At 35.0% G+C, this 69370-nt stretch overlaps 12 protein-coding genes across 14 annotated transcripts in view; 5 read left to right on the top strand and 7 right to left on the bottom strand.

Annotated features, from left to right (window-relative positions):
• Positions 1-3275, top strand: part of LOC115998835 — a 12505-nt gene extending 9230 nt beyond the window's left edge. The window contains exons 10-18 of the mRNA XM_031238498.1: positions 1-34; positions 186-254; positions 676-753; positions 971-1072; positions 1396-1503; positions 1755-1823; positions 1927-1989; positions 2183-2334; positions 2478-3275. The exon at positions 1-34 is cut by the window's left edge and continues 47 nt beyond it. Coding sequence (XP_031094358.1) covers positions 1-34; positions 186-254; positions 676-753; positions 971-1072; positions 1396-1503; positions 1755-1823; positions 1927-1989; positions 2183-2334; positions 2478-2997 — 1195 coding nt within the window. The 3' untranslated portion in view covers positions 2998-3275. The remainder of the gene's footprint in view (positions 35-185; positions 255-675; positions 754-970; positions 1073-1395; positions 1504-1754; positions 1824-1926; positions 1990-2182; positions 2335-2477) is intronic.
• Positions 3276-15857: 12582 nt separating this feature from the next.
• On the top strand, positions 15858-16589 carry LOC116000048. The gene has a single exon (XM_031240052.1). It carries the CDS (start codon positions 15941-15943, stop codon positions 16268-16270), a length of 330 nt encoding a protein of 109 aa, XP_031095912.1. The 5' UTR covers positions 15858-15940; the 3' UTR covers positions 16271-16589.
• A 3218-nt stretch (positions 16590-19807) lies between these two features.
• LOC115998652 (UDP-glycosyltransferase 83A1-like) lies at positions 19808-21382 on the top strand. The gene is made up of 2 exons (XM_031238274.1): positions 19808-20288; positions 20374-21382. The coding sequence occupies exons 1-2, from the start codon at positions 19814-19816 to the stop codon at positions 21261-21263; spliced, it is 1365 nt and encodes a 454-aa protein (XP_031094134.1). The 5' UTR covers positions 19808-19813; the 3' UTR covers positions 21264-21382.
• Positions 21383-27092: 5710 nt separating this feature from the next.
• Positions 27093-28695, top strand: LOC115999950 (UDP-glycosyltransferase 83A1-like). Its single transcript, XM_031239924.1, has 2 exons — positions 27093-27579; positions 27655-28695. The coding sequence occupies exons 1-2, from the start codon at positions 27105-27107 to the stop codon at positions 28542-28544; spliced, it is 1365 nt and encodes a 454-aa protein (XP_031095784.1). The 5' UTR covers positions 27093-27104; the 3' UTR covers positions 28545-28695.
• A 3089-nt stretch (positions 28696-31784) lies between these two features.
• LOC115998460 (UDP-glycosyltransferase 83A1-like) lies at positions 31785-33404 on the top strand. Its single transcript, XM_031238043.1, has 2 exons — positions 31785-32307; positions 32392-33404. Exons 1-2 carry the CDS (start codon positions 31833-31835, stop codon positions 33279-33281), a joined length of 1365 nt encoding a protein of 454 aa, XP_031093903.1. The 5' UTR covers positions 31785-31832; the 3' UTR covers positions 33282-33404.
• A 2642-nt stretch (positions 33405-36046) lies between these two features.
• LOC116000036 (UDP-glycosyltransferase 83A1-like) lies at positions 36047-37740 on the bottom strand. Its single transcript, XM_031240036.1, has 2 exons — positions 37176-37740; positions 36047-37059 (listed from the first exon to the last, which is right to left on the bottom strand). Exons 1-2 carry the CDS (start codon positions 37648-37650, stop codon positions 36170-36172), a joined length of 1365 nt encoding a protein of 454 aa, XP_031095896.1. The 5' UTR covers positions 37651-37740; the 3' UTR covers positions 36047-36169.
• Positions 37741-38763: 1023 nt separating this feature from the next.
• Positions 38764-39357, bottom strand: LOC115998869 (UDP-glycosyltransferase 83A1-like). The gene has a single exon (XM_031238530.1). It carries the CDS (start codon positions 39265-39267, stop codon positions 38764-38766), a length of 504 nt encoding a protein of 167 aa, XP_031094390.1. The 5' UTR covers positions 39268-39357.
• Positions 39358-44259: 4902 nt separating this feature from the next.
• On the bottom strand, positions 44260-46155 carry LOC115998573 (UDP-glycosyltransferase 83A1-like). The gene is made up of 2 exons (XM_031238170.1): positions 45606-46155; positions 44260-45490 (listed from the first exon to the last, which is right to left on the bottom strand). Exons 1-2 carry the CDS (start codon positions 46144-46146, stop codon positions 44601-44603), a joined length of 1431 nt encoding a protein of 476 aa, XP_031094030.1. The 5' UTR covers positions 46147-46155; the 3' UTR covers positions 44260-44600.
• A 1695-nt stretch (positions 46156-47850) lies between these two features.
• Positions 47851-49421, bottom strand: LOC116000324 (UDP-glycosyltransferase 83A1-like). Its single transcript, XM_031240396.1, has 2 exons — positions 48923-49421; positions 47851-48848 (listed from the first exon to the last, which is right to left on the bottom strand). The coding sequence occupies exons 1-2, from the start codon at positions 49404-49406 to the stop codon at positions 47959-47961; spliced, it is 1374 nt and encodes a 457-aa protein (XP_031096256.1). The 5' UTR covers positions 49407-49421; the 3' UTR covers positions 47851-47958.
• A 1365-nt stretch (positions 49422-50786) lies between these two features.
• LOC116000001 (UDP-glycosyltransferase 83A1-like) lies at positions 50787-52481 on the bottom strand. The gene is made up of 2 exons (XM_031239990.1): positions 51880-52481; positions 50787-51783 (listed from the first exon to the last, which is right to left on the bottom strand). Exons 1-2 carry the CDS (start codon positions 52349-52351, stop codon positions 50894-50896), a joined length of 1362 nt encoding a protein of 453 aa, XP_031095850.1. The 5' UTR covers positions 52352-52481; the 3' UTR covers positions 50787-50893.
• Positions 52482-53719: 1238 nt separating this feature from the next.
• Positions 53720-55784, bottom strand: LOC116000218 (UDP-glycosyltransferase 83A1-like). Its single transcript, XM_031240249.1, has 2 exons — positions 55249-55784; positions 53720-54675 (listed from the first exon to the last, which is right to left on the bottom strand). The coding sequence occupies exons 1-2, from the start codon at positions 55739-55741 to the stop codon at positions 53804-53806; spliced, it is 1365 nt and encodes a 454-aa protein (XP_031096109.1). The 5' UTR covers positions 55742-55784; the 3' UTR covers positions 53720-53803.
• Positions 55785-59003: 3219 nt separating this feature from the next.
• Positions 59004-66430, bottom strand: LOC115998346. 3 transcript variants are annotated; one of them, XM_031237896.1, is made up of 12 exons: positions 66250-66430; positions 65135-65293; positions 63563-65043; positions 63086-63384; positions 62877-62963; positions 62674-62792; positions 62214-62451; positions 60881-62064; positions 60656-60704; positions 60313-60548; positions 60037-60144; positions 59004-59722 (listed from the first exon to the last, which is right to left on the bottom strand). In XM_031237896.1, the coding sequence occupies exons 3-12, from the start codon at positions 64977-64979 to the stop codon at positions 59494-59496; spliced, it is 3966 nt and encodes a 1321-aa protein (XP_031093756.1). In that variant the 5' UTR covers positions 64980-65043; positions 65135-65293; positions 66250-66430; the 3' UTR covers positions 59004-59493. The 3 variants fall into 3 exon arrangements, with proteins under 3 accessions (XP_031093756.1, XP_031093755.1, XP_031093757.1); XM_031237895.1 differs by having other exon boundaries at positions 63563-65293; XM_031237897.1 differs by having other exon boundaries at positions 63086-63366; positions 63563-65293.
• Between the last annotated feature and the right edge of the window lie 2940 nt (positions 66431-69370).

The raw sequence follows: 69370 nt of genomic DNA, 5'->3' as shown, positions 1-69370 counted from the left end.
TTACTTGAGGGAACTCTTTGAGCGATTTGGGAAGGTATTATACCGGTTTTAGTAACTATTTTGATTTTGATTGTTACTATATTTTTATTGATTGACTAACTATATTTCAAATTTCAAACTTCAAATACAAGTTAAACCAATGATATATCAAAGAAATAACTTTTTGCTAATCATGCATCTTCCAGGTAGAGAGGGTCGTGCTGCCCAGGAAGGGTAACTCCTTGGTGGGATTTGTTCACTTTGAAAAACGGCTTGTAAGTGCGGTTTGCATTCATGATTCTGGAGGATATCTACTAACCTTTTTGCATATAGTGTATCAGTGTACCGATCTTTGTTGGATGTGTTTGTCTAAAATTTAAGTACCAGAAGCTAGCCAACTATTTTCCGATAAAGCATCACCTTGAATTTCTAGTTATCACCTAAGTTCTTTTATGAGTAGACTTTCAGCATGGCATTACATGGTTATATGACTATATCAGAGCATATCTTAGCAAAACATATGTTCCTAAACAAGAAAATGTATCTGGTCCAAAAGATATTGTTACAAAAATTATGGGCTCAAATGCTGCACCCTCTCCAAAGGAGGAAAAATTAAAAGGTTTTCAACAATGGAAATGACATCTTTTAAGTTTGTTACTTTCTGATACTCTAACATCAACTTTCTTCTGATGATAGGATCTTGACAATGCTATCAAGGAATTGAATGAAAAAACATTACCAGGACCAAATGGAGGGCCACCATATAAACTTCAGGTTATATAAGTTATTATGGAATCTCAATTTTTTTTTTTGAATCTGCAAGGGGTTACATCTGAATAAGTATTAAAGAGAGAGGGATGTAGAAATGGAATCCAATAAAAGATCCCATGTGGTTGATTGGGACAACGGTTTAGTTGAGTTGTGTTATAGATGTACATTGCATGCTTGTGAGATGTACATTTAGACTTGAACACACCTCTTCTTATAACAGGTTGAAGTTGCAAGGCCCATGGACAAAAGCAAGAAGCGCGTTCGTGATGAGTCACAAAGCAAGTCATCCACCAACATTCAGAACCATCCCAAGGAACCAGAGGTTGATGTTTTTCCTGCTTTCAAATCCATCACTTGATCAGTCTTGACCTACTTAATTCATTTTTTTCCTCTCTTATTACTTTTTTTTTTTTTGTATTCTATTGTCTTTTGTTCTCCATGCTTTAAGAGCAGGTTATATTCAACAAATTGATTTATAGAAAATTAAACAATTAACCTCCCACACTGGTGAACTTGGGGAAGGGATCTTGAGAAGTGGGGTCACTAAGCGTCAACTGAGCACAAACATACATTTCTTTTATCTCATTGTTTGATGCATATATGAAAAACGAATTTGTTTTTATTTATATATTTACATGTTATCAGGAAGTCAAAGTTTCTGATCCTTATGAAGCTGCTATAGTTGCATTACCAGCTGTTGTCACTGAACGTTTACTGAGGATCATGAGGCTTGGGATTGCTACTAGATATGATGTAAGTGTGATGTTATGAAATTTTTTTTCAATGACTTAAAAGTCTTAAATTTGCTCATGTTTTTTTTCCCTATACCTTGGATGTTAAAAACTAATAGTTGTCAGATAGATTGAGCTCATGATTGGAATTGCACTCTGTATCTGGTTATTAGCAATAGCTAATTGTCTTGTGGTTTTGTCATGGAATTCTAAATTTAAATGAGATTCACCTAATTCAACGTCTTCAATTTTTGGATATGACTGTCTTGACAGATAACTATTCAAAGTTTAACCCGTCTTAAGGAGTTACCTGAATCTACAGTCATACCTATTCTTGATCAGGTTTGACATTGTTTTATGTTTTATAAATTTTGAAAGAAACTTCCCTTTACCGATGTTGCAAAGATTATCCCATGATTCCCTTTTGTTGCATCTTCCTTTATAGTTTATGTTGTCTGGAGCGGATGCGCAAAACAAAGGAGCATATCTTGAAGGATTAATTGCTAAAGTAAGTAATTTACCCCTATTTATAAGGTTGCAAAGCAAAAGTTTCATATTTTGAGGTTGTCAAATACTCAAATTAGCTTTTTTAGAAAACTCAATCTTCTGCATCTTGCAGCAGATTGCTAAGTTCTTGTTTGTAAGCTTGTCATATGAGCTTGCTTCATTACTCATGAGCAAATTTGATTTTCTGAATCCAGCATTATGCTAAGGTGGGAAAGCACTGGAGTCCTTCAAGTTTTTCTAGAGTTGAGGATGCCACTTTGACCGAACCTGATACCGTTCGGTACTCAAAACAAGTTCGTCTCCCTGTTGATTCCTATGGCCCACATGTGCCATCTCCTGTTAGTAGGTAAGTATTTGTACTTGCTGAGTTCAATCCTTGCCCATGAGTTCGCATCTCTGAGAATATTGCCTACATTTTATATCTTCAAATTGGCCATTGCACAACTGAGGTTACACGAACAATTAACTTTTGGTTTCCGTTTATTGCAGGTCTGGACTATACGGAGATCTCTATTCGCCAACATTACCACACCACCATCTATTGCAGGGTCGAGTGACGACAAGACTTGAGGAAACTAGCCCTCCCCTACAGGGGATTAGATCAAGTACTTCTGCTTATGGCAGAGCGGGACCAACATTCTACAACATCGAGGAAACTAGCCCTCCTCTGCAAAGGCCACTGAGTTCTGCAGCCTATGGGAGAGTTGTAGCAACGTTAAGAGGAGCAGAGGAAACTAGTGCTCGTCTGCTGGTACCACCCAGTTCTGCTGCAGCTTATGGGAGAGTTGTAACAACGTTAAGAGGAGCAGAGGAAGCTAGTGCTCGTCTGCAGGTACCACCGAGTTCTTCTGCAGCTTATGGGAGAGTGGGATTAAACTCTTACACCACAAATGCTGCTGATCATCAACCTACTCGATCTCAAGTAAGGTTTGATCCTTTCACTGGGGAACCTTACAAATTTGACCCCTTCACTGGAGAACCTATCCTTCCTGAGAGTTCGTCACGCTAATTTTTAAATCCGCACTGATGATAATTATTCTTGTTGTCCAAACTACGTCGGTAAAGTTGAGTGAGGCACTATAGGTGTGAATTTTTTTATGTGAATGTTGATGCATGGGTTTATTTTGTTTGTAGAATAGTTCTGTTCTTGGGTAAAAACCACGCCCTAACAAGTGTAACAGTAGCATCCTTGGCATTTGATAATTAGGGCTAATGAGCCCTACCACTTATTATTATTATTATTATTATTATTATTATTAAGTCCATGTAATGCAATTCTTCTTCTTCTAAAGTTTATAACATTAGGCCCCAAGGCTTCTAACGTTATTTTTTTTTTCTTCTAAAATTTATCACATTTGATAAACGAAATAATTTTTTATATGGTGATGTTATTATTATTATTATTGATAAGTGAACTAATTTTTTATCCTGTGATGTGAAAGTGAGACCATTCTTGAAAGAGGAGAAATAATTGCATGGATGGAGAGTAAATAATGAATAATTGTAAATTTAGTGATATTGCATTTTGGAAATGAGAAAAGATTGTAAAGTTGTGGATAACCTAACACTATTTTTTTTTTTTTTGAATACTACTGATTCCATTACAATGCAGTATCTGTTCATAACTATTTTTTTTTTTACTCTTGTGTTTCAATAGATAACCTAACACTATTAGAATTAACATTTTGTTTTGGGTTGAGTAATGTTTGAGTACAAAATAGCAAATTATATTGTGCTATTAACTTTGTTAGTTGTATTAAGTTTTAATTTGAAAAAATGCATTTTTGGTCATTGTGTTCTATCCGTAGTGACGACTCAATCTATCAGTTATGATTGTATCCATTTTAACCCTTTCATTTGAACGAAGAGTGAGTTTAATTTGGTTCTTGACGTTATGTTTCCGTCTCAACCCAATGAAGAACTAAAAAAATCCTCTATTACTATAGCGGTAAAGTAGAAATTTCATATGTTATTTTCCTTCTTATATTAGAACCAAATTCACAATATTATTTTTCACTTTTCAGTCTCCTATTTCAAGGTTCTTCAACCCTAAAAGCATTTCAATAACTCTCGTATGATTTATTAGGAACCTAGGTCCCGTATGAGGAACTTGAGACTCAGTACAAAAAATGGAACACTTCATCCATCAATAAGTTGGCAAACTGAAGGATGCAAGCATCTTTAATGCTTGCAAATTCATCTCCTCCAACTTCTCACATATTTTACTGTCATCATGATATTCAGTTGTATTTCTTAACAAAATGACAAAGGTGCAAAAGGCTTTCTAGTTAAGTGGCATAGTTATGACTTTTCAAATGAGAGGTCTTAACCTCAAATCCCAGTATGGGGTTTCCAACAACGGAATAACTATTCTGGGTTCCTAATTTTTTTTAATAATCAAGAAATGGCCCGGAAACTTTTGATAAATTAAGAAATGGTCTAGAAACTTTTGGCAAATTAAGAAATGATCCAAAAATGTTTTCGAATCGAGTTTCCTTGAGTTTCGGGTACGAAACATTTCCAAAATGTGAAAATGCGACATCAGCAGAGTTTTCGTTCAACATAGTTTATTACCAAACAAAGAGACTTCTCCTACTTAAAAATATTATCATTACCAAGTATTTGATTCCAATTACTATTTCGATTCCAATAGAGTAAAAGTGAGGGAGTAAAATTTGAAATTACATGTTGTAGAACTTGATTCAAAATTACGTAGCACTATACCATAAATAAGCAAACAAACAATCAAAGACTTCTTCATCACATATGTGCTCATAATAATTCAAGGATTTAAGTAAAAAAGCATATAGGAGTTCATAAGGTCCAGGATAGTCCAAAATATAATTTGGTAAAGGCGGTAAGCTTGGTTATAAAAAAGAACATATATAAAATATATAAAAGCTTTGGTGAATACATACATCGGATATGGTAAAGTGGGTAGTGGGTAGTTAAAATATAGAAGATGGATTCTGAATATTTTCCCCTACGTACAATCAGTTGGTTGTTTGATCAGAAAGTAGAAGCTTTTGTTGTGTTCTACAAAAGTGTTGTACCAACTCTTGTTCTGATTCACACCAATTGTTTTGGAATCCTATGTTCGCTGACTGGATTCTTATCAACACTCTGTGAACCCAGGCTTGTTGGAGTAAAAAAAAAGAAAATCATTTCTTCCTTGTAAATACTTTCTAATATTGAAATTAAATTAGTGTTAGAGGTGACATGTAAAAGTTATCTATATATAAATTCGGTGGTAATGTATTTTGGTCAAACTCACAGACTAAAATTTTAATTCAATCGATTAATTATTTGAACTCGTAACATTATAAACTTAGAGCATCACCGTACCAAAAGTAGTTTTTTATGTTGCCCACATGTACACATGCAGTTTAACTGGCCGCAGATGTGAAATTTGTCATAAGAGATCAATGATCGAGTTTCACACATAATAGTGCGTGAGCAACCTCTCAAAATCAGCGGGTTCTCTGTGCGCAGTGAGCAAAAGTCTAGCTTTGTTGGTCAGTTGAGTCACCATAGTTCATCTCTTCACCAATCGTCTGGCCGGCGTGTGGGGGTGCCTAGAGTAGGCGATTCCAATCTTTTTGTCACAAGAGTGGTTTTTAAAGAATTCTCAATAAAGTTTTTGTGGGACTCGCACCAAAGGTATTTACCTGCCTAGATGACACGTGCCATGCATGCACCAATTGGGCACGCCTAGTGCACTCAATGCGCACCAGGCAACTGATTCTTTTAAATACTTTCTAATATTAAAATTAACTTAGTGTTAGAGGTGACAAGTAAAAGTTGTCTATAAATAAATTTGGTGGTAATGTATATTTTGGTCAAACTCGTGACTAAAATTTTAATCCAATTGATTAACTATTTGAACTCGTAACATTATAAACTTAGAGCATTACCGTACCAAAAGTAGTTTTTTAGGTTGCCCACATGGGCATAACAACTCAACTGTTCGCAGATGTTAAATTTGTCACAAGTTTCACCAGTGGCGGTGTGGGAGCAACCTTTCAAAATCAGGGGCTCCTTGTCCACAGTGAGCAAAAGTCTAGCTTTGTTAGTTAGTTGAGTCATCATAGCTTATCTCTTCACCAACTGTCGCGTCGCCGTGTAGGCGATTCCAATCTTTTTGTCACAAGAGTGGTTTTTAAGGAGTTCTCAATAGAGTTTTTGTGGGACTCGCACCAGAGGTATTTACCTGCCCAGATGGCGCTTGCAGTTCATGCACCAACTGGGTATGCCTAATGCACTCAACGCGCACCAGGCAACTACTTCTTGTAAATACTTTCTAATATTAAAATTAAATTAGTGTTAGAGGTGACAAGTAAAAGTTGTCTATAAATAAATTTGGTGGTAATGTATTTTGGTCAAGCTCACGACTAAAATTTTAATCCAATTGATTAACTATTTGAACTCGTAACATTATAAACTTAGAGTATCACCGTACCACGAGTAGTTTTTTAGATTGCCCACATTGGCATGACAGCTCAACTGGTTGCATATGTTAAATTTGTCACAAGAGACCAAGGATCGAATTTCACTAGTGGCAGTGCGAGAGCAACCTCTCAAAATTAGGGGGCCCTTGTGTGAGTCTTCACCAATTGTCAGGTCAGCGTGTGGGGGCGCCTAGAGTAGGCGATTCCAATCTTTTTGTCACAAGAGTGATTTTTAAAGAGGAGTTTTTGTGAGACTCGCATAGAGAAAGAAAAGGTAAAAAGCAGTTGCCTTGTGGGCGTTGAGCGCACTAGGCGTGCCCAGTTGGTGCATGCACGACATGCGCCATCTAGGCACGTAAATACCTCTTCTTTTTTTTTTTTCTTTCTTTCTCTCTCTCTCCCCCCCCTCCCGCGAAACACCATCCCCCACTTTTTTTCTTTTTTTTTTTTCCTTCCCTCCCCATGTGGCAAAAAAAACTCTAGGAAAACTTTAGTTGATGGTTTTGTTATTATATCTTATTCTCTAACATTTCAATATGATGCTTCAAATTAAGGGTGGGCCATATCAAATAATTTTTTTTTTTTGACGATTATATCTTATTCTCTAACATTTCAATATGATGCTTCAAATTAAGGGTTGGGTCATATCAAATAAGTTCTTTTTTTTTTTTGAGTCAAAAGGTAAAATTAAATAAAATTTTACAAAATTTTCAAATTTATTATAAAATTATAAAATTTAATTGAATATAATGATTACCAAGGACAATTGATTTTATTTTTTCATCAATATTTTGAAATTACTACCAAGGATAACCCAAAGTGGGATACTAGAATGAATAGTGAAGTATAAAAATAAAGCTTTGAGTTCTATTGACTAAAAAAAAAAATAAAGCATAAATCAAATACTTAACATTGATGAAAAAGGATAATTTCATTTTTCATTCTTAAATTATAAGTCATGTACAAGTTTAGTACTCAATTATAATAAGTTGCAATTTTAGATCTTAATTAATTAGTTATAAAAGTGTCTATTTTTATCATTTAGATGATCAAAAATATCACTCGTGAAAGTTGTAGCATTGATCCCTAATATATTTAAGTATGACAACAATAATCACTTTTGTGACTAACTAAAAACTAAAACGACAACTCATTGGCTTGTGTAGTACAACATAAGCTAGGTTTTGGAATGTCCTCGGGAATAGCTAGGGAGAAAGGACACAAATTGTGTATTGTGCTTAACTTTGTGAGGACGTACAACGAAATTGAAATTTGACTAGGCAATCGATTGTTTGCATGGTTCATGTATATATGAAGCACTACGTATATAATAAGGTTTTTGACTGGTTAATGGGTTGGTCGAATGTTATCAACTAGTTAAACTCATTAACTCAATTAACTAACAGATATTTACCAACGCCCCCATAATTTGTTTAAAACATGATTTCACAGAATTGAAACGGGACGGGAGGCGATGGGCAGAAGAATATAATGATGATATATCATATCCTGTAAAAACAAAACACGATAGCATTAGGCAAAAGTGCAAAACCAAGAAACCAATGAGATTACAACGGGGTGGGGCCCAAGGTTGACGATAGACAAAACAAGTGGGTCATACGGGTCGACCCAAAAAAGGTGAGTGCATACCCATGTTCCCATTGGGCCCAATACAAAGAAGGCTCTTTAAGGCCTGCCGACCGAAAAACAAAAGGAATAAAGCTCATTCTCGCATGCACATGATCAGTTATACCTTCTCGATCATCTTCGCAAATTATACTATAGATCGGAGTCTACATTACATTATGAATCTTGATTCAAAATAAGTTCTAATTAACATATTCTATATCTGTAATTAACAATTTATGTGTATATAAGTAAATTGAAGACATATATCATGTTAACTACAAACATATAAATTTATAACATAAGACATAACTACTAATTTGTTTCCGGTACAAAATTCATACTTTTAAGATACAGAATTTCCTAACACAAGACACAAAAACTCACAACATAAAACACATACACATGCACCAACAACGAGGTATAGAATTCATACTCATAAGATACATATCTTATTTATTTACTTATTTTTCAAATCTGATTTAAGTACAAAATTTGTGTTCATAAGCATAGAATTTCAGAACACAAGACACTGAAATTCATAACATAAGACGCAACTACTAATTTGTTTCAGGTACAAAATTTATACTTTTAAGGAATAAAAATGAGACATAAAAACTCACAATATAAAACACATACACACGCGTCAAGATCTACAATACACTGTGAACCCTAATCAATGGTATACAGATTGACAAAATGGATCTTGGTCCATGGTATAAAAATTGTCTCATATGTTTCTACTCCCGCTACCTCTTCGCATCCTCTTTGGTTTATCATCATAACCATTCCTTCTACATATAAACCGTCTTTTAGCTGCCCAACATACACAGATATGCAAGTTGATCTAGGACAAGAATCCATATAACAACTTGCATGTGACTTCCTATCTCTCTCAAAATTAGTCGTGTTGCAATGATGGATATCTTTCGAGTAGTTTTTAATTCAATATACTCTGTGGCTTTGTATGGGGGAGGGTAGTTTAATTTTAAAGAAAATTACACTTTTCGTTTATTAATGGTTCATGTGTTATAAATTTAATCTATCTTTTTATTTTTATTTTTACAAACTTGGTACTTTAATTATTAAAGGAGTGGTACATTTAGTCACTCAGCTCGATTATTTGAGACGTTAAGCTCTATGAGTATTTAATTTTTATGGATAAATAGAGAACATATTGAAAATTACAAATATATCCTCATAAATCCCTAATACAAATGGAGTTTGATGTCCCCGTTAATCAATAGATTGAATCAACTATACACACACACATACACATACACACATTTCAATTGAAGCTAAAGTAGTTTAAAAGTTGATACGCCACATGGTTACTGTTTTAAAGGTCAAGTGGTTGAGGCATGATGATTACACATCTAAATAAAATTTCTCCTACATTCTAGAAAATATAGTTCTTTTGTACTAGAAAATATAGTTCTAATTTGTGGGATTTATTTATAATTTTGAAATCTATTTATAATTGAGTAATTTAATACTTATATTTATAACATGTGTTATTTTGTAAGATTTTATAATGAGTTATGAATTATAAAAATTATTTAACTTGATTAATTAATTTATATGAAATATATTTTGTGATTCAGTTATTAAAAAAAAAAAGATGGCATACTTTTTATTAATCATCTAATTAATTTAATCTAGAAGTTACTATTATCTATCAACGTATTCAGATTACTCTATAAAAACTTGAAATTGATCTAGTTAAAAGAAAAAGTATTTATAAATATTATATCAATAAAGAATTGGAAGATGTGTGATTTATAATGTGTTTTTTATTCGAATCATTTTATCTAATTAAGTATGTTTTATATTTTGTTATGAATATTTTTATCGCATTTTGAAGTGTTTTGATTTTTTGGCCCAATCAAAAAGATTTTTAGCTCTGCCCCAGTTTTTAAATTTTGTTTTATTATGATCACAATGTTATTGTTTGTACTGTAAACTTATTTGATTTTAAATTGTATATTCATTTTTATAAACTATAATTATTTATTATGGATGCTGAAGCAGTTATTGATTATTTTACATTTAGGAAAACATCTAGATTTTTTTCCATATTATTATTGTTTATGTAAAATTGTTAAAAACTTGTGAATCTTATTTCAAATTATTTGACATTAGTTTATTCAATTTAAAATTTAGGTATGAAAATATATGTTATATTTAGATACGGTTTTTTTTTTTTTTTTAATGCCCGGCGAGGACCTATAAAATGCAATTGTTATACAATGGATCAGAGTCCATAGTCCAAAAATTATGTATCTGAGTCAATTAACACATTTTGTACCTGCAGTTTAACAATTTTTGTACTAGTAAACAAATCGAAGGCGCATAACATGATAATTACAAGCACAGAACATGATAACTACATACACATAAATTGTTAACTGCATGTACAAAATATGTTTAACTACAGACGCATAAGATGTTGGTTAACATGTTATGTGTCTATGATTAACATATTATGTACCTGCAGTTAACATTTTATGTGTCTGTAAAACTGCAGGTACAAAATGCGTCAACTGCATAAAATAGTAGGACTGTACCTGAATAACTTCGCTACTTTCTCAACCTACTGAGCACAAAGAGTCAAAAGAGTCAACAAATGCCACTTCGCTACTTTCTCAACCTACTTAGCACAAAGAGTCAAAAGAGTCAACAAATGCCTCCACTGCGACTCGAACTCACTCCCTGTACACCGGGTGCCGCTTAACCACAAAGTCTTTGGCTTTCAATTGCTCTTTTAAACAACACAATCATCTAGTTAATACTTTTGACATTAGAGTTATTTAATTTTCATGTGATATATAGACTGTCAAGTGGACTGTTTAATACGGAGTAAGTTGGTTGGATAGATATTAGATATAGATCATATCATGGATGGCCTTTAATTTCATGATTTTGTTGTCTTGTACGTACTGCTGAACAGTATTACTTCATTATTTGATTAATATATTTTTCCTTCCTTGATAATGTGAAAGACAAAAGCTCAAAAGCAAGCCGGGCAGCTAGCAAAGAAAATGAGAAGACAATATAATCCAAGATAATGGGCATGCCATCAAACCTTATCTCAGCTTCATTCAGAAAAATCGCCCATTTCCCATGTGGAACATATATATATAATTGCTTTAATATAATTTGTTTTGGCACTATAAGGAGTGTCTGTTTCTCTGATCAATACAAAACTAAAACTATATATTTTTAATGAGCTCTCATATACACACAAATGGTGCGCAAATAAAATCCCAAAATGAGCTCAAAAAGCTTGGATTCATGTTTGGATTACAAAATTATCATTGTATCTAGTTGATGAGAAGTATCATTTAAGACTTGTTTCTAACATTGTAGCGAGGATTCAATTTTTGCCATGAATTATTGGAAATTTAGGTTTCGATTGACATAATTATTTTCAATGAACAGTTGGCTTTAATTTCATTGGTTCATGTTTGAGCTATTCATTTATGGTTAGGTATATATGGATGGTATGATGAAATAATAAATTAATTCTAATTTCCCGATATTAATTTTAAGGAAAAAAAAAAGAAGATTAGTATTGTAGTTGTAAGAATAGCAAGTCTAATTTGGCATGACATGGAAAAGAGAAACATGGATTAAAAAATTTGGAGGGGAATGGATAATGGATATTGGAGCCGGATTAGTCAAACACAAATTATACTCCACCGAAATCTTTATATTATTTAATATGATTTTATTTAATTAAGTTGGAGTGATGTCAATTAATTTGAAAGATAATGATACATTTCATAAATTAATTTAAAATTATATAGTATAAAATTTATTATAAAGAATGAAGGTTGAATCTCCAATTCCAAACGCCCACCATGACTCCCCAACCCGACAAAGTATCTGGAAGTTAATTTCCTATCTTAACATGAATGTAGAAAAATTTTGAGGAATGAAAACAAAGATAGGAAATTTTTGCTCCCAATAAGTAATCCCGTGAATGTGGGAATGAGAAAATTATTTATATTGAACACAAGAATAGGTATGTGGATAGGGGAGAACGTTGGAGTCAATATGTAATATGGCTATTATAAGATAGTATATGTTATATACTTTCTTTATGTATCGTAGACAAAAGAGTCAGAACCTTATTACCGGAGTTCGATCTTGTTACATTCTCTTAAGGAGAGTCATAGAGGTGTCAATCTGATCACAAATTGCTTGACTACCTTTAATATTTAATATATAGTCGTTGGAGAAAGGCTACATTTGTATGGGAGGATTGAGTTGGAATGACAACTTTGTCGACAATTTAAGATTACAGTTTTAATAATAATTTATTAATTTAATCCAATTGGCATAACGTGCAATACTTACACGTTGCACTACACGACAACACAACACACTATCCCCATTCATCTCCTCCCAAATTCTTTATCAATTTCGTCGAAGCTGCAATCACCATTGAATCAAATCGAAAGCACCAAATTATATAATATAGTTGTCTCTATAGATCTGCTTGCACTACTAAATTAATTATAAAAGAATGTGAACATTTGCAATTTGCAGACTGCAAATAAACTTTTTTTTTTTGAAAAAATTTACAAGTGTTTACAATAATATTTATAATGTTATCACGTTATATCTTGTATTACTTTATCATATATGGAATATATTTTTTGTAAACAATTATAGTTAAACTATGTGTGGAATTGGATCAACCTGAAACATGATATATGGTGAAATAGTAAGTTTTATATCATTTAAAAAAGTTTACAGTACAAGCTATACATAATTGTATCATTTGTGTGTGTATGGAACTAGATTCATTATGCGAAATTCTCGCTTTTAGATTGTCTAAACACGCTTAATATTATCAAAAGAAAAGTGGATTAAGATTGGAAAATTACCTCCATCTTAATTAAAAGATCTAATTGTATCAATCAAATGTAAATCTTAAATTTTGAAACATATATAGACACATTGCAATTTTAATGCAATTTTGGTGGTCTTTTGAAATTGGACCCATGCCCAATTATTACTAGCTTGGACTTGATGGTATAATCGTTGCTTAGTAGGATATAGTATTTATAATTTATGGGATGATGATGGAATGATGATGAAGTCAATAGACTAAATAAGAATTAACCCAACCGTTAGACATAATATTAAATGCTTTATAAATAACTAAATTTATGAGTGAAGTATAAGTACGTGGAATACATGGGTGGCAAGTTGGAAGTTGGAAATTAAGATGATGGAATTGAAGAAGGAAATGAGAGAGAGAGAGAGAGAGAGAAAGAGAAAGAGAGAAAAGGTGGGTGGTGGGGGGAGATGAGTAGGATGCAGGGAATGTGCAGAACATGCGGTACATTTGATGCTGCTGCGTTGTCTCACCGGCATTGGTCACATGCAATATCTCTTCTCTACACACATAAATATATATGATGTTTTCAAATGCAAACCAAACCTAACCTGTGAACTTGCGAATTACGGAAGGATTTACGTGTGCAATTGAGCAACCATGCATTAGAACAATGGTACGCCAAAGAAACACTCTAAAAAACGATGATGAAGACGCCAACAGAAAGGAGAGTATCGCAAAACAACCATATATCAATAAAGTCTATGTTACCATCACAATCTATCCTTAAATTCATGCACACTATCTTAAAATAATATTAAATAATTTTTAAATGTACACCTAAATTACCAAACAACCCCTGAATAAAAAGAAAAAAAAACTCTTAAAATCCTAGCCATTCATAATACAATGATCAATGGATCGGATATGACTTGCCCACACGAACTAATGGGAACAAGTGGACTCATTTGATTATTGGCGCGCGCGCACACACACATATATATATATATGTGGGTTATCGTGCGGTTGACTTTCTCCGATGCGATTGTACTGTGCGGTTGCTTAGGTGCAAGGTTTGCCTTCTTAAGATGCGGTGTTTGTGTGCTTAAGGTGCGTCAACTAAAGTTTTAGTTGCGTGGTTTTCCTTCTTAATGTGCGTGATTTGTATGCTTAAGGTGCGTCAGTTGTTGAAACTTTATGTGCGCCATTTTAAAACTTTAGGTGAGTGTTTTAATTTATGTTCTTAAGTGCTTTATTTGTGTGCTTAAGGTGCGTGATTTGTGTACTTAAGGTGCGCCATGTTAAAATTTTAGGTGTGTGGATTGTGTTTTTAAGGTGTTTTGTTTGTGTGTTTAAGGCGTGTGAGTTGTGTACTTAAGATTCGTTATTTTAATGCTTAAGATGCATAACTGCACAACTCATGAAAAAGCTATAACCGCACAACCCCATGAAAAGCTATACCATATATATATATTGCATGTAAGCATATTAGTGGAGGATAGAATTGGGTTGGGTGTGTTATGCAGGCTGGGCTCGTTGGTGCATGTGCTTTCCCATGTGATTGTTTCTCTGAATGCTACCCTACACTATACTATTCACAGGCATCACAGCGTATGTAATATATGAATATATCCCGTTCCATATATAAAACTTCTCTTATCGGACCTAGATACATGATGCTTTGCTGGCCCCCATACCACTTTCACTTTCACCCTTTTACGGATGTACTATACACCCACTCCGCTTCTCTCAATTTCACCCTTCCCTTTTTTTTTTTTTTTTCTTTGATACATTAGATGAACTATTTGTACACTCTCTATACAATAAGTCTTTATTACCTTGTCTCTGGAGTAAAATTTTCAAAATTATCCTTACTTTGAATAATTGAACTAAGGGCAACCACAATAGTGATTTTTGAAGAAGCAAAGCTAATGTGTTGAAGAGAGGAAAGGAAATGTGTTTTTCCAGGAGTGATTTTTCGACTGAACATGTGGGGCTCGAATGTAAAATAGTTGCGTTTTGTTTGCACGAAATGCGTAAAAACTCATTTTTCTCTCACTCATCTGTCTTTATAATATGACAAAACTCTTCAGAAATCATGCTGGAGATGCTCTAAGTCTGGGCTCCTATTTCTTTGCTTGCATCCCTATTACTCTTCTTTTTACATTTTTCGTCTTTAATATTTTTTTTAAATGTGAAAAATGTGGCTATAATTGAGAGAGACCAAAACAAAAGAAAATAGATACACCTTATTACCGTATTAAATAGTGGGTCCGTAATTAGTTGTTACGGCGTGTGTGTATTTTGGTAATTCTACTGCAAGTACCAAACTGTAAACACGTGGCATTGCAGATTGGGTAGGCTTTCTCAGGCCTGTCCATCTTCCCGCTATAAACCTTTTTAAAGTGGTTTACGAAACGGGGTGTCGTTTAGCGGATGAAGTTACGAGATTGCCCCTGAATCCATAATCTCCCATCTCAAATATCTAGGGGCATTGTCCCCCCCAACTGGGGCGGCCAAACTTCATTATTGTATGGAGAGATGTAAAGGACCAAGATGATCTGGACCATTAATTTTGTGGGGAGCATTTTTGGATTTCTCAAAAATAACGAGAACTACAGGCTACACTGTTTGTTTCTTTGTCTATCCCATATTTCTTCCCATTTATTACCTAATAAAAATAACAACTCAATATAAATTATTTTTCACCATTAAACATTTACCATTATGTCAAAATGTATAACTTTATTTCAAATTTTTGTCACATTTTCGATAGGCAGGTGCTGAATTTGGCTCTTCAGGGGTTTTCACTTGGTCTTTTATTGGTCTCTGCCCAACAAGGTATATAATGGCATATTTGTAATTTGGGAAGAAACAAGTGGCAATTCTCGGAGTCTCCTTTACTTAAACCCGGTGTCCGTAAGGCGTGACTCGTCGTTCCCCGTTACAGATTCACACCGGCCCTCAAATTTAACGCCGCTGTCTCCTCTCCTCCCTTCCAAATTCTCAGCCACCTGCCAAATCGGAAAATGGGGTCACCGTCGTCGACGCCACCCTCCGGCGGCCTGCCGATGAGAAAGAGCGGGAGAAGATCCGGGTCTCGGAGGAGAAGCTGCGAGCTCCACCATCACAAGACCCAACGGCCCCTCTCCGGCACCGGAGATTCGGTTTCCGACAAGCTGGAGGCTCTGAAGCAACTCATTCCCTCCCACGATGATGAAGAGATTAAAGGCGACCAGCTGTTCCAAGAAACCGCCGACTACATCGTTCTTCTCAGAACCCAAGTCTTGGTTTTGCAGAAGTTGATTGATTTTTACGGGTCTTCCAACAACTCCGGCACCCAAAATCCTCTGTCGTAGGTAGCCTTGTCCCTCTTCTCAGAATCCCGAAAAAGTCTCAGAAAAACAGAAAAAAGCAACAAAAAGATTCTTTCTTTCGTTCGTTCTTGGGGGTTGGGGGTGGGTGTTTTAATTTCTGCCGTTTAGCTTTCAAGAAATGCAATGGGTGGGTAGTTGAGTACTCATTCCCAAGATTCAACTAGTAGTCATCAATCATATAGTATCACAAAGATTTTAATCTTTCCTTTAGCACCTATCATGTATATTCCAGTTGAGGCCGGAATTCCTGTAAAATTTTCTTCAATCTCATGAAATACGACTACATTATTATTAGATCAAACATTTATTATTATGTTAAAAGTTATAACCTGATGTTTGTGTACTGTCACATTTTCAAGAGACTAGAGTTAGATGTCCGTCACATTTTCAAGAGACTAGAGTTAGATGTTTAACTAGTCCCCTCAGATTGTCGTTCAACCACTTAGTGCTGTTGAACCCTTCACTGAACTTTGCCCAATAATTCTACCGTCCACTAAACCAAACATCATGTTGAGTGGAGGTGGATAAATGGCTTAGGATCAAGTCTAACATGCGTTTCAAACAATGTGATGGATAGTCTATAACAAAATAAAATTGAATCTTTGTTACTAGTTATAACTCGTGGATTAATTAGTAAGTGCTGAATTCTAATAAAGGGAATTAGACCTAACACATTCACAAATTCATTAATTCTGCATAATTACTTTGTCCATTGAAACAGCGGAATCTACGTAATGTTGGTTGGATTCTAATGCAACAACAAAAAATAGAAAGAAATCCAAGGGCGAGTGTATAGTATTCTAGGTTGTAGTTAATCTGCAGCATTAAAGCTGCTAGTACTGACTGGTAAATTCAATTCGAGACTGTGAGTAGTGCTGACAAGGAATTAGGGCAAACAGAGATGAAGAAGTCACATGATAAATGATAATCAGACTGAAAATGACAGCACTGCCCTTTCATGTTACGGCGTCACATGCTATGTTACTACCGGGAAAGACAGATAGACTTATTAGATACTCACACTATCAAGAAATTTTTTTACACGAGATAACCCGTTATGATTAATTATGTAGGTCCTAGCGCAACACAGTGATTAATCTCTAGCTGATTGTTTCATACCTAAAGTCAAGATCGAATTCTTGATATTATTTGATTAATAAAGATAAATAAGTTCCGTTCACTCAATCACGTCTTTCAGGTTAACTAGTTGTGTACATGATATACTCTCTAAAAAAGAAATTTAATATATCTGTACTGTTATATGTGTAATGTGTTAACATAACATCCTTGCCATCAACTAGCTTTGGAACATTAAAACATCATGTCAAGACTCCAGCCCAATATTTCATCAGCAATAAGACAGTTATCTCAAAGAAAGAATTCTTCTGATAGCTTATTTGATCAGGTCATTCCCATCCGGCCTCGTCCAGTGCCAACCCGTCAGGGGTACGAGATTTATAACATTGTCTACCTCCGAGATGGGCCTTGATGATTCGATTGTGGTTAAGCAATATGGCCTTGTGCTAGATATGGTATGGCTATGATATGTGACTTAGTAATCATTAATTGGTTGTGTTGCTATAATTTATGTGAAATTGCTACAAAATTAATCGTCAAAATATTAATTACGTTTTTTTTTTTTAAGATACAAAATATTAATTACGTAGTACATTTATTCGGTATTCTTTTATTTGGCACATGTTGGACCGAAAAAGAATTCTATTTCTCCAATGGAGACAAACCATCTTCCAACTCAAAGGTAAAAAAATCATAAGAAACAAAAGATACTTATGAACTTTTTGTTATAATTGCATAAACCACGAGATTTAAAAGTTGAATGTCTTTACTTTGTAAGAAGAAATACAAGAAAGAAAAGATGAGCGAAATAAGTTAGATAGATCTAACAAAAGAAAAGATGACAAAATAGAAAGAAGGAAGACACTAGTGATCAAATAATTATCGGGAGAGAGCTTACACAGTAGTGACTTGTCCAAATCTAACTAGCTTATTTTTGACTCAATAAGAAACCCACATATGCCTACTTATAGAAATTGAAGATGAATATTCGGAAGATTCTTCAAGACTCATTAAAAGATTCGGAAAAAAATAGATATATTGAACATAGTAAAGAGATCAACTGGATTGAGGAGATCAACTCTTGAGTGCCTCATGGCCAATGATCAAGATGAAGAGGTAACTTCTACCTCATCTAATTACAATTGGGCTAATACTTTTTCTTCCATATAATACATTCTTAGCAATATTGAGCAAATTTAATGAAATTCAAAAGAAACATGAAGTAATTAGGGGGTGTTTGGTTGAATGGAAAATCTTTTCGATGGAAAAGATTTTTTTTTAAAGTGGAGGAAAATGTATTTTTATGTTGTTTGGTTAGATGGAAAATGTTTTTCATTGGAACTTGACTTCCCAAAAGTGAAGAAAAACAAATTCTTAGCTATAGATTGGTATTTTGTTTTCCAAAGGATTTGGAAAGAAAGTATTAAACAATTGGACTATTTTACCCTCATCAAAATTTATTAATTACACATGTATATAATTTATTATCACTATTCTTGTTAAGAGCATATTGATCTTTATATTCATAATTCCTTATCCTCCCAAACCCAACCAAATAATGGAATTCATATTCTCAGTAATTTCTTTTACACCAACCGAATAATGAAATCTATTTTCCTGGTAATTTGTTTTCCATTGAATTTGAATTTAATTTCCTTTAAATATTTTCCTGTGAACCAACGGGCTGTTAAAGTAAAAATTGCTGATGTAAGAATAAAGAACTCAAAAACTTCACTAGTTTTATTAAGAAGTTAGACAATCTCAAGGAAGAAAACACACGGCTAAAAGAAGTGTGCAAATCAATAGAGATTAGAAATGAGAGAAAAGTTCATCGTCCATGATATTTTTGGAGTTTGACAAATGATGGTTTGTGTTCTTTTCTCTTTTTTTTTTTAATTTTTTTTTTATTATTAATCTTAAAACAAATTCATCATGAAAAAAAATTTAATACTGAGATACCATATATACTTTATTATAATAGAAAATGGTTCAAATATCAAATATCATATAATATTTTAATAATTTATTTATTTATTTTACACAATATAAATTTTATAAATAATATAATTATTAAATATATGTTACTATCTATTGCAGGAGTGGAGTGAAATACTAGTATAATCCCAGGAATTGTAGCAGTCATCACGTACTCATCAGCCATCACGTGTAAAACGTATAATGCAACGATGTAACGTGTCACTGTATTACTTCAAAGAAGTCGCCGGAGATTAAATTGTCGGCAGCTAGCAAAGGGACAAACATGGCCCAATATATTACAAAAATTGACATGCAAATCCACAAAATCCAACAAACATTTATATGACAATACATTTCTGACAGAAAGGTGCCCACATATTTACTGAATTTGGTTGAATTTTCGACTGCCAGAGGCCTATAAAATGCTGTTCCATCAGAAATTGTAGCAAATTAGATCAACAGAAGCATTTAATGATGAGAAAGCCACATATCATAGCCATACCATTTCCAGCACAAGGCCATGTTATCCCTTTAATGGAGCTTTGCCTCTGCTTAGTGAAGCATGGCTGCAAAGTCACCTTCGTCAACTCTGAGTTCAACCACAACCGAATCATCAATTCCATGTCGGAGGCAGACAATGATATAAACCTCGTATCAGTCCCTGACGGGTTGGAAGTTGAGGAGGATAGGAATGACCTGAAGAAGCTAACAGAAGCATTCTTTGAGGCTGTTCCAGGGAAATTGGAGGCTCTCATTCATAACATAAATGAGTCGGATGAGAACAGAGTTTCGTGTCTTATTGCCGATGAAAATTTGGGTTGGGCGCTTGAATTGGCCAAGAAATTGGGACTCCAGCGAGTGGCTTTCTGGCCTGCTTCAGCTGCTTCACTAACCATGATGTTTAATGCTCCAAAGCTACTCGATGATGGGATTGTTGGCAAGAATGGTAACACAGAGATATTAACTTTCTTTTCTTAGTGAACTAATAATTTCGTTCTAACACAAATTAAATATACATTTGTTGTGACCAGGAGAAGTACTGAGAAAACAGAGCATCAAATTGTTGCCTCTTATGCCGGCTATGAACACCACAGATTTAGTGTGGAACGGTTTCAGCAAACCGGAGCTAAAGAGGCTTTTTTTCGATCTGGCTTTCAAAAACAACGAATCAGTGAAAGCAGCAGAGTGGCTACTCTGCAACTCATCTCACGTGATGGAATATGAGGTATTTGCGGCCTACCCGAAGCTGATACCTATTGGGCCATTACTAGCAAGCAACCGTCTTGGGAAAACATCAGGCCACTTCTGGCGGGAGGACACAGATTGCCTGAAATGGCTTGATCAGCAGCCACTGAACTCTGTCATCTACGTTGCATTCGGAAGCCACACCATTTTCGACAAGGCAGAGTTTCAAGAACTTGCACTTGGGCTTGAACTCACCAACAGACCATTTTTATGGGTTGTTAGGCAAGGGTTTATTGAGGAGGCAGGAAATCCTTACCCTGAAGGGTTCATAGACAGAACCCGCAATCGTGGGCGGCTAGTTGAATGGGCTCCTCAACAGAAAGTGTTGGCGCATCCCTCTCTCGGCTGTTTCCTGAGCCATTGCGGCTGGAATTCCACCATTGAGGGTGTCAGCAATGGCTTGCCTTTCTTGTGCTGGCCATACTTTGCTGATCAGTTATTCAACAAAAGTTACATATGTGATGTTTGGAAGATTGGTTTGGGGTTCGATAGAAACGAGAATGGAATCATCGGACGACAGGAAATCAAGAACAAGGTGGAACAATTGTTTGGGGATGAAAACTGCAAAGGTAGAGCCGTGGATCTTCAAGCAGAGGTGTTGTCCAGTGTTAAAAGAGGAGGGTCTTCGTATCGGAATTTCAGTAGTCTAGTTAACTGGATTAAGCCAGCAAATTAAGCAAATCTGTACTGTCGGTCAAAATTGCTTGATTCACTGATAATAATCTGTCACGCAACATTATGTATTGTACTTCTGTTCGGCTGTTCCTTAAATGAAATCTAAAAATGTTTCATAAATTACTTTGTTCCCTTTTCCTATATTTAATTAGACACTGATGATGTACTGGAACTACTACATATTGTATGTTAAGAATACCATATAATCACAATACATAATTTTGGTTATTTAAATATTTTTTTTTATGACGAGGGAAACCTAAAACTCTTTGGAGTGTAGATAAACTCTGTATTGTGATCCTTTTCGACAAAGGACCGCAAGGAAATAAACTAGCAATGATATAGTTTGTGGTTATCACATTTGGAAATTACTCATCTTCTCATTGTGATTTGACCCCACTAAAGTTCAAACCTATGAACTCTCATTTGAAAAAGTCGTGTTACTAGCATATCAGAAGGTCATTGACTCTCTCAAATGATTTAAACTTGAGATTAGTTTGATACATACTCAACTCATTCAATTTTATGAACAATTTCTGTAAGATTTTCCCTAATATAGTATATATTATATATTATATATTAGTTCTTTAATTAAGTGCGGCAAGTTGACTAAGCATATTAAGTAGTTTGGTTGGACTGAATAACTAGAAGTTGTTATTCAACCAAACCCTGTGCCTAATATAAATCTGGATTGATGGGGTACATGATATACATTATATAACAAATACTGGTCAACTATGACTGGAGATCAACATTGCTTCCGCTATTACGAGGTTAAGTTTCTCATAGATTATTATTATTTTATATCGTCTTTTTTTTTTTTGAAAAGTTATTCTGTATCGTTAAATTATTTATATTTAACAATTTCACCATCTAGACAGTGAAGTCGTATAATCACCCATCCCCGAGGAAAAGAAGCGTATGAGTTGAATTTTTGTGAGTGGATTTCATCTTCGGTAATCTTTGACCTATACACCTCTCGTACTCATAATTCTAGTAGAATTGGGTTCACATTAATGGCTCCATAAATATAGGAGAAGTTTTATTTAAATTACTTTAGCAAAATGAACATGTAATTTACTTTATTAAATTATCTCATATGTACTGCTTAATAATCTATTGAACTATAATGTTGATATTTAGATAATTTCTCATATTGTTTATGTATGAACTAGTTGTAAGATCAAGAAAAACTATCTAAACATACAGAATGAATGTACGAGTAACCTAACCTCGTAGTAGCGAAAGCATAAATCGTGTTGATCTCCAGCTATAGTTGATACTGAACTGTAAATCTATAGGGTGTTAGCCGTCTTGAACTGTAAATCTGCAGGTTGTCTCACACTTAGCCCGTTTTGTCTCACACTTAACTCAGAACCCTAGATGGTGTCCTGGTATTTTCTTAGCAGAGTGAGTACCATGTCTTTAGGTGCTATATAATTGTCTGTCCTGCATCCCATCAATGCAGGATTTATATAGGCATAATGGTGGATTGGACTAAACCATGTCTTTAAGTGCTATATAATTGTCAGTCTTGCATCCCATCAATGTAGGATTTATATAGGCATAATGGTGGATTGGACTAAACCTAGATGTCCAGTCCAACCTGTAACTTAATGGGCCTAGTCCACTTGCACCACATTATTAAGACCCACAATATATAATATATATTGTATTAGGGAAAAATCTTATAGTCTCTCACTTGGTGCAAGTACTAGCACAACTCTCATTAAAGACGGTCCTTATATTGTGGACCGCAGTCCACAATGCATTGTGGACCGTGGTCCCAAAACGACGTCGTTTCAGTAAGTGGGAGACGGAGCCCGTAATTGACACTACAGTTCATCTCAAAAGATACTGCCTTACATTTGTTTTGATATTATCGAATGAAACTGTAGTTATATCGAAATGTAACTGTAGTTGTGTTGAAATGTAACTGCAGTGTATATGAACTGATACTGAATAACAGTTTCACATTTGTGTTTTATATTATCGAATGAAACTATAGTTATATCGAAATGTAACTGTAGTTGTGTTGAAATGTAACTGCAGTGTATATGAACTGATACTGAATAACAGTTTCACATTTGTGTTTTATATTATCGAATGAAACTGTAGTTATATCGAAATGTAACTGTAGTTGTGTTGAAATGTAACTGCAGTGTATATGAACTGATACTGAATAACAGTTTCACATTTGTGTTTTATATTATCGAATGAAACTGTAGTTATATCGAAATGTAACTGTAGTTGTGTTGAAATGTAACTGCAGTGTATATGAACTGATACTGAATAACAGTTTCACATTTGTGTTTTATATTATCGAATGAAACTATAGTTATATCGAAATGTAACTGTAGTTGTGTTGAAATGTAACTGCAGTGTATATGAACTGATACTGAATAACAGTTTCACATTTGTGTTTTTATATTATCGAATGAAACTGTAGTTATATCAAAATGTAACTATAGTTGTGTTGAAATGTAACTGAAGTTGTGTTGAAATGTAACTGCAGTGTATATGAACTAAAAGTGAGTGCCGCGAATTCATCCGTCTGTTTTCATTAATCAGGCCCACGGTCCACGATATAATTTGCCCATTAAAGAACAAAACACATGAATCATAGCGATATGTCCTCTACTCGACAGAGTACTATCTTCTATGTATCACATGCATTTTTATTCCCCAACTTAAGTCCTTTATGAACAAACCCAACGTTTATTCTTGGTACCTTAAGGGATGTTTCTCAAAATAAAATATGCGCAACTTAAAAGAGAAAACCATCCAAATTGTACAAAAGAGTACATTCCATGATCTCTAAGATCCTCAATGTTAATTATGCTTTAAGCAAAGATCTCTTAACGTTAGCATAATGCTAACAATGTTCCATGACTAGTTTATAACTTAACTTAAGCACTACCTCTAACGATCAAGAGCTTGGAGTTGACACGTTTGTCACTCCCACTCATCAAAATAGCCCAAAGATAGTTTAGTCATAGAAGCATTCCAACAACTTAGACAATAAATCAAAACTCTAAGTCCATAAATTTAGAATTTAAATATACACCATAACTTCCCAAATAACTTTAAAGTCCACTTTATAATGAACTGAACATTATGAGTTTTGAAGAAACTAAAGACTCTATTAAATGCTAAAGAATTTATTTAAATAACAGTGTATCACAAGTTAAATGTTCTATTTTAATAAACTCCTTAATATTGTTACAACATTTTCATAAATATGCCGCACAACGAAATGTTCAATAATTTGAACTTATAAATTTATATGAACAAATACAAGATTAGTACTTGTGGAATCTCTTAATGGAGCATCTTAATGATCTTTTTCTAAATAATCACTCCCACTGATTAAAATATTCTTCAGCAGAATTAAGGGAAAATGACATCTTTAGTCCTTGAGTTATAGGGGTAGTGCCGACTTAGTCCCTGAGTCATAGCCGTATCCGAGTTTAGTCCCTCAGTTATTCGCGAAGTGGTGAGTTTAGTCCCGTTGAAATTATAGACATTTATGGTTTTGGGAATTAAAGATTTCAAATTTTAACTTTGTGTGATTTGTTTAAATCTTAAAATTTCATGGTTTTACATTACTTTGAATATGCAGCTGCTTTATTCGTTTATTCATACCGTGTTTAGAGGTGAAATTATAGTTCAAAAAAAGAATATTAAAAAATAATTAACTAAAAATTAAACGGCATAAAATTTACGCCCTTTAAAAAAGTAAATTAATATTAATATTTGATTGAAAATTGAACCAAAAAGGAAATTAATTTATTTCGACGATTAAATTATTATAATTATATTAATCATATTAATATTTATGAAGGAAAAAGAAAATGAATATATTAATATTTCATTGGAAATATAATTTACAACTATATTTTTATAATTATATTACTTATTAATTATATGGAAATGAATATTAAAATATTTTTATGAATGAAAAAAGAAATAAATATTACACACAGGAATCTGTTATGAATATTATGTTACTAATTAGCATAGGAATTAGACCAAATGAAAAAAGGATATTAATAATAAAAATTCACTATAAATATAACATAGCTTTCCCTATGCAAAAATTAGTAACCACTAAATGAAATATTAGAAAAAAATTATGAAGGAAAAATAAATGAAAATGAATATTTATTCATTTTATGAAGGAAAAATGAAATGAATATATTCATATTTCACTGGAAATATAATCGACAATTACATTATAATTATAATTATATTAATTATTAGAAGGAAAAACAAAATGAGTTTATTAATATTTCACTGAAAATATATTCAAGAACTATATTTTTATAAATATATTACTTTTTAATCATATGGAAATTAATATTAATTCTTTTTATGAAGGAAAAAGGAAATGAAATATTAAGAAAAACGAAATGAATATATGTTAATATTTTACTGGAAATATAACATAACTTTTCCTACAGAAGAATTAGTAACCAACAAATTAAATATTAGAAAAAAATTATGAAGGAAAAAAGGAATGACAATCAATAATTCTTTTTATAAAGGAAAAATGAATGAAATCAATAATTCTTTTTATAAAGGAAAAAAGGAAATGAATATATTCAATTAGGAAAAATGAAATGAACATATTAATATTTCATTGGAAATATAATCGGCAATTATATTATTATTATTATAATTATATGAATTAAATATGAATTAATTATTAATTATTAATTATATTAGTAAATAATACTCTATAATAATTAATATTTATTAACTAGAAGGTTGAGCAATCCGCTCACCAATTTTAGATGTCGTTGATCAAATTAATTAGTACACGTGTAACATGAACACTGCAGAAGGTCGAACATATTTAATATATAATAATAATTTTTGTATATACGAATTGATATTCCTGTTAACAAAAAATAATTAATTTAGTGTAATTGACTAATAATAATTGCCAAATAATTATTATGGTAATTAAGTTAAATATTGGTCGTTGAATTTATTTTTATACTCCGTAATAATTAAAGTTAAATTATTTCTCATTTTTTCATTTTTATTTTTGTAATAATATAATTACTTAAGTTATATTAAATATCGATCTTTTCAAGATAATTATAAACAAACAAGTCATATATTATTCAATCAAATGAGTGATACTTTTGCACTAATGTTATAATCAAATAAATGTACATGTTCAATATTGGATTTTTTAAATAACTTTGTCTTTAATTTTATATCTAAATAAATAATATAAAAAAAAGTATCCATGAATCGCACGGGTAATTGGACAATTATTTGCTTTAATTAAAGCAAAGAAAATATCAGAAAACATAATCATTTATATAATCGCACATGCGAAAATACTAGTTTTTTGTTCATAGCTACTTTCTCAACCTACTGCCTACTGAATGCCTCCACTGAGGCTCGAACCCACTCCCTTCCACATGGGAGTGTACACCCGGTGCTGCTTGACCACAAGATCTTTGGCTGCATTGCACGAGTTGAGTGAAATACTAGTATAATCCCAGGAATTGTAGCATCATTCCATCACGTGTAAAACAGTAATGCAACGATATAACGTGTATCGGTATTACTTTAATGAAACCGCAGGAGATTAAATTGTCCGCAGCTACCAAAGAGCCAAATATAGCCCAATATATTACAAAAATTGACATGCAAATCCACACAATCCAAACGATATGACGAACATTTATATGACAATAAATTTCTGACAGAAAGGTGCCCACATATTTACTGAATTTGGTTGAATTCGCGACTGCCAGAGGCCTATAAAATGCTGTTCCATCAGAAATTATAGCAAATTAGATCAACAGAACAGAACCATTTAATGATGGCAAAGCCACATATCATAGCCATACCATACCCAGCACAAGGCCATGTTAGCCCTTTAATGGAGCTTTGCCAGTGCTTAGTCAAGCATGGCTGCAAAGTCACCTTTGTCAATTCTGAGTTCAACCACAACCGAATCATCGAGTCCATGTCGGAGGCAGACAATGTTATAAACCTCGTATCGGTCCCTGACGGGTTGGCAGTTGAGGAGGACAGGAATGACCTGAAGAAGCTAACAGAAGCACAGTTTGAGGTTGTTCCAGGGAAGTTGGAGGCTCTCATTCAAAAGATAAATGAGTCGGATGAGAACAGAATTTCGTGTCTTATTGCCGATGAAAGTTTGGGTTGGGCCCTTGACCTGGCCAAGAAATTGGGACTCCAGCGAGTTGCTTTTTGGCCTGCTGCAGCTGCTTCTCTATCAATGATGTTTAATGTTCCAAAGCTAATCGATGATGGGATTGTTGGCAAGAATGGTAACAACTTTATTTTCTTAGTGAACTAATAATTTCGTTCTAACACAAATTAAATATACATTTTGTTGTAACCAGGAGAAATACTGAGAAAGCAGAGCATCAAATTGTTGCCTCACACGCCAGCTATGAACACCACAGATTTACTGTGGAACTGTTTCAGCGATCCTGGGTTACAGAGGCTTGTTTTCGATATGGCGTTCAAAAACAATGAATCAGTGAAAGCAGCAGAGTGGATACTCTGCAACTCATCTCAGGCGATGGAATATGAGGTATTTGCAGCCTACCCGAAGCTGATACCTATTGGGCCATTACTAGCAAGCAACCGTCTTGGGAAAACATCATGCCATTTCTGGCGAGAGGACACAGATTGTCTGAAATGGCTCGACCAGCAGCCACTGAACTCTGTCATCTACGTTGCATTCGGAAGCCACACCATTTTCGACATGGCAGAGTTTCAAGAACTTGCCCTCGGGCTTGAGCTCACCAACAGACCATTTTTATGGGTTATTAGGCAAGGGTTTATTGAGGAGGCAAGAAATGCTTACCCTGAAGGGTTCACGGACAGAACCCGCAATCGTGGGCTGCTGGTTGAATGGGCACCTCAGCAGAAAGTGTTGGCGCATCCCTCTCTCGGCTGTTTCCTGAGCCATTGCGGCTGGAATTCCACCATTGAAGGTGTCAGCAATGGCTTGCCTTTCTTGTGCTGGCCATACTTTGCTGATCAGTTTTTCAACCAAAGTTACATCTGTGATGTTTGGAAGATTGGTTTGGGGTTCAATAGAAACGAGAATGGAGTCATCGGACGACAGGAAATCAAGAACAAGGTGGAACAATTGTTTGGGGATGAAAACTTCAAAGGTAGAGCCGTGGATCTTCAATCAGAGGTGTTGTCCAGTGTTAAAAAAGGAGGGTCTTCGTATGGGAATTTCAGTAGTTTAGTTAACTGGATTAAGGCACCAAATTAAGCAAATCTCTACTGTCGGTCAAAACTGCTTGATTCACTGATAATAATCAGTCACGCAACATTATGTATTGTACTTCTGTTCGGCGGTTACTTGATGGTAATTTCTATGGAAAAAGAATAATATGGGAATAAAATGGGAATTTTAATTCTAATATTTGGTTTGTATGAATAAAATTGTTGGGAATTTCAATTTCAATATTTGGTATACATAAAAATTAACAGGAAATAAGTATTATAAAGTCCAAAGTGTCCATTATTATTATTATTATTAATCTTATAAACAATGTAAATTTTTAATCACTATTGCATAGAAACTATATTTAATTAGACACTGATGTTGGACTGAAACTACTCCATATTGTATGTTAAGATGGTGTGATTTAAATACTTTTTTTTTGTTGTTGTTTATGACGAGGGAAACCTAAAACTCTTTCGAGTGTAGGTAAACTTCATATTGTGATCCTAGATTGATGAGGTACATGATATACATTATATAACACATATAGTTCACAGTGTTCATACTGTTCAGTAGACACCAATACACCATCTGTGGTTCTGAGTCAAGATGTCAACTATGGCTGGAGATCAACATTGTTTCCGCTTCCGCTATTATGAGATTAAGTTTCTCGTAGATTATTATTATTATTCTGTATCGTTAGATTATTTATATTTAACAATTTCACCATCTAGACAGTGAAGTGGTATTGGAAGTGAATCAAGATTTACTTGGAGACTTACAAAATTACAATCACCAATTCTCGAGGAAAAGAAGCGTATGAGTTTAATTTTTATGAGTGGATTTCATCTTCGGTAATCTTTGACCTATACACCGCGCGTACTCTCTCACAATTCTAGTGGAATTGGGTTCACATTAATGGCTCCATAAATATTGGAGAAGTTTTATTTAAATTACTTTAGCAAAGTGAACATGTAATTTACTTTATTAAATTATTTCATATGTACTACTTAATAATCTATTGAACTATAATGTTGATATTTAGATAATTTCTCATATTGTTTATGTATGAACTAGCGTGTTCTATTTTTTAGTGGGTAATTTTCTCAAAGAATTAATTACACTTTTGGTCTTGTGACTATTAGGGTCTTGTTAATTTGAGTAGGCGACTTTAAAAAGTAACAATTTAGTCCCTTAACTATACATTTTTTTAACACATTTAATCCACCGGCCAAATCACCGGCCAAATGTCGCCGGAAAAATGTAAACCATTTTATATTATTTATTCATGGGGGCAAATCGGTCATTTCACGCAGTTTCTTCATCTTCCTTGCGTCTGCTAGACAGAATCTGAGGAACGTATATAGATCTTTTATTTTCGCCGTCCAAATGTCGTCATCCTTCTCTCTTCTTTTTGGTTTTCTTTCTTCACCATATATATCAGCAAAAAAATAATAATTTTCAAAATTCCAAATTTGTTGTTAAAGTTTTTGAACCACCCATGAATTTCTACTTTTACCATTTTCAATGGCGACTGATCGCGGCGGCGGAGGATCCGAATTTCACGCCGGTGCTTTACAGTCTGGATAAACCCAAAGGCCAAAGGTTTACCGAGTTGAAGGTGACCATGTATCCATCGCTATTCACCACTCACGACTTCTCTCAGGGACAGAGGATGCTGATTTTAGGTCTTAACTACACTTCCAACAAAGCCATCTCCACCGTGACCTCGCCCTCCGACAAGCTCGCACCACCATACCTTTAATTTCTTGTACTACACATTTTGTAATCAGTTCACGTGTCCTACTTTGGAGGGGTTCACTTGTCATGCTTGGGATTCCGGCCAGCAGGTGCAAGGAAGAAGGATTCCAGCCAGCAAGTGCAAGGAAGAAGAAGAAAGTGACTTGAAATGACCGTTTTGCTCTCATGAATAAATAATTTTAAAAGGTTTATGTTTTTTTTGGCGACATTTGACCGACGATTTGGCCAGGTGGACTAAATGTGTTAAAAATTGCATAATTACAGGACTAAATTGTTAGTTTTTAAAGTCGCATACTCAAATTAATACGACGCCAATAGTCACAGGACCAAAAGTGTAATTAACTCTTTTCTCAAATAATAAGATTTGAGGCTTTTTTTTATTTTTATTTTTTATTTATTGATTTTTAATTTTTTACCACTTCGAATTTATGTTGTTGAGGATTTTTTTTTTCCTATGGTGAAAATGGTGGCTGAAATTTTGATTTTCTTTCCTATTTGAATTGTAATTTTTTTTTTAATTTATGATAAATTATTTTTTTAAGCCAAAAAATCAAAGTTTTAATTAACTAATAGAAAAAAGTAGTGTGAGGATACAATTTGGTGGGGAAGGGAAGAGTCCCAAATACGAGCATTAGACTGAGAGCCTACTACCCTAGTTAGTGTATGGACTATCAGGTCAGGTTCACTGATCTCTTGATTAAACGAAAAACAAGTAGATTAAAACTAGTCATGATATTAAGAAATTGATTGACAACATATCCTGTATAAGATAAATCTTTGCTCTTGTGGGTTAGCTGCTACAGCACCGGCACAATCGGATTCCATTATAACTGTGATGATGCTAGGATGTTTTAATTAGGAGAGAGCCTCTCTACAAGCCATAGCTTCTGCCATGTGAAGTCGTGAAGATCAAGTGCTCCATGAAGCCTCCTATTTGTGGCTGCCACAAACGCACCATTGTTAGAACTCCATACGAGGCTGAATCACGCGAGGACCAATCAGCTTCTTGACTGGAAACTTGGAAAGTTTGGCATATTGCGTCCTACGAAGGTTTCCTAACTGGTTTTATAAATAATATAATTATTAAATATATGTTGCTATATGTGCATTGTACGAGTAAAATACTAGTATAATATAATATAACAAATAAAATTCATTTTTGAAAACGATAAAATATTGAGAATATAAACAAAGTCTGGTTGTTAGGAGTTGTAGCAGTCATCAGTTTCATCACGTATATACTCTTCAGCCATCGCGTGTAAAACGTAATGCAACGATATAACGTGTCACTGTATTACTTGAATTAAACCGCCGGAGATTAAATTGTCCGCAGCTACCAAAGGGCCAAACATGGCCCAATATATTACAAAAATTGACACGCAAATCCACACAATCCAAACGATATGACAATGCATTTATATGACAATAAATTTCTGGCAGAAATGAAAGGTGTCCACGTATTTGCTGAATTTGGTTGAATTCGCGACTGCCAGAGGCCTATAAAATGCTGTTCCATCAGAAATTGTAGCAAGAATTGAAGAAGCAAATTAGAGCAACATAGAGAACCATTTAATGATGACAAAGCCACATATCCTAGCCATTCCATATCCAGCACAAGGCCATGTTATCCCCACAATGGAGCTTTGCCTGTGCCTAGTGAAGCATGGGTGCAAGGTCACCTTTGTGAACACTGAGTTCAACCACAACCGAATCATCAAGTCCATGTCGGAGGCAGACAATGTTATGAACCTAGTATCAGTCCCCGACGGGTTAGGAGTGGAGGAGGATAGGAATGACACGAAGAAGCTAGCAGAAGCAGTCTTTAAGGTTGTACCGGGGAAAGTGGAGGCTCTCATTCGTAAGATAAACGAGTCGGATGAGAATAGAGTTTCGTGTGTTATTGCCGATGAAAATTTGGGTTGGGCCTTAGACTTGGCGAAGAAATTGGGACTCCAGCGAGTTGCTTTCTGGACTGCTTCAGCTGCTTCACTAGCCATGATGTTTAATGTTCCAAAGCTAGTTGATGATGGGATTGTTGGCAACAATGGTACAACTAAAACACAAATATTAACTTTCTTTAATTCTTAGTGAACTAATCATTTCTAATATATATTTAATTTGTTTTGACCAGGAGAAATCCTGAAAAAGCAAAGCATCAAATTGTTGCCTCTCATGCCGGATATGAACTCCACAGATTTACTGTGGAACTGTTTCAGCGATCCGGGGCTACAGAGGTTTGTTTTCGACCTGGCGTTCAAAAACAATGAATCAGTGAAAGCTGCAGAGTGGATAATCTGCAACTCATCTCAGGTGATGGAAAATGAGGTATTTGCAGCCTACCCGAAGCTGATACCTATAGGACCATTACTAGCAAGCAACCGTCTTGGGAAAACATCAGGCCATTTCTGGCGGGAGGACACAGATTGCCTGAAATGGCTTGACCAGCAGCCACTGAACTCAGTCATCTACGTTGCATTCGGAAGCCACACCATTTTCGACATGGCAGAGTTTCAAGAACTGGCCCTTGGGCTTGAACTCACCAACAGACCATTTTTATGGGTTGTTAGGCAAGGGTTTATTGAAGAGGCAGCAAATCCTTACCCTGAAGGGTTCATAGACAGAATCCGCAATCGTGGGCGGCTAGTTGAATGGGCACCTCAGCAGAAAGTGTTGGCGCATCCTTCTCTCGGATGTTTCCTGAGCCATTGCGGCTGGAATTCCACCATTGAAGGTGTCTGCAATGGCTTGCCTTTCTTGTGCTGGCCATACTTTGCTGATCAGTTTTTCGACAAAAGTTACATCTGTGATGTTTGGAAGACTGGTTTGGGGTTCGATAGAAACGAGAATGGAATCATCGGACGACAGGAAATCAAGAACAAGGTGGAACAATTGTTTGGGGATGAAAATTTCAAAGCTAGAGCCGTGGATCTTCAAGCAGAGGTGTTGTCCAGTGTTAAAAGAGGAGGGTCTTCGTATCAGAATTTCAGTAGTTTCGTTAACTGGATTAAGGCAAAAAATTAAACAAATCTCTGTTAGTCAAAACTATTTGATTCACTGATGACAATAAGTAGTCAAGCATCATTATATTTTGTATTTTTGTTCTAGAAATAAACCGTAGAAATGTTTCATAAATTTTACTTGTTCCCTCCTCCTGAGTCCTGATATTCAATTAGACATCTATGATTGGTTGTTGACAGAATAAACTATACCAAATTGTATGAGATTTTAATTGAGTGAAGGGAAAATTAAAGCAATACATTGGGAAAAAAGAATCAGGAATGTATTTACAAATTAAAAATATACATAATATTAATACTTTAAAAAAAATAGGGAAGGGGCAGTTTTAAACAATTGGGGGAGGAGGGTTGGGGCTCCTAGATGTCAACTAGTTCAGTATATTGGGGTTAGTCCGATCAGACTGTGAGGCTAATTAATTTTTTTTATAATTAATAAATAAATTTTTTGTAATAAATTTATTAAAATTTGATTTACAAATGTAATAAAAATTACTAAAGATAAACTTACGTATAAATTTCATGTGTATATTTAGTCCTACATCACTTGTTAAACAAAAAATGACCTTAAATCACTCGGGCTATTAGGCTAGCCCGTTTCGATCATCAAGCTTATCAAGTTAATTTTTTATTGAACAAATATATTTTGACACTATCTCCAAAATTTTTCAATCTTATCAGGCTAGCCCATCATTTCCAAACTAAAATTGACATCCCTAACCTCCACTATCTTATTATACCTTTGACCCTTGATTTTATGTTAAGAATACCACATAATCACAATACATGTCCCACTAACATAAAATCAGGAATCAGAGATACAATGGCACAATGGAGACTAAAGATGTCAATTTTTCCTTAAAATCAATGGGTTGAGCTGATAAAATTGAAAAATTTTAGAGTTATGGCTAAAAAAATTTAACTCAATAACAAATTAGCTTGATAAACCCAGTAGTCTGAATAGGCTAGCCTCACCACGGTGCACAATGTATTGTGCACCCCGTACTAAAATGAGTTATGTGTATTCTATGTAATCGTTCTGTGTATTCCATGCAATCATTCTGTGTATTCTAGGCAACCGTTCTGTGTATTCATGTTAGTAACACATGTTGTGATGTGTTTGTGCATTCGAATGTTTTGGAGGATGAGTTTTATGTATTTTGTGTCAATATTCTGTGTATTCATGTTATTAACACAGGTTGTGATGTGTTTGTGCATTCGAATGTTAGGAGGATGAGTTCTGTGTATTTTATGTCAATATTCTGTGTATTCTGGGCAAACGTCCTGTGTATTCTAGGCAAACGTTCTGTGTATTCTAGATAATGAATTCCTTGGAGTTATTCGCGTCCGCGTCCACTAACATCGAAACGACGTCGTTTCGGACCAGAGTACTGTGGACGCTGGTCCACGATATCCCGATAACTCGCGCCATTTAAGGTTAGTCTTTATTTTACAGGTGATGTGAAACTAAATATATAGAGAATTTATATGTAAACTTATTTTTAGTAATTTTCTTATTAAATTTGTAAATCAAATCTTAATAAATCTATTACAAAATAAATTTTTTTTTTTTTATAAAAATAAATAATGAAAAAAAAAAACAAACAAACTTGTTATAGGTTTAAACTTGAGGGCCCTTGAAGATTGTGAGAGGGGTATATCGTGAGATGTGTCTCAGTGAGGCAGGATCTGAGTACTTGCTTTTTGTCACAAGATGGGTGACCTACTGTGTACTTGCTTTGGTAGTCATTTGGGATTTTATTTTGGAACAAATGAATGTAACAATTGCTTTTCTGTATGGTTATCTAGATGAATAGATTTTTATGAAGTAACCTGAAGGGTGAACATCTAGTTTGTAGGCTTAAGAGGTCATTGTACGAGCAGAAATAGGCTCCACAATAGTGATACAAGTTGTTTGATTCTTACATGATTCAAATTGACTACACACAAGTTGTGAGTATGATTGTTGTGTTCATATGTTAAGAGCCTTGGTGATAGTTCTTTTATATATATATATATATATATATATATATATATATATATATATTTGTTATAGTATGTGGATGATATATTGATTGCTGCTAAGAATATGAAATTTAATATTACTACATTGAAATTTTTGTTGAGTACGAAGTTGCGACTAACTCAACAAGAGTTATTAAGGTCTTTGACAGGTTTGGGATGAACTAGTCTAAATTGGTTAGCACTCATTTGGCTAATCATTTAAAGCTCGCATCTAGTTAATGTCCATAAAGAGTTATTGAGATTAAAGATATGGCAAAGGTTCCTTATGCTATTGCAGTTGGCTGGTTAATGTATGCAATGGTTTGTACTTAGCTTGATTTGGCTCATGTCATTAGCCAAGTTAGTAAGTGCATGCCTAAACTTGGGAAGTAGTATTAGAAAGCATTTAAGTGAATTCTTCAATACTTAAGGTTCACTATTAGACATGATATTGTATTTGGGAGTCAATTGAGTGCGTTTGTGCTCATGTGATATGTGGATTCTAATTATGTTTGTGATATGAATAATATACAATGTTCTACAATGAGGTATGTCTTTGCTCTTGGGGTTGGTCTTGTTTGTTGGAAATTATCAGTTCAGTATGTTGTAGTTTTGTCTACAACTGAAGCAGAGTACATGATTGTGATTTAAGTAGCTAAAGAGGCTTTGTGTTTTTTCATGTGGAATTTGATGTTGAGAAAGGTGAAGTTCAGTTACATTATGATAGTCAGAATGTAATTTTTTTTTTTTTGTTAATCAAGCATATCATGCAAGAACTAATAAACCAGTCAAATTTATGGAATATACGGTTCATTTAAAGAACAGAAACACAAAATATAATGATGCTTGACTACTTTGGAAATCAAATAGTTTTGACTAACAGAGATTTGTTTAATTTTTTGCCTTAATCCAGTTAACGAAACTACTGAAATTCCGATACGAAGACCCTCCCCTTTTAACACTAGCTAACACCTCTGCTTGAAGATCCACGGCTCTAGCTTTAAAGTTCTCATCCCCAAACAATTGTTCCACCTTGTTTTCTATTTCCTGTCGTCCAATGACTCCATTCTCGTTTCTATCGAACCCCAAACCAATCTTCCAAACATCACAGATGTAACTTTTGTTGAATAACTGATCAGCAAAGTATGGCCAGCACAAGAAAGGCAAGCCATTGCTGACACCTTCAATGGTGGAATTCCAGCCGCAATGGCTCAGGAAACAGCCGAGAGAAGGATGCGCCAACACTTTCTGCTGAGGTGCCCATTCAACTAGCCGCCCACGATTGCGGGTTCTGTCTATGAACCCTTCAGGGTAAGGATTTCCTGCTTCCTCAATAAATCCTTGCCTAACAACCCATAAAAATGGTCTGTTAGTGAGTTCAAGCCCAAGGGCAAGTTCTTGAAACTCTGCCATGTCGAAAATGGTGAAGCTTCCGAATGCAACGTAGATGACAGAGTTCAGTGGCTGCTGGTCGAGCCATTTCAGGCAATCTGTGTCCTCTCGCCAGAAGTGGCCTGATGTTTTCCCAAGGCGATTGTTTGCTAGTAATGGTCCAATAGGTATCAGATTTGGGTAAAATGCAAATACATCAGATTCCATCACCTGAGATGAGTTGCAGAGTAGCCACTCTGCTGCTTTCACTGATTCAGTGTTTTTGAACGCCAAATCGAAAACAAGCCTCTGTAACCCCGGATCGCTGAAACAGTTCCAAATTAAATCTGTGGTGTTCATAGCTGGCATGTGAGGCAACAATTTGATGCTCTGCTTTTTCAGTATTTCTCCTGGTTACAACAAATGTATATTTAATTTGTGTTAGAACGAAATTATTAGTTCACTAAGAAAATAAAGTTGTTACCATTCTTGCCAACAAAGTTCACTAAGAAAATAAAGTTGTTACCATTCTTGCCAACAATCCCATCATCGATTAGCTTTGGAACATTAAACATCATGGTTAGAGAAGTAGCTGCTGCAGGCCAGAAAGCAACTCGCTGGAGTCCCAATTTCTTGGCCAATTCAAGCGCCCATCCCAAATTTTCATCGGCAATAACACACGAAACTCTGTTCTCATCCGACTCATTTATGTTATGAATGAGAGCCTCCAGCTTCCCTGGAACAACCTCAAAGAGTGCCTCTGTTAGCTTCTTCAGGTCATTCCTATCCTCCTCCACTGCCAACCCGTCAGGGACCGATACGAAGTTTATAAGGACATCGTCTGCCTCCGACATGGACTCGATGATTCGTTTGTGGTTGAACTCAGAGTTGACGAAGGTGACTTTGCAGCCATGCTTCACTAAGCAGAGGCAAAGCTCCATTAAAGGGATAACATGGCCTTGTGCTGGATATGGTATCGCTATGATATGTGGATTTCTCATCTCGGTTCCTCTAATTTTAATTTGCTTCTTCAATTCTTGCTACAATTTCTGACCGAACAGCATTTTATAGGCCTCCCGCAGTCGCGAATTCCACGAAATTCCGTAAATCTGTGGACACCATCAAGTCTGAAATTTATTGTATCATTATCCTTTGGTTGGATTGTGTAGATATGAATGCCAATTTTGGTAATATATTGAGATATGTTTCGCTACACCGTCAATCTGGGATTTGTTTTGTTATATTTATGATTGTGTGGATATATGAGTAATATGACTGCCAATTTTGGTAATATATTGAGCTAGGGTGTGCATATGTGGCAAATTACGATCCACACAGCTTTTTGGACCACGGTCCAAAACGACATCTGAATTTTATAAGCTAAAATAATGTAAATTATGTGTTAAAATAATAAAATTTTTGAGTAAGATAATGTACATTATATGTTAGAATAATGTATATTATGTATTAGAATAATGTACTTTATGTGTTAGAATAATGAAACTTTTGAAGTAAGATAATGTAAATTATGTGTTAGAATAATATATATTATGAGTTATAAAAATGTATATTTGACCTTGGTTGTGGTCCACAAAATAACTATTGTGCATATTTCTGGTAAGACCCAAAAAATACCGGTTTGACCCGTTTTTGGTTATAAGTGGCCGTGTAAAGTGTGGATCGCCCTAAAGGAGGGGCTCAGAAGGAATTGTGTATAGAGGGGTTAAACACAAGTGCATTGAGTGTTTGAGAGCTAACCCGAATGGAATATGCGATTGCTTTGAGTAACAAGTATAAAAGAAAGCAATTGATTTAAAAAAAAAAAAACAAAAAAAAAAGAAGGAATAATGTTCAAATTGGCCACTGAACGTAACTAAAGTGTAATTAGGCCACTGAATAAAAAAAAAGTGCAATTAGGCCACTGAACATTCCTAATGTATTCAATTTCACCTGATAGCAGGTTACAATGCATTTTATCAGGTTACTTGCTTATGTGGATTATGAATTGACATTTTAAAATAATTTTTAATAATAAACTATTAAAATAAAAATTAAAATAATTTAAAATTTTGAAAAAATAATATTAGGAAAAAAAAACACATGCGACNAAATTATTAGTTCACTAAGAAAATAAAGTTGTTACCATTCTTGCCAACAATCCCATCATCGATTAGCTTTGGAACATTAAACATCATGGTTAGAGAAGTAGCTGCTGCAGGCCAGAAAGCAACTCGCTGGAGTCCCAATTTCTTGGCCAATTCAAGCGCCCATCCCAAATTTTCATCGGCAATAACACACGAAACTCTGTTCTCATCCGACTCATTTATGTTATGAATGAGAGCCTCCAGCTTCCCTGGAACAACCTCAAAGAGTGCCTCTGTTAGCTTCTTCAGGTCATTCCTATCCTCCTCCACTGCCAACCCGTCAGGGACCGATACGAAGTTTATAAGGACATCGTCTGCCTCCGACATGGACTCGATGATTCGTTTGTGGTTGAACTCAGAGTTGACGAAGGTGACTTTGCAGCCATGCTTCACTAAGCAGAGGCAAAGCTCCATTAAAGGGATAACATGGCCTTGTGCTGGATATGGTATCGCTATGATATGTGGATTTCTCATCTCGGTTCCTCTAATTTTAATTTGCTTCTTCAATTCTTGCTACAATTTCTGACCGAACAGCATTTTATAGGCCTCCCGCAGTCGCGAATTCCACGAAATTCCGTAAATCTGTGGACACCATCAAGTCTGAAATTTATTGTATCATTATCCTTTGGTTGGATTGTGTAGATATGAATGCCAATTTTGGTAATATATTGAGATATGTTTCGCTACACCGTCAATCTGGGATTTGTTTTGTTATATTTATGATTGTGTGGATATATGAGTAATATGACTGCCAATTTTGGTAATATATTGAGCTAGGGTGTGCATATGTGGCAAATTACGATCCACACAGCTTTTTGGACCACGGTCCAAAACGACATCTGAATTTTATAAGCTAAAATAATGTAAATTATGTGTTAAAATAATAAAATTTTTGAGTAAGATAATGTACATTATATGTTAGAATAATGTATATTATGTATTAGAATAATGTACTTTATGTGTTAGAATAATGAAACTTTTGAAGTAAGATAATGTAAATTATGTGTTAGAATAATATATATTATGAGTTATAAAAATGTATATTTGACCTTGGTTGTGGTCCACAAAATAACTATTGTGCATATTTCTGGTAAGACCCAAAAAATACCGGTTTGACCCGTTTTTGGTTATAAGTGGCCGTGTAAAGTGTGGATCGCCCTAAAGGAGGGGCTCAGAAGGAATTGTGTATAGAGGGGTTAAACACAAGTGCATTGAGTGTTTGAGAGCTAACCCGAATGGAATATGCGATTGCTTTGAGTAACAAGTATAAAAGAAAGCAATTGATTTAAAAAAAAAAAAACAAAAAAAAAAGAAGGAATAATGTTCAAATTGGCCACTGAACGTAACTAAAGTGTAATTAGGCCACTGAATAAAAAAAAAGTGCAATTAGGCCACTGAACATTCCTAATGTATTCAATTTCACCTGATAGCAGGTTACAATGCATTTTATCAGGTTACTTGCTTATGTGGATTATGAATTGACATTTTAAAATAATTTTTAATAATAAACTATTAAAATAAAAATTAAAATAATTTAAAATTTTGAAAAAATAATATTAGGAAAAAAAAACACATGCGACCACCCCCTACCCCCTTTTAATAATACTGTTGCCACCTTGATAGGAAACATGTGGATGAATCAAATTTTCGCCCGTGCGTTGCACGGAATGGATTTGTTATAATATGTTAAGAATATTTGGATCGATATACACTTATATAAATTATAACATCGAATATTGTATAACGCAATTGATGAAATTGGTTGGATCGATTATGTTGTATAGTGTTTTCCTTGCTTGAATTAGAACAAATAATTGTTCAATTACCGGTGTGATGCACAAATAAATTTTTTATTATATATTTAGATAATAAGAATAAAAAAAATTATAAAAAAATTATAATATTGAACGTGTACATTTATTTGATTATAAGATTAGTGCAAAAGTATAACTCAATTAATTGAAATATATATGACTTGTTTGTCTACAATTATCTTAAAAAAATCGATATGTAATATGACTTATGTAATTATATTATTACTAAAATAAATATGAGAAAAATGAGAAATAATTTAATTATAATTATTATAAAAATTAAATTCAACGACCAGTGTTATTATCATAATAATTATTAGGCAACTATTATTAGTCAATTACACTAATATATGTGCAATTATACTTTTATACCTTAAGTATATTAATTTTCACCCTATTTCATTTTATTTTTCCTTCTCCTTCATATTTGAATGAATTAATTGTAACTATTATAAAAAATCTAACAGTCATGTTTAATTAATTTTTTTAAGTTTAAATAATTTAAAGTTTTCAAAAGAAAAGTATAATTAATTTTTTTTTAAGTTTTTAAATAATTTTCAGTCAATTAGTAATATCCATTCCCTTTTCCAATTTGCCTAATTTCCGTTTCCTTTTCCATTATGATTTTTTTATATTTTCAATCAATTAGTAAAATCAGTTTTCTTTTTTCATTTTATCTTTAATATTGTCTGGGCGGAATTTCACAAAGGATGATTTTATTTTTATTAATAGTAGTATAGATATAGAAGTATAGATAAGTATTCGAATTATTATTATTGGTGTAAATAATAATTAATAAATTATTTTTTCTTATAAAATTATGCAGAATTAGTTTCTATTATTCTCACGATTATAATGGTTTAATTATTCTCAGAATTTGGTAAATAAAATTATGTTACCAATTAAACTTTATTAATTTTTTTACCAATTAATTAATAATATTAGTTTGCGCGGGAAAGTTGAAGCGGAAGATTTTTCTTTTATTAATAGTATTGATATGTTGAAGCGGAAGATTTTTCTTTTATTAATAGTATTGATATGTGAATATAGAAACAATATTACCTATTAATAGATATTAGTTAATTTCCATTTTACATTTTCTTACCAAATAAGCTTTATTAATTATTTCACCAATAAAATATTTAATTAAGTCACTACAAAAATTTTGGCGGGAAAAATGAAATAGGAGGATTTTACTTTTATATATAGTATAGATTGTTAGAAATTTTTAGAAATTGAACCAATGTGCTCGTTCTCTGGCAACTTAGTTATAGTAATGAATTGCTATCCTAATTCATTTGTATAGATGATATATTTTTTGTCTAGATATATAGCAACTTTATTATTTTGAAAAAAAAAACATAATATCATGGATTATATTTACACATTATTGAAAACCTCTTTGTAGACGATATTGGAAGTCGCAACACAATCTTGTCCATCCTCGTCTACCGCTAACACCTTCAGGCCATTAGGATGACTGACTCGGGAGAAAGCCACATACAATTGACCATGCTAAAGACCGGTTTTTTTAGCAATAACCCAACGTGAGTTAGTGTTTGGCCTTGGCTTTAATTTTGTTTATAGTCATGGCATATGCAAATATCAATGGGAATTGTTTATGCTGGAACTTGAAGGACAATCAGTGGTTCTGCCAAATCAACATTATAGTAAGGCAAGACAGAATCCACGTGCTCCTCCCATAGAGTAACAGTGAGTCGACTACCCCTGAGTAGTGAAAACAACAATGAGCATGATGGTGCCTAAATTTATACTTAAACAAATCAAAAAGACATCCAAACAAACACATACCGAGAGTCTTCAATGACAAAATCAATCAACCTTTGAGGATTTGAATTAACTTGGACAACTTTTTGCTTAGTAATGGAAACAACACGGCCAATCAAATCCGCAAAAAACCAAACAAAAGATTTGAAATAAAGGACCTTTTGTATCCTATACTGCCAAACTAAAATTTATATATTTTGTAGCAACTAAATATTTAAAGTATTAATAAGGATGCATGTATATTTAATATTATTTTGGTCTGATAAAATGTTTCTTGACAAAAGATTTAAAATTGGCACAATCTGCTCTCTCTAATTTATATACACTTTTAAACTTAATAGCATTTACCTGGGAGTCATGGAGTAAGCACTCCAGTGTGTGTTGGTTGATTGTGGAATGTGGATATTCCCTTGAAAAATAACAACGCATTAGCTAGAGTCTAATACAACTCCTTCTTGTCTTGGGAGATAGGTCGGAAGCAGAGACAAAAACAGACCCATTAGTGAAAGAACAATATTGTTGAAAGATTTGCATGACAATATCGTTTTACTATTTCTATTTGTGTGAGCAGGTTATAAAATTTCTAATTGATGAATGTATTTATAATACGAATAGACGGAGGAATTGTAGTATACAAATTGTATTGGAATTGTAGTATAGGAATTGTAGTATACGAATTGTATTGGAATTATAGTATAGAAATTGTATTGTTTTAATATTATTGTATTGTTTATATGAATTGTATTGAAATTGTAGTATATGAATTGTATTGTTTTAATATTATTCTATTATTTTAATTGTTTTAATGTACAATATTTTGGGCGGGAAGGAAGATTTCGTTTTGGAGGATTTTGTTTTTTTATATATATAAAGATAAAGATTGTATTGTTTTAATATTATTCTGTAGTATTGGATTTCGTGTTTTAATAACAGATTTATTTGATACGAATTGTATTGGAATTGTAGTATAGGAATTGTATTGTTTTAATATTATTCTATTGTTTATAGGAATTGTATTGGAATTATAGTATAGGAATTGTATTGTTTTAATATTATTCTATTGTTTATACGAATTGTATTGGAATTGTAGTATAGGAATTGTATTGTTTTAATATTATTCTATTATTTTAATTGTTTTAATGTACAATATTTTGGGCGGGAAGGAAGATTTCGTTTTGGAGGATTTTATTTTTATATATATAAAGATAAAAATTGTATTGTTTTAATATTATTCTGTAGTATTGGATTTCGTGTTTTAATAGCAGATTTATTTGATACGAATTGTATTGGAATTGTAGTATAGGAATTGTATTGTTTTAATATTATTCTATTGTTTATAGGAATTGTATTGGAATTGTAGTATAGGAATTTGATTGTGTTAATATTATTCTATTGTTTATACGAATTGTAGTATATGAATTGTATTGTTTTAATATTATTCTATTATTTTAATTGTTTTAATGTACAATATTTTAGGCGGGATGAAGATTTCGTTTCGGAGGATTTTGTTTTTATATATATAAAGATTTATTTATTATTATTATTTACGAAAACTCAAGTTTTTTCACAAAACTATTTTTGCTTTATTATGGTGTGTGTTTCTTTTTTAATTTTTGAAATTATTTTAATTTTTTATTTTAATAGTTTATTATTAAAAATTATTTTAAAATGTCAATTCACCGTCCACGTAAGCAAGTAACATGATGAAATGGATGGTAGCCTACTATGAGGTGAAATTGCAAATATTTGGAGTGATCAGTGGCCTAACCGCACTTTTTTTGGTTCAGTGACCTAAGTGCACTTTGAGATAACGTTCGGTGGCCAATTTGGACCTTATTCCAAAAAAAAGAAAAAAAGAAAAAGATAGCGTTAAAAGGGAGGATTTAGATCAAACACCCATGCATAGATACTCATGAGTGTTCTAAGATACTAAGCCACACAATGCTCAACAATGAAATTAAGGTAGTGGTATAAGTGCCAACGCCACTCTCATGGACATTGTGGACTATAACATAAGTCATAGTCTCATTCTCGCTAGGTGAGTTAATTAAACAAGCACTTGGTGTACTCATTCCCTTCTAACTCTCTTTTCTCAATAGGTTTGGTTATGGTGAAACCTTATTCTCATAGGTGAGAGACTCTAAATCCAAGCAAAATTAGACCCAAACTAAACAAGTTGTTTGAACCGACAGTCGAGAGATCTGCTTAATTTGTTGCCTTAATCCAGTTAACGAAACTACTGAAATTCTGATACGAAGACCCTCCCCTTTTAACACTAGCCAACACCTCTGCTTGAAGATTCACTGCTCTAGCTTTGAAGTTCTCATCCCCAAACAATTGTTCCATCTTGTTCTTGATTTCCTGTCGTCCGATGACTCCACTCTCATTTCTATCGAACCCCAAACCAATCTTCCAAACATCACATATGTAACTTTTGTTGAATAACTGATCAGCAAAGTACGGCCAGCACAAGAAAGGCAAGCCATTGCTGACACCCTCAATGGTGGAATTCCAGCCGCAATGGCTCAAGAAACAGCCGAGGGAGGGATGCGCCAACACTTTCTGCTGAGGAGCCCATTCAACCAGCCGCCCACGATTGCGGGTTCTGTCTATGAACCCTTCAGGGTAAGGATTTTCTGCCTCCTCAATAAACCCTTGCCTAACAACCCATAAAAATGGTCTGTTTGTGAGTTCAAGCCCGAGGGCAAGTTCTTGAAACTCTGCCATGTTGAAAATGGTGAAGCTTCCGAATGCAACGTAGATGACAGAGTTCAGTGGCTGCTGGTCGAGCCATTTCAGGCAATCTGTGTCCTCTCGCCAGAAGTGGCCTGATGTTTTCCCAAGACGGTTGCTTGCTAGTAATGGTCCAATAGGTATCAGCTTCGGGTAGGCTGCAAATACCTCATATTCCATCACCTGAGATGAGTTGCAGAGTAGCCACTTTGCTGCTTTCACTGATTCAACGTTTTTGAAATACAGATCGAAAAAAAGCTTCTTTAGCTCCGGATCGCTGAAACCATTCCACGCTAAATCTGTGGTATTCATATCCGGCATGAGAGGCAACAATTTGATGCTCTCTTTTCTCAGTATTTCTCCTGGTTACAACAAATTAAATATATATTTAATTTGTGTTAGAACGAAATGATTAGTTCACTGAGAAAAGAAAGTTAATATTTGTGTTGTGGAACAAGCTAAGCTGTTTAATTTTACCATTCTTGCCAACAATCCCATCATCGAGTAGCTTTGGAATATTAAACATCATGGATAGAGAAGCAGCTGCAGCAGGCCAGAAAGCAACTCGCTGGAGTCCCAATTTCTTTGCCAATTCAATCGCCCAACCCAAATGTTGGTCGGCAATAAGACACGAAACTCTATTCTCATCCGACTCATTTATGTTATGAATGAGAGCCTCCAGTTTCTCTGGAACAACCTCAAAGAATGCTTCTTTTAGCTTCTTGATGTCATTCCTATCCTCCTCCACTGCCAACCCGTCAGGGACCGATACGAGGTTTATAGCATTGTCTGCATGGTCTGCCTCCGACATGGACTTGATGATTCTGTTGTGGTTGAACTCAGAGTTGACGAAGGTGACTTTGCAGCCATGCTTCACTAAGCAGAGGCAAAGCTCCATTAAAGGGATAACATGGCCTTGTGCTGGATATGATATGGCTATGATATGTGGCTTTCTCATCGTTAATTGCTTCTGTTCCTCTAATTTAATTTGCTTCTTCAATTTGTGTTGGAACAGCATTGTATAGGCCTCCCGCAGTCACGAAATTGAGTAAATCTGTGGACACCATCCACTCTGAAATTTATTGTACGTGTTATCCTTAGGATTGTGTGGACATGAATTGCCAATTTTTGTAAATTATTGAGCTATGTTTGGCCCTTTGCTAGCTGCCGGCAATTTTATCTCCCAGACTGACAGTTTCTTTGAAGTAATACAGTGAACGTTACATCGTTGCATTACTGTTTTACACGTGATGGCTGATCAGTACGTGATGACTGCTACAATTCATAACTGCCAGATTTGGTTTATACTCGCAGTATTTTCTCTGAATTTTATTTTTATATTATTATACAAATATGTCTATATATACACTAATATATATTCAATAATTATACTATGTTTCGCTTCATGCTAGTACAAAATTGACCAAACTGCACTCAACCAAACAGGTCATAATATGAACTAAATTCCACTAGAATTATGAGAGAGTATAACTGTACGAGCTATGTATTTTTTTTTTTTGAAAGAAACAAACTCAATTAATCAATTGAGAAATAAAATGAGGGGGGACACCAAACCAACTATGAAGATCAATGTACGAACGTGCAGCCCGGGCTAAAGTGTGAGCACACACATACGAGCAATGTATAGATAAGTCCAAGATTACCAATGATGAAATTAACTCATAGACTTCTATTCCTCATGAATTGGTGGTTGTGAATATTTTGCAAGTTTCAAGTAGATTTTGATTCACTTCCAACATGACATCATTGTCTAGATGGTGAAATTGCTCATAAAATTGAATGATTTGAGCATCACACTAATCTCAAGTTTAAACCATTTCGTTGAGAGATAAGTTTTGCGTGAGAGAGCAAATCACAATGAGATGATGTCCATCAAGTCATTCTTTCTTGTGAAAAAATGAGTTGATATTTATATCCACTCTTTGTTGATGCTCCAATATATTAGAGGTGATGTCATCAAGAGAATTAGTTTTAACTCTTTCTCACATATTTTTGATAACTACTTCTAGACATCATCACTATATATAGTTAATGCTTCTCAGAAGTGATTATCCTAAAAGATCCTATTGTAAAAGATTAAATTACATAAACTAAAGAACTACAGTTAAAAAAAACACAAAAACAAAAACAAAAACAAAACAAAAAACTAAAGAATTACAAATTGCAATAAACCTAATTTGTGGAAAACTATGTGAATACATTTAGCATAATAATGCTTACAAATTGTTCTATTTTTTTTCTATATTTCTTTCTCTCTCAATTCTTTTATGGAGTTTGCATCTATTCAATACACTTTTGAATTAGGAACACATCAACATAATATGTTATGATTAATTATGTAGGTCCTACTCATAACATTAACACTTTATGGACCATATTTGCTTCTTTTTTTTTTTTTTTTTGAAGTGTCCTAAGCATACCCTAACACACCTTTAAACTCGTACCATACTTAGACCGATCCTCGCTTGCACCAGACCGACCCAATTAAGGGATAAATTGCTGGCTAGATTGATTTTTCCATAAGAGGGAGGATAGTGTTTGAACTCTTGACCTCTCTTAAGGGACAAGAATGGACGACTACTCACACTAACCAAGTTGGTTAAAGGAAACGGTATTTAAATCACCAAAATTATGTATTGTGATTGTATATCAGGAAAAGGCATCAGTGTCTAATTAAACATCAGGAAAAGGAAACAAGTAATTTATGAAACATTTGTAGGTTTCATTTAAGGAACAGAAATACAAAAGATAATGTTGCTTGACTGCTTATTGTCAGTGAATCAGGCAGTTTTTACCAACAGAGATTTGTTTAATTTTTTGCCTTAATCCAGTTAACGAAACTACTGAAATTCCGATACGAAGACCCTCCCCTTTTAACACTAGCTAACACCTCTGCTTGAAGATCCACGGCTCTAGCTTTAAAGTTCTCATCCCCAAACAATTGTTCCACCTTGTTTTCTATTTCCTGTCGTCCAATGACTCCATTCTCGTTTCTATCGAACCCCAAACCAATCTTCCAAACATCACAGATGTAACTTTTGTTGAATAACTGATCAGCAAAGTATGGCCAGCACAAGAAAGGCAAGCCATTGCTGACACCTTCAATGGTGGAATTCCAGCCGCAATGGCTCAGGAAACAGCCGAGAGAAGGATGCGCCAACACTTTCTGCTGAGGTGCCCATTCAACTAGCCGCCCACGATTGCGGGTTCTGTCTATGAACCCTTCAGGGTAAGGATTTCCTGCTTCCTCAATAAATCCTTGCCTAACAACCCATAAAAATGGTCTGTTAGTGAGTTCAAGCCCAAGGGCAAGTTCTTGAAACTCTGCCATGTCGAAAATGGTGAAGCTTCCGAATGCAACGTAGATGACAGAGTTCAGTGGCTGCTGGTCGAGCCATTTCAGGCAATCTGTGTCCTCTCGCCAGAAGTGGCCTGATGTTTTCCCAAGGCGATTGTTTGCTAGTAATGGTCCAATAGGTATCAGATTTGGGTAAAATGCAAATACATCAGATTCCATCACCTGAGATGAGTTGCAGAGTAGCCACTCTGCTGCTTTCACTGATTCAGTGTTTTTGAACGCCAAATCGAAAACAAGCCTCTGTAACCCCGGATCGCTGAAACAGTTCCAAATTAAATCTGTGGTGTTCATAGCTGGCATGTGAGGCAACAATTTGATGCTCTGCTTTTTCAGTATTTCTCCTGGTTACAACAAATGTATATTTAATTTGTGTTAGAACGAAATTATTAGTTCACTAAGAAAATAAAGTTGTTACCATTCTTGCCAACAATCCCATCATCGATTAGCTTTGGAACATTAAACATCATGGTTAGAGAAGTAGCTGCAGCAGGCCAGAAAGCAACTCGCTGGAGTCCCAATTTCTTGGCCAATTCAAGCGCCCATCCCAAATTTTCATCGGCAATAACACACGAAACTCTGTTCTCATCCGACTCATTTATGCTATGAATGAGAGCCTCCAGCTTCCCTGGAACAACCTCAAAGAGTGCTTCTGTTAGCTTCTTCAGGTCATTCCTATCCTCCTCAACTGCCAACCCGTCAGGGACCGATACGAGGTTTATAACATTGTCTGCATCGTCTGCCTCCGACATGGACTCAATTATTCGCTTGTGGTTGAACTCAGAATTGACAAAGGTGACTTTGCAGCCATGCTTGACTAAGCACAAGCAAAGCTCCATTAAAGGGATAACATGGCCTTGTGCTGGATATGGTATGGCTATGATATGTGGCTTAGTCATCATTAATTGGTTAGTTTTGAAGCTCTAACTTTCTTCAATTCTTGCTACAATTTCTGAACAGAAGAACATCATTTTATAGGCCTCCCACTAGCATGATTTCGATGAAACCAGTAAATCTTTGAAAACTAGAAATGCCTTAAATTTGTTGTCTTGTCCATAGCACAATTATATTGGGCTATGTTATGTTTGGCGCATTGGAAGCTGCTGACAATATCCGGCGGCTTCTTTGTATATGGTGTGTTTTACAAGTGATGATGACGATGTGGAAGCTAAGAGTGTAGGATTCCTTTTCACTTCATGCCTTTTAGCTTGTTGCAATGTATGCTACAAATCTAGTCCGCCAAAACTGGAATCTTTGCCGGCTAGAAGCCCAGATTATGGTGATGCTCGGCACTGGAAAATTAGCTTTTTGTGGGTGTAAGGTGCGTAAATGACATTCACATAGTCTAAAAAAGTTGGGATAATAATAATGTTTAGAGCATCAATTTTACCCTGGGGGCCACAGGGGTGTTTGGCCATCAACGAATTGTGTTAATTTGCTATTTTGATGGTGCGTAAGGTTTTGTAAATTAGTGTTATGGAATACCCGTTATCATTCTAATGAGAGAGTAAATTGTTATTCCATTATTCCAAAATCAATTACAGATAATAATACAAAGCTTCACCTCTACATAATATGCTTAAGACTAGGACTTTAAGCTGACAGCTAATACTTGGTCTAACACGCCCCTCAAGCACAAGGTTGGAGTGTGATAATATTGAGCTTGTCTCGTAGAGCTGTGAAGCGGGTGGCTGGTAAAGGTTTGGTGAAGATGTCCGCTAATTCATCATTCGTAGATACAAAGTTAACCCGGAAATCCGCAGAAGCGACTTATCACGGACGAAGTGGTAATTAATTTCGACATGCTTGGTCCTCGCGTGGAATACTGGGTTAGCATACATGTAGGTTGCGCCAAGATTATCACACGACGCCGGTCGGCCTGAATGCAATACTCCTTTAATAATGAAATGACCCAGGTAACCTCAGCAGATACGTCGGCCAGACATTTATATTCAGCTTCAATAGAGGAACGAGTCACAATCCGCTGTTTGCGCGACACCCATGAGATCAAGTTGGAGCCTAGAAAGACAGCGTATCTGCTAGTGGACTTGCGGTCAGTGGGACACCCTGCCCAATCAAAATTGAAGAAGGCGTGAATGTCATCTGATAGCAGCGAGGCCATGCGTAGCCCGTAGTCCATTGTTAAGAATTATGAGTATTTTTTTATGCATTGTGATTATATGGTATTATTAACAAGTTAACATACAATATGGAGTAGTTTCAGTCCATCATCAGTGTCTAATTGAATATAGGAAACAAATATAGGAAAAGGGAACAAGTAATTTATGAAACATTTTTTGGTTTCATTCAAGGAACAAAGTACAATATATAATGTTGCTTGACTGATTATTATCAGTGAATCACGCAGTTTTGACCAACAGTGTTTTGGTTAATCAGTTGCCTTAATCCAGTTAACGAAACTACTGAAATTCCGATTCGAAGACCCTCCACTTTTAACACAAGACAACACCTCTCCTTGAAGATCCACGGCTCTACTTTTGAAGGTTTCATCCCCAAACAATTGTTCCACCTTGTTCTTGATTTCCTGTCGTCCGATGACTCCATTCTCATTTCTATCGAACCCCAAACCAGTCTTCCAAACATCACAGATGTAACTTTTGTTGAATAACTGATCAGCAAAGTATGGCCAGCACAAGAAAGGCAAGCCATTGCTGACACCCTCAATGGTGGAATTCCAGCCGCAATGGCTCAGGAAACAACCGAGAGAGGGATGCGCCAACACTTTCTGCTGAGGAGCCCATTCAACTAACCGCCCACGATTGCGAGTTCTGTCTATGAACCCTTCAGGGTAAGCATTTTCAGATTCCTCAATAAACCCTTGCCTAACCACCCATAAAAATGGTCTGTTGGTTAGTTCAAGCCCAAGGGCAAGTTCTTGAAACTCTGCCATGTCGAAAATGGTGTGGCTTCCGAATGCAACGTAGATGACTGAGTTCAATGGCTGCTGGTCGAGCCATTTCAGGCAATCTGTGTCCTCCCGCCAAAAGTGGCCTGATGTTTTCCCAAGACGGTTGCTTGCTAGTAATGGTCCAATAGGTATCAGCTTCGGGTAGGCTGCAAATACCTCATATTCCATCGCCTGAGATGAGTTGCAGAGTAGCCACTCTGCTGATTTCACTGATTCATTGTTTTTGAATGCCAGATCGAAAATAAGCCTCTGTAACCCCGGATCGGTGAAACAGTTCCACGCTAAATCTGTAGTGTTCATAGCCGGCATGAGAGGCAACAATTTGATGCTCTGCTTTCTCAGTATTTCTCCTGGTCACAACAAATGTATATTTAATTTGTGTGAGAACGAAATTACTAGTTCACTAAGAAAATAAAGTTAATATTTCTTAGTTATATATATATTACCATTGTTGCCAACAATCCCATCATCAACTAGCTTCGGAACATTAAACATCATGGTTATAGAAGCAGCTGCAGCAGGCCAGAAAGCAACTGTCTGGAGTCCCAATTTGTTGGCCAAGTCAAGCGCCCAACCCAAATTTTCATCGGCAATAACACACGAAACTCTGTTCTCATCCGACTCATTTATGTTATGAATGAGAGCCTCCAGCTTCCCTGGAACAACCTCAAACAGTGCTTCTGTTAGCTTCTTCAGGTCATTCCTGTCCTCCTCCACTGCCAACCCGTCAGGGACCGATACGAGGTTTATAACATTGTCTGCCTCCGACATGGACTCGATGATTCGGTTGTGGTTGAACTCAGAATTGACAAAGGTGACTTTGCAGCCATGCTTGACTAAGTACTGGCAAAGCTCCATTAAAGGGATAACATGGCCTTGTGCTGGATATGGTATGGCTATGATATGTGGCTTTCTCATCGTTAATTGATTATTTTTTATCCTCTAATTTAATTTGCTTCTTCAATTCTTGCCTCGCACAGTCTTATAGCAAATGATCTCTGTATACTATGAATGCCATTGTTGTCCCCATAGGCCATGGGTGAGGTACAAAGATCTCCCAAATCTTTTTAAATTTTTAAAATATATGGGCTAGTTTTGGCATATTTGAATACAGTAGTGACATGTATCTGTTTACTGTGTTTTACATGTGATGATGACGATGTCCACGTTCTAGGTTTGGAAGACTCTAGAATTTACTTTCACTTTCACTTCCTCCATGTGTTGTAGCAGCCGGTGCAGTTCTTCAATTATAGTCCGTCAAAAATTATATTATGTTATTTTAAAAGGTTATGAGATAAGAGGACAAATAAAAAACATAAACAAATTAACATCGTGTTTGGTTCGTGGAATAAGTCGGGAATGAAATATCATTTCCGGGAATAGATCTATTCCACTGTTTGGTTCGTCATTCTATTCCTAGGAATAGCATTCGCGGGAATGAGCTATTCCCTTTGCAGGGGAATAGCCATTCCTAGGGGACTCCCTAGTATTAGCTATTCCCAAGTATTTGGGAATAGCTTTAATACTATAATACCGAAAATGCCCTTTTGTATTATATTATAATTATTAATATATATTAAAAATGTAAGTAATAATAATAATAATACATTTTTTATATAGGAGTATTTATGTCTTTTAAACACATTTCATTTCTATTCCTTAAACTAACTGAACATTGAAATTACATTCTTAAAGTCTATTCCTTCGACGAACCAAACAAAATAATACAATTTCTATTTTATTTCTTACCTATTCCATTACCTATGAAATAGTATTCCTATCCCTTTAAAATTCATTCCGTGAACCAAACATGCTGTAAATGTAATAAACAAATTTTTGTACACTGAAGATTCAAAATTATATACGGGCTTTTATTTAAATATTTTTTGAAGTGGTGTAGTGTTTGTAATACGGTTGGGTGTAAGGCCAAATTCATGCTTAAACATGGTAGGTATGTTGTTCAATCCTTTGAGGAGTGCCACAACCATTGTATGATTTCAATGTTGTCCAAGCCATTTCTAAAGGTGAATTGCAAACTTGGTCTTGGAGACTGGCGGTTTGTTGCTGACAAGTTTTTATTTGATCATGTTTTATCCCATGTTTACACTTTATTTTTTTCTTAAACTTTAGTATTATGTTTAAAAAGATCCTCGTTTACTTCATTTGATCAATTAGGTTCAAATTCCCTTGTTTAATAAAACATGATTGATTCCACATTTGTTTTAGAAGAAAATTGAGTCAAGTAGTAGATCATTGGAGGACAAAAAAGGAAGCGAGCCAAAGAGATTGAATTGACACAATTGATCATATTGGCAAACAAAGGTGAAAGTGGAGCAAAAGAGTAGTTATTACCATTGTTCAGTATTTTGCTTACATGTTGATATTAGCATTAATCCATTTAATAAAATTCATCAAGTTATTGTGTGAGCTACCCCCTTCTGCAATATTAGCCCTTGTGACTTCCTTGAGATGTAAAGCTCTCTCTTTAAACGACTTGTCTCCAAGCAACTGATCCACCTTGTTCTTGATCTCTTCACACTTTATGATCCCATCACTTCCATTATTTCTCTTCAAAGCCACCCCAATCTTCCATACATCACAGATGTAGCTTTGATTGATAAACTGGTCAGCAAAGTAAGGCCAACATAGGATCGGCACGCCATTGATAGCCGATTCTATGGTCGAGTTCCAACCACAATGGCTCAAGAAACAGCCCACAGATGGATGGCTTAAAACCCCCTGCTGTGGTGCCCAATTCACCACCATTCCCCGTTCTGTTGTGTATGTTTTCCTGTTTGCATCGACCCACAAGAAAGGCCTGTTTGTTAGCTCAAGCCCCTTGGCTAGCTCTTCAAATTGTGCTTCACTGAAAGCTGTGGAGCTTCCAAATGCTGCGTAAATGATTGAGCGTGGCGGGTGTTGATCAAGAAATTTTAGGCAATTTGGTTCTGCTGGCCAGAAAGATCCGGCTGGAGAAGTTGGGGTTGTGAGGCTTTTTGGGGCTAAAAGAGGACCAATGGGAACAATCTCTGGGGATAAGGAAAAGGCTCCTGGTTCAAGATTATAGGCCGAGTTGCAGATTAGCCAGTCTGCTGATTTTACAGACTTGTTATTGCCTAACATCATGTGAAAAATGATCTTCTGCATAGTCGAATTTCCCATGCGAACCCAAACAAAGTCTGAGGTGTTCATGAATGGCATTGTTGGGGCAAACTGAAATGTCTTGTTCTCTGCTGGAATACCTGAAAAAGTTAACCAACATGCCTTCAGTTAGTACTATGATTACCTTAGTAGACTACAAGTAGTATCTCTAAACTGTGTTGGGTAGAGGCAGGTAAAGGGCCAAGTCCATCAATTGATGGTTAGGAGATTGTTGGGCAAAAGTGGGTGAAAGGTGAAATCCAGCACCCTAATCACAAAAAATGTGTTGAATTAGCAATCTATAAAAAAAATAAATTTGCGTCTGCATTACTAGGTATAACTTTTGGCATAGTAGTAATAAAATTGTGTTTTCACTACTAACTATAGTTTTTGGTGTAGTGGTAAGTGCTTAATCCTAACAAACGGTGCAAGGAAATAAAGTTGTCTTTGCTATTAGCTATAACTTTTGGTGTAGTGGTCAGCGCTTAAGTTACGCATTCACTACTAGCTATACCTTTTGGCATAGTGGTAAGCCGTTTGATCCTGTCCTTTGAATTGTGATGGGATTAGAATCTAAAACCTTTCTTATGAAAGATCAAATAACAGTAATGTTATCAGATCACAAAATACTTGGCGATCGAGTACTAAAAATAGTAGTTGTCACTTGCCACCACCTTCAATGTTGATTATCCCATCATCAATTAGCTTGGGGATGTTAAATCCCAGCACCAAATTTGCTGCTGCAGCAGGCAAGAATGCCACGGTTTGTAGTCCCAGCTTCTTTGCCAACTCCAGAGCCCATCCAAGACTCTGATCAGCAACAACACAACTGATCTTCTCACCCTCAGATTCCGATGATGCATTGATATCCCGTATGAGTTTCTCCACTTTCCCTGGCATGATTTTGAAGATGGCTTCAGACAGTTTCCCGGGCACGTTGCTACTCTCATTTGATTCTGAGCCATCCAACACAGTAACCAGACGAATCCCATCATTTAATGCAACATCGTTTAGTGCTAATGAGTTTAGTATCCGGTTGTGAGTTGTTTCAGTGAGGGCGAAGGTGATGTTGATGCCATGCCTAGCTAAGCACTGAGCCAGCTCCATTAAAGGAATTACATGGCCTTGAACGGGATAAGGAATGAGTAGGACATGTGGGTTTCCCATCCTTGGTTTAGATTGTTTGAATGGTTTGCTGGCAATGCAGAAGAAGAACATACATTTTAGGTTGTCATCCTATTGTCTGGTAGCTTTGATGTTTTATGCCGAGTTGAAGCTGGGAATCTTTTCCAATCTTGTCGTCATTTTGCTAGGTTAATGAATTGAAATGAATGTACGGAAAATAATAGATTGGGAGATGGCCTAGCTGGACTGAAAATGATGGGCAATTCTTGGTGATTTCACTGCTTTAATTTTGGCTCTTAATCAATTGCCAAGAAATGTGGTTTTCAAGATTACATCATCGGATCGGATCGGATCAGAATCAACAATTACTTAATTAACTAAGTTAAGCTTTCTAAACACTTCCAAAAAGTGATGTTGACTACTTAGCTATATAGTCAAAACAAAATTGTGCAGCAGAAAATAGTTTTTCAAGAAATTTTAAATCAAGTAAAAAATTTAACAACTTATATGTGGTAAAAATTTAAGTGGAGTAAATGAAACAAATAATTTTATAGTTGTTTGAAGATGAAGTAATTTTTCTACTTGACTCTTTTTCTATAATCCCGGAGAAATTCACTATAATCACATTTTCAATACAATTACACCGAATTTTAAATCAATGTTTTGATTACACGGCCTGGTCAATAGGTTTTCATAGGCAAACTCCTATGACTCTTCCTCGAGATTTACAAGACAACGGTTGAAACAAAACAATTCAAGATGGATCATGGGATCCAAGACTTGGATGGTAGGCTTACGTTCAATCATTATGGCTCATACAAGTGCGTGAACCGTACCATCAAATAATGTACATTTAGTATATTAAAAATGTATTTTTTGTTATGGTCTGCACAGCACTATATGTGGATTATGGTCCACACAATAATTTGTCCTTACCGTTCAATTGGGCCGTCCAACTGGGTCGAAGAGAGTGAGCATCAATTGTTATATCATATGGATCAAGATCTACCTTGTATTGTGAACTCTGATTCAAAAATTATGTGTCTACATTAACATATTATGTGTCGTGTCTTCAATTAATAAATTGTGCAGGTAAATAAATTGAAGGCTCATAATATGTTAACTGCAGACACATAATCTGAAAGTTATTTTGGATCAATGTCCACAATATAAGCTGGACTCTAGTACATGGTATAATTATAATCCGGGCCCATTTTGATAGATCTGTTGAGATTAGCCCACTGGAAAGTTCAGCAAAATCCATAATATTGGGCTAGCTTATCTTAGATGCTCACATTAATAAAAGATTAAAAACCACTAGTTTTATAAACATTTTTACATCTTGAATTGGCACATTATTTGTTTCGTATGTTAATTACTTTTGAAGTCAAACTACTATCTGACCTTTTGGCAAATTACAGTCCGTACAGTTGTGTGGACCACAATCCAAAACGACATTATTGAATTTTATAAATTAGAATAATGTACATTATGAGTTAGAATAATGTACTTTATGTGCTAGAATAATTTACATTTTGTATTAAAATATTGAAACTTATGGGGTAAGATAATTTACTTTATGAGTTAGAATAATGTACATTATGCTTTAGAATAATGTACATTATTAGTGATAAAAATGTATGTTGCAATGAGTCGCGTGAAAAAAATTTGCGTAAAACAACGTCGTTTTGGACCGTGGTCCACGCAGTTGTCCTTAATTGTTTCACTTTTTAAAGTATATGGATTAAATTGAACAAAATTAAGGTAAAAGGAATACATTAAACAAAACACTATAGTATAGGGGCCTCATAGGTACTTTGACCGTAAGGCTCAAAGCGGTTACTCCATTAGCAATATTTAAATATGAGACTTTATAGAAATTAAAATCAAATTCTTTCTATTTAGATCACATGTATGTTATTGGTACATCTTAACAAATTATGACTTTTTACACAATTCAACTTTTTTATCAATACTTGACATTATTCAAACATTAGGCTCCAACTAGCTAAAATTTCATTTAAGTACCTCTATCACTATTTGCAAAACTTAAACCAGAAACCTTTTTAAAGGAAAATCAAGTTCTTTTTATGATAGTTAGAACTATTTTAGTTGGATTATATTATATATTTATATATTTAAATAGCATGCATGTTTGTTTAATACAATTCTATATGGTACCGTAGCCACTTCCATAGTACTTCATTGTCATCTTTGAACTAAGAATACATATTAGTCTAGAACTCTAGATGGACTGAAAAGATGAGCGATTATTAATTATAGATTATATCTTCAAAAAAAAATTATAGATTATTAATTTTAATAGGAGTTAATGCGATTTTGAAAATTATGATCGGACTCGATACGAGGTTTTCAGTATCTTGGTCTCAATATGTCAGAATTCTTGTCGTACTGTCATCATTGTTGTTTATGTACAGGGACAGAAAGGCTGTGTCTACCAAACATCAGTTACATCAAGGATCTCGACAGTAAATACAAGATCCAATCGTACACCTGGCTACCATCCCCACACAGGGCAGAGGGTGGAGGCAAGAGGGTAAAACCGTAAATGCACCTCACCCTCCACGTGGTGATAACTGACCTGTGGATTGTGATAATAACATTGGAGAAAAAAAAAACATAAAGTGTGGTAAAGAATGATGAGATGATATGAGGCAGAAATCTTTGTTCATAGGAGTGAACATATTACCCAATTGTTGTCAGCATGCAGAAATTGTCCTGTTTTAGGGAAGAGACCCCTCCCTGGATTCTCTCATCCAACCAACCACAGACAAGCCTGCTTATGTCTATAAAACCAAACATTATTATATGCAGATTGACTTTTTTTTGCTTTTTTGTTTATTCCTCACAACAAACAATCTCAGGCATCACTTTCCACCATGTGACTGCCATTATCTGATACTTTAACATTAAAGTCAGCAGTATCTTGATTTCAATGTGGCAAATCAAACACAATAAAGCCTGCCCTTGTCCTTTCTGTGACATGCACCACCTGCCTTTGAAGTGGAGGTCCACAAAATCTTTCATAATAAATACTTGTAAATATAAAGGTCATAAAAAAGCTTTTCTGCTTCTGCAGATATCATCAGTTAATGAACAGCACCTTCCCAATCCCATAGTTGGGTAACTTTTTTTAAGATATTACTGTCTACTGCCAAAGGTAAAATGCAATGAAGGGGTAGGGACAGAATGGGTAAATATAGGCACAAGTTTTACCAAAGGATGATTAGTTGAAAACCTTAACCCTCTTCAGGGATCCTGTTGGATTACAATACTAAATACAAACATTCAATGGCAACCCCCAAGTACACTTCTGTGACTCAACAACTTGATTATGTAATATTGCAGAGCATGCAGAGACTTGAGCATGAAAGCTTTCAAAAACTAAACTATCAGATACGTGTATAATACATCTAGCCATAGTTTATCAAGTTTGGTATCCATCGTGCATTCATATGGATCACCTAACCTAATAGCTTCTTCAAAAGATAATATTGATGATTTCCTTACTACTAGAACTAGATTGCCATAAAGTTAATATACAACAAGCAATATATACTGTCTGAAAGGTGATGGAAGGCAGGCCTTGATTTAAAAATTCACTGGTATAATTAATTGCACCTAACTTATCTTGAAGGTTATTTTCTTCTGCATGTCCTTGGTGTTTACTTGTGAGCCAGCATAGGATATAGATTGGAGCAATTTGAATGCATACCAGAGAACATGAAACCAGAGACCTGCAGGCATGGCGTTGTCTTCCAGTCAATCAATGATCATAGAGACAGACAATTTACTCCCTCTGGCACTGTCTTAGGCATTGGAAATGCAATAACGTATCTCTGTGGGGCTGATTTTAGCACAGCAGGAGTGGACCCAGAAGATGTATCAACTGCACCACTATGGCCCCTGTTATGGAATCTGGCAAAACGGTTGATGATAGAGAACTTCTCCAACTCCTGTGATTCAACCTTCAAGTCTAAGATGGAAGCTCGTTTCTCCAGTCTGCATCATAAACCAAAGTGTGATTTAAAAGTTTATTCAAAAATAAAAGATCACCATAAAGAACAATTTCTTGAAAAGGCCGCAAAGGATCATTTATTTCATTCTGCATTATGCAGGAGCCATTCGTAGCTCCTCTAAAAGTGTGAGAAAACCCATAGTAAAGGACTGTGAAGAAATAAATGGTTGAGAAATCAAACTGTCAATTTAATTGAATGTGTTCTCCCAACTATACTTCTTCAGTTATTTGGCTATACTAAGCAGTTATGAAGGTGACAAGACATGGAAATGAATCTTGGAATAACAATGACCCCTACCTGATGAAATCAGCTTCAAGCCCCTTTGCTCTACAGATGAAATTTTCCATGGTTTTTAAGAAATCTGTGCCATGAAGTGTGCCAGGACTCTCTACCTTGTCGGATGACCTGTAGACATTTGAAAACAAATGGTGATTAGAGCAAGGGAATCTCTACTAAAGTCAAGTCTCAAAATTTTACCCATTCTTGTCTCAATATGTGTTGGGTTAACGAAATTTAATTGCTCAAGGTGAAATGGGGAGAAGTGAAGGTAACCCATTACAGATAAAATCTTACATATCACCAGCAGTAAATTGCCTGTGAAAATCATGAGCCATGTTGCATGCATCACCTAGGGCTAATCTAGCAACGAAATACACCACACTATCACAATTTGAGAAGGCATCTGCTGAGACAATGACTGCTGGTGCTGGACGAAAAATCTGTTGCATTATCTGGGTTGTCTTGGTAAGCCTTCTCTTTGCTCGATGCATTGGAGCCAAATCTTCAACTAATAGAGCCTCATTTTCCACCTGTTAAAAAAAGCAAGCTAGTTAGAAACAACTTTAAAAAGCTAATAAAATATATGTACCCATCGTAAGGGGGTTGCAAGAGTTAAGTTTCACCAAGAATTACACACCTTCTGATTTATTCTATTTGAAGCTAGACACCATTCCAATTCTGCCATGCTGAGACAATTAACAGAGATATAGCAAGTTAAGATCACGTGCTCAACTTTAGTAAATGAGTGAAGACAAAGTCCAAATTGAATAAAAAAAAAATTCCTTCAAAGATGTAGAAAAGGGTTTTGTTGTAGAATGCCAATGCTGTCATCAAGAAAAATGTTAAAGTACAATTTCCACACCTGATATTTGGACATTTTAGTGAACCTTGAGTCACTTCTTTGTTCCATGGCAGAGAATCAAAGAAGCCAAGCTTGCGCTTCTTCAACTTCCTGATGGCCAAATTTTGGTCTGAGACATTCAAAGGCAACTCATACGAGTTTGGTAACTGTGTACCAACTACTGAAACTGTAGAGGTAGTTGGCCATATGTTGCTCCCTTTACTGGCATCAGATGAATTTGCTCTCGAAATGGAGCTACTCATTTGCAAGTTATCAAGGGTCTTACCGACAGCTAACTGTTGTAAAGTGTTCTTAGCAGCTAGCATTGACAAGATCTGCCCATTTTTTGAGTTTCCATGATGCTTGAACCAGGGGGGAGCCATTTGTAAACTGTTCCTACCCTCTTCTACCTTGTTAGAAGCAATGCTGGCACTGACAGTCTGATTAGCCTGACCAAGCATTACCATCAGTGAATTATCTTGAACTGGGGTCTGGGAAAAATCTTTGTTAAATTGATCTTCTCTAGTCTCTGAAGAGAAGCCAAAAACTTTATTTTCCTGATGTGAAAGTAAATTATACTGTGTTGCATTCACTTCGTTCTTTTCCATATTTCTGGCCCCCGTATATTTCCCTGACATCTTATTAAGGTCACTCTCAGCATTCATCAGGGACTGCACCTGATTTTGATGGTGACCTAGTAGTGGCCTCAAAGAATGGCCAAAAGTTTCAAGATCTCTTGCAGAGGGAGTTGGTGGATAATTCTTATTCTGCTCCCCTTGCTTGCTATCCAATCCTTGTGAATTTTGCAAAGAATCAACTACTTCAGCCCCTTCTCTAAATGAGCTTTGATTGTGTTGCCCCTCTGAATTCCTTGTAGTATGCTCACGACTGCTAGTTGTTGAAGCAGTAGGTTGAAGCAAACTAGATGAGACCTTGTGGAATCCCAACTGAAATTGATTTTGTTGGGCTTGAACGTCTGGCAGCATTGACTGCCCTGGTTGCTGATTCACATTTGAGACAACTGATAGCTTATTGACTGGCATAGTCTCCAGAATTGAAAATTCTTGATTGTGACAGTTGGCAGCAGTTACATGAGAGACCTCTTTGGTCAAAGAGGGAGTAGTTGCCTGGCCAGAAAACATTGCTTGTGGAGAATGACTCGCCGCAGGCAAAGGAAGGTTTTGATTTTGGAGTTGATTATACGACTGCAAAATTTTAAAGGAAAAGTGATGTTACAAACTCCCTGCAATTGGATATAACACTTAAAACATTTTCATAAATTTTAATCTTATAAAGTAGAAGAAATGACTCATGAAAACATGGATTTATAGAGTGAACATTCTGTCGAACTCACCATAGGTAAAGGTTCAAGAGATGCGTGTGATCTGGGTATCCATTGAGATGGTGACCCCAACCTTACGCCATTGCTTTGAGAAGTGGAAGAGCTATTATCTGGCTGATTAAAAGATGTTTCAGAGGCTTTCATCTGGGTCCTTTCAGATGATTGAACAAATTCTTTACAATTAAACTGTGTTCCTGTTCCATGCTCCACAATTTTGCCATCCGTGTTAAACCGGTGTAGCAGATGTTTCCTACCACAGAAAGGAGAAGAGGGAAATAGGATTCTAAGATTTATGCAATAATAACATGAAGCAAATAACTTAGACAAGTGAATCATAGATTAGCAAGCAACAGCTTAATTTTGAAGGATGACTGTACAAATAATCAGAGCACACTTAAGTCTGAGAATAAGTATGGCCAGAAATTGCTTTCTGCTGTGCATATGGAGGTAATCCAACTTTGACATTTGATACCTTGTATCAGCAGTGGTACTTTGGCCATGAAAGCTAGGCGATGTTTCCAGAAGACTAGGCATAGGTCCATCATTGTCTCCACGGGGAATGAAATTACTTGGGTGGCGTGGCAATTGGACCTTTTACAAAAGGTAAACAGGATCAGCATTATAGATAATTGGATGGTTAAGGTTGTTTATATTCCTAAAAATGTTCATCCTTACTTGTTCGGGAGCCATTATAATATTAGAGACATTATTGTTATATTGCCCCAAGTGCCTTTGTTCACTACCACTTAAGACCTGAGATGTCTGTGAAATACAAAGCATTCTTGTCAGTGGAGTTCAGAGTGTATCCATTTTCCTGTGAAAATCCACAGGGAAAAAAAAAAAAAAAAAAAAAAAAAAGAAGAAGAAAGAGCATTAGGGTCTACCTGATGATATGGCTTTTGTTGACTATCTACCATGGGGAGATGTGTTGTAGTCCCATGAAGCCACAATTTCCCACTCAATCCAAGTCCTACACAAGATTGATTGCTGTCAAGATAATTCTCTTTTCCAAGAGAGTCTGCACCTGTAGAGTTCATAACATGTTGATTGATTTCATGATCAACAATTTGCTTAAACTCAGTTGTGCTTTTCTCTGGTACAGCAGTAACATTATTCAATGGAGACTTTTCCTCATTAACTTCTGTATTGACTTCTCCAGATTTCCCTTCATTCAAACCAAAAACTGAATCAGAAAATTAACCTGCCTGTCACAACAATTAGTCCACAAACAATGCAAATATGCATGCCAGGCACATTGCTCTTAAGTTCTTAAACTTTGGCTAAGCATTCGTATAATCTAGGGGGAGGGCAGACATGTCCTGCATTTTTGTTATTATAATTACAAGGACATAGATGGAAACCTGTTAAATTGCTGCGGGATTGGCCACGCTCTGTATGCTCATAATGTTGACTGGGCCAAGATTTTTGAGCAGGTGATGCTATTTGAACCAGCTGACTTTCCTTCACTGGTTGCTTTTGTCGTGGGCTACAATCCAACCACTTTCCAGCATATTTAGGAGAATCAGAGTGTATCTCCTCTTTCTGTCCAGGAAATTGGTGATTTAACTGTTGAAGACCCTGGAAGTTGCAGCTCATACTATAACTTTGGTTCAGAAACTCAGGTTTTGAACTAGGTGATGAAGCATTCTGCAGGCTGTTATCAATCCAATTACTTTGTTGCCTCCCACTGTCTACATAATTAGAGGGCTGGTTTTCAGTTGAAAGTTCTGGATTCTGAAAGCTCAAGCCACTCCACTCCTCTTGGAGGCCAGTATCACTACTAGAAGCCTCTGCAACCGCAGACTGCATAAGGGCACTCCAACTACCACTCTGAACAGAGGGAAAAGAATTCATACAATCTGAATTTCCCAATGCACTTCCAAAACCACTCATTCCCAAGTTACCATGCTCACCAAGATTAGATTCCCAACTATCATCTGTATTGAACAAAATCTTCTGTTCCAGTGGATCCAGAGAACAAGAGCTCTGAGAATTACCCATGTTTGGCAGCTTTGGTGCGGAGAGAGCAGACCAACTTACTTGTTCTCGGCTACCACAAGATTCCTGCATTGATGATTTGCTTGGCAAAGCACTCACTTGCTGGAAGTTTCCAGCTAGAAGTCCATCCAAACTTTGAACAGGAACTTGTCCAAAGAAGTTCTTCTCTTGAAACACTTGTTTGGGAACAGAAGCAACGTCCGGCATGAAAACATGACCAGAATCACTGCTAGATGCATTGGACTGTCCACTCATAAAAGAGTTGTTGAAAGTTGCATGTTGCAACATGGGTAGCTCCAATTGGTTATTGTTGCTATTAGTCAAGACACTGGTTGTCTCATTAGATAGCCCTTGCAAAGCAGAGTAAGGATTCAAATTATTTCCTGTGCCAACAACAGATCCTCCATATATAGACATATTAAGTTGATGCGGTAATACACCCATTGCAGCCTGACTTTGACCTTGTGAAAAAATTGATCCATTTGGAAATCCATGATCAACTATAGAGGAACCACGCTGCATCAATTGCATGTTTCCAGCAGAAAATATTTGTGATGTGTCACGGATTGGTGTTCCATTAACTATAGGGGGCAGTTGAACCCCAGAAGTCTGCTTATTAAACACCGAAACTTGATTCATATAATTCTGCTGACTCAAGTCACCTATTTGCTGAAGTTGCCTTTGACGCTGCAGTTCCTGAAGCTGTTTGAACATTATATGCCGCTGCAACATCTGTATGTCAGGAAATTCATGCTGTTGCCTAGGCTGAGGTTGCGACATCCCAAGTTGTACGGGTGTAACACGGCCACTCCAAAAGAAACGTACAACAGACAGATCCCAAAATCTATCAAAATTTGTCAATCTGCTGAGATAATAGTTACCTTACAAGATCATTGATTTTCACATCTCTGGGGCTACCAATTTAGTAGACATACCTTGCATGCTAAACTGGAGAACTCAGCGTTATCAGCCTACGTGATCTCATCACTGATTGAAAGAGTATTAGTTTCAGCAGACACCTAAGTGCCAATGTCAACCCTGAGAGCAAACTCCTAGAGGCACAGAGAACTTCTGGATCCTATTGGCAGATTAAGCTGTAAGCAAAACATATAAAGGTGAACTTTCCAAACTGTGAAAGGAAAAGCAGAAACTATACACAAGTTAACAAATATTAATCAAACATTTTACTACTAGATTTACGATACTAATTTTGTACTGCAAGAGTTGAGCTTTCCCATTAAAATGGAACATCGATGACTTCACTCAACACCAAGGCAAATTAAATAAATTAGTATCAGATGTCAACACTGTATTTGGATTCAATCAGTCATACAGAAATCCCACAACTATTTTTATTCCCCTTATACTAATATAACCATCTTTAATTATTCTATAAATTATCCTACTGCATTACTCAGTTAAGCCCAAGTCAACTAAGAGAACACTGAAATTAGCTTCAAAAAGAAATCCCCTTATATTGTGAAGCAAAAAATACACGAAATAAAAAAGCATACTGCTACATATAGTGGTATTACATGAAAATACAGACAGTGAGACAGCACATAATCACGAAAATGAATTAAATTAAAATTAGTGCACTTAAGACTGTCACTAATCTACACCCAGACTATGTCAAGCATAAATTACAGATGCACATGCAAAAATTGACAGCTGCACTAGAGAAACCACAAACTAAAAACCCTAGGAAAAGCCACTGCATGCCACAATTAAACTCCTAAAACCCTCGCACCCAAACATGAACAAACACAATAAACATTCCAGGAGAAACAAATTCTAAACCCATTTCACCAAATTTGAGGCTCAAAAATCCTTTACCATAACTCTGACTGGCAATTGCACCACAATTAGGCAACCACACACAAAAATGATTTTAAGCAAATAAGTAAGAAATTTTTTATAAATCTTTGAGCAAGCACAAGCTACAAAGCACCAAACTCATAGCTCTACGAGTGTCCAAAACTCCAAAGGCAATGATCTCAGTGAAAGGTGAAAGAATTAAGCGTTTATTCTCCTGTGTAGGCGAACTTACACTGAAGAAGCTGCAATAATGGAGATCAAAGCACTGTGATTTTTCTCAGCTGTAACTTCAGCAAATGCATACACTTGCTATATATGATTGTATATATTATGTGTCTATAGATCTGCCTTCACTTTTCTCTCACTAAAACGGTGAGCTGAGTAAGGGTGGGGTGGGTGGGCTCTTTCAGACAGGGCCGAAGATAAAGCTATTGATACAGTGCGGAGCGGAATTGTATATATATTTTTTCAACGAACTCAGAAGCGAACAGGGCAGGCTCGGGCCGTGCCTCTAGCTTCGGAGGGGTCCGAAGCTGAAACAGGGAAGAGAAATATCGACGAGTTTCGGCATCGTACATGGACATCTTAAATTAGCCGTTGATGGAGATGCCTAGGATATGGAGGGCTAGGATTTGCGGTGTAAGTTAGCATCTAGAAGTCTAGAACAGCCCCGTGTGAACGTGAGAAAATTGAGGGATTTTTTTGACCACGCGCCTTTTGTGCACGCGTTGTTGATTGCTATCTTTTTAAGATTGCCTTTTTTTTCTTTTTTGCTGTTCTCTTTGTTTTTTTTTTTTTGTTCATGTGGAAAATTGATTTATGTTTTTCAAATTTTTGCGGGAGCTTGAACGAGAACGAGTGTACTTGTCCGCCGCCATACTTAGCTTAGCTCGTTTGGCAACCTCATCGGTGGGGCCTATTATTATTAGCTTCTACACTCTCAAAATAATTGTACCAACTTTAGTTAATTTATATTAATTCAATTATATTTCTTCTAATTTCATATTAAAAAATATTGTGATATCATATTGTTCTTTTTTTCTTTTTCTATTCCACCAAGAAAGCCAGTGAACTCTAGTTTACATGATTCAAGAAAGAATATATATTTGACTTCTGAATATATAGCTAAAATATGTTTAAAATATGTTTATTCTTTTTAATATAATTATATAGCGTTTGATATATATAACTTTAATAATAGTTTTAGTACAGATACTTATTGTTAAAATTTAAAAAACACACATTTGTAAACTATATATAAATGCAGAAAGTTTATACTTTTTTTGCATATGTACCAATAAAAATGTTTATTGTTATTTACTAAAGACACAAATAACTCATTTTTAGTAGTATTTTTTTTAAGACCAAACAAACACAACTGCATTAATCAATCAAAAAAATTATCCTGGAGACAATTACAGGGTTCACCCTCCCATGTAAGAACACAAGATAATGAGCTAGCAAACTTGGCTAATCTATGAGCAAGAATATTATTGCATCTAGAAGTGAACATAACTTGGGGACCCCCACTAGTTCGAAGAAGAGAGCGACATTCTTTGATGACATTACTAGCATAAGTAAGATTGTCTCTATCATCATTAATATAATGTTGTTGCAAGCATTTAAGCAATTAGTTTGAATATCAACCTCCTTCCAACATTTCTCTCTAAGTCATAGGAGGTCTCTTTGCATGCCAATAATTCGGCCACAGAAGGATCAACGATACAGTTAAGGCAGCCCCCTTTGACAGCCACAAACTCTTCATTTCTATTCAATAAAACTATACCAAAGAAAATTTTTCTCTAATTGGGAGATAAAGCAACATCGACTTCACAAATCATGCAGTCTCGCCTAATAGGGTTACTAAGAAACTGTGGAACCATAGCCCCAAGTCAACTCCAATAGTGGTTAATTATACTTTGAGGATATAAAATTTGAAGAAAGGTATATATATTGTCAAAAAAAACATCATATCAACTATTATTTAAACAAAATGATAATTATATATATACAATAGTGTTAAGACTTCTTTCTATTTAATATAAATGTTGATGATATGACAATAATATAATGTATAGTTTTAAAAGTAAGAAAATACTATAGAGATATAGATAGCTTAAGCATAATACTTTTTTTTATATCAATGAATTTATTTTAGAATTTGGTTATATATATGTTGTGCATCAAAATTGTAATTGCATCATTTTGCAACTTAAAACATAAAATAAAGTTTCTAGTTAGACAACATTTTATTGTCCTGTCATTTTGTTACCTTAGTGCATATCAATTATTCATGGGAGTTCCATGTTCCGAGAAGATATGGATTATATACAACTATTGCACATCCTGGTTTCCATCATTATTATTCACTCCAAAATAGTAAAAATAATTCTAAATAAATAAATAGAATTAAAATAACATAAATTAAAATTAAAACATGACATAATAAAAAGTTTTGGATTTGACTTTTTTTAGTAAGTGTCTCATGCGATGAATCCTAAATAATCTCACGGTGCCACGGTGGAGAGATAATATGCAAAAATAAAATAAAGAAAATAAAAGTACCATAAATTAGTTATGTTAGTTAGAGCACAACTAATATTAATTGTGTTAGTTAGAGCACAACTAATATTAATTGCATCAAAAGTTCACAATTTTGAGTTACACGGGGTGATTAGTGTAATTAACTGATGGTGTATATAGTACAGTCAATTAATGAACACATAGGAGTGTACATTTACAGTGCAAATTTTGATGAAAATATTTTAGGGAAAATGCGTTGTTAATTCCTCAATTATACTCCTCTAACTCTTCAAACAAATTACAATAACTATTAAACTCTATTTAAATTTTACTTAGTACATGAGTATTTTAGTATTTCTTTTTAATATTTTTTTAGTTATAATATTTTTTACTCTCAATATTTTATTTGTAAAAATTTTTTTAAAAAAAGACCTAAATTTTAACATGTTCGCGTAGGAAAAATATGGACAATGTACCCAAATTGAAGAGAAAAATTTTAGAAAAGAAGGTTGTCAATTCTCTGTTTTGCAAATAAAATATAAAAATGTAAAAGTTATAAAGAATGGAGATAATAAAATTTTAAAATACACATGTACTAAGTATAATTTTAATAGAGTATAATAGTTTTGTTCTTTAAGGGGTTAAAATCGTAATTTTTTTAAAGTTAGGAGTGTATATTGTAACTATAAAAAAAATTAGGGACTAAAACAGCGAACAATGAATAATTGAAAAACTACAAATATTTTTTTTTCAATATTTTTGTGCAAATAGCAATTTTTTTTTAATTTCATATAAGTTCTAAACTTTTTGTAATATAGTCTAATTTCATA

The sequence above is a fragment of the Ipomoea triloba genome, chromosome 12, assembly GCF_003576645.1.
Source record: "Ipomoea triloba cultivar NCNSP0323 chromosome 12, ASM357664v1".
In the NCBI taxonomy this organism is placed as follows: Eukaryota; Viridiplantae; Streptophyta; class Magnoliopsida; order Solanales; family Convolvulaceae; genus Ipomoea; species Ipomoea triloba.
Note: the sequence above shows the minus strand (reverse complement) of the source record. Positions and strands in the feature narration are given on the sequence as shown.

What these genes read in the sequence shown, in the direction of transcription:
- LOC116000048 (XM_031240052.1), top strand. Translation starts at nt 15,941, where the DNA reads ATGGGGTCACCGTCGTCGACGCCACCCTCCGGCGGCCTGCCGATGAGA.
- LOC115998652 (XM_031238274.1), top strand. Translation starts at nt 19,814, where the DNA reads ATGATGAGAAAGCCACATATCATAGCCATACCATTTCCAGCACAAGGC. An exon ending in TGGGATTGTTGGCAAGAATG is followed by an intron (nt 20,289 to 20,373) that starts GTAACACAGAGA and finishes TGTTGTGACCAG; the next exon opens with GAGAAGTACTGAGAAAACAG.
- LOC115999950 (XM_031239924.1), top strand. Translation starts at nt 27,105, where the DNA reads ATGATGGCAAAGCCACATATCATAGCCATACCATACCCAGCACAAGGC. An exon ending in TGGGATTGTTGGCAAGAATG is followed by an intron (nt 27,580 to 27,654) that starts GTAACAACTTTA and finishes TGTTGTAACCAG; the next exon opens with GAGAAATACTGAGAAAGCAG.
- LOC115998460 (XM_031238043.1), top strand. Translation starts at nt 31,833, where the DNA reads ATGATGACAAAGCCACATATCCTAGCCATTCCATATCCAGCACAAGGC. An exon ending in TGGGATTGTTGGCAACAATG is followed by an intron (nt 32,308 to 32,391) that starts GTACAACTAAAA and finishes TGTTTTGACCAG; the next exon opens with GAGAAATCCTGAAAAAGCAA.
- LOC116000036 (XM_031240036.1), bottom strand. Translation starts at nt 37,650, where the DNA reads ATGAGAAATCCACATATCATAGCGATACCATATCCAGCACAAGGCCAT. An exon ending in TGGGATTGTTGGCAAGAATG is followed by an intron (nt 37,060 to 37,175) that starts GTAACAACTTTA and finishes TGTTGTAACCAG; the next exon opens with GAGAAATACTGAAAAAGCAG.
- LOC115998869 (XM_031238530.1), bottom strand. Translation starts at nt 39,267, where the DNA reads ATGAGAAATCCACATATCATAGCGATACCATATCCAGCACAAGGCCAT.
- LOC115998573 (XM_031238170.1), bottom strand. Translation starts at nt 46,146, where the DNA reads ATGCTGTTCCAACACAAATTGAAGAAGCAAATTAAATTAGAGGAACAG. An exon ending in TGGGATTGTTGGCAAGAATG is followed by an intron (nt 45,491 to 45,605) that starts GTAAAATTAAAC and finishes TGTTGTAACCAG; the next exon opens with GAGAAATACTGAGAAAAGAG.
- LOC116000324 (XM_031240396.1), bottom strand. Translation starts at nt 49,406, where the DNA reads ATGATGACTAAGCCACATATCATAGCCATACCATATCCAGCACAAGGC. An exon ending in TGGGATTGTTGGCAAGAATG is followed by an intron (nt 48,849 to 48,922) that starts GTAACAACTTTA and finishes TGTTGTAACCAG; the next exon opens with GAGAAATACTGAAAAAGCAG.
- LOC116000001 (XM_031239990.1), bottom strand. Translation starts at nt 52,351, where the DNA reads ATGAGAAAGCCACATATCATAGCCATACCATATCCAGCACAAGGCCAT. An exon ending in TGGGATTGTTGGCAACAATG is followed by an intron (nt 51,784 to 51,879) that starts GTAATATATATA and finishes TGTTGTGACCAG; the next exon opens with GAGAAATACTGAGAAAGCAG.
- LOC116000218 (XM_031240249.1), bottom strand. Translation starts at nt 55,741, where the DNA reads ATGGGAAACCCACATGTCCTACTCATTCCTTATCCCGTTCAAGGCCAT. An exon ending in TGGGATAATCAACATTGAAG is followed by an intron (nt 54,676 to 55,248) that starts GTGGTGGCAAGT and finishes TAACTTTTTCAG; the next exon opens with GTATTCCAGCAGAGAACAAG.
- LOC115998346 (XM_031237895.1), bottom strand. Translation starts at nt 64,979, where the DNA reads ATGTCGCAACCTCAGCCTAGGCAACAGCATGAATTTCCTGACATACAG. An exon ending in ATCCCGCAGCAATTTAACAG is followed by an intron (nt 63,385 to 63,562) that starts GTTTCCATCTAT and finishes TTTCTGATTCAG; the next exon opens with TTTTTGGTTTGAATGAAGGG. An exon ending in CTCTTGAACCTTTACCTATG is followed by an intron (nt 62,065 to 62,213) that starts GTGAGTTCGACA and finishes AAAATTTTGCAG; the next exon opens with TCGTATAATCAACTCCAAAA.